Genomic DNA, 72089 nt, shown 5'->3' with positions numbered 1-72089 from the left:
AAGTTCGGCTCATGCTAAACCTGCTAAAGTTGTTAGATCACCTGCCTCATAAAAGCAGAAAAATTCTATGCGGTGATTTTAACATTAATTATGCTGCTGCTAGTGCTACCCAAGTGTCCCTGGCAAACATATTTGAATCGTATGGTCTCTCAATGCACGTTAATTCTCCTACAAGGATTACAAAAACTACATCTACCATAATCGATTATATTGTCTCAGATTTCTCACCCCTTGATGTCAGCTCTACAGTTATTAATGCGGGACTATCTAATCATGAAGTAGTGTATACGAAGTTTAACATCTTCAGCAAACCCTCCTCAAAAACCCGACCTTTAGGTAGGATTTTTTCCTACCAGAATTTTCGTAAATTCCAAAATTTATGCCTAACTTCTGAGTGGCAATTTCCTTCTATAGACGTGGACTATAATTTCAGTGTTTTTCTAGATAAGCTTCTCCACATCTTCAATAAGGCATTTCTTTTAATTCCTATTAAGCCAAAACATCGGAAACCTTGGGTTACGAAAGGTATTCGCATATCAGCTAAGAATATGCGTTCACTACTATACATCAAGAAATTTACTACCAATGTTGCTGTCACTGAATATATCATGAAGTACAGGACAACATATCTAAAACTTATTAGGTCAGCTAAAAAAGCCTATTATCAAAATCGTCTGGGAAACTCTAAAAGTGTTGCAAAAGAAACTTGGTCTCTAATAAACGATCTTCGAAATAAAACTCACACAGCTCAATCATTTTCCCTTCCAAATCCTGAAAGTCTAAACGACTACTTCGTTAATGTGAGTAAAAATATAACATCAACAATTTTGCCGCAACAAGATCCCATTTCCTATCTTCCTAATTCAAGACAGGTCTCGAATTCATTCTTTTTACGACCAGTAGATAACTCTGAACTGATCCAAACAATCAATAGTATCAAAAGCAAATCATCCTGTAGTACTGATGGACTATCTATAAAAATTTTCTCTAATCTCACAGAAAATGTGTTGGAAATCCTCCTCTCACTAATTAATGATTCCTTCGAAAAAGGTAAATTTCCAGAGTGCCTAAAGACAGCTCTTATAATTCCTCTTCATAAGGGTGGCGAAAAATCTGATGCCTGCAACTATAGACCTATTGCCTTACTACCGGTACTCTCCAAAATTATTGAGAGACTCATTAAAACTCGACTTACGTCCTTTATCGTTGATAACAACATTTTATCACAAAATCAGTTCGGCTTTTTAACAAATAAATGTACCACTGATGCCATGTTTTCTGTACTACACGAGGTTTACCAAGCACTAAATAATAATCTTTATACTGCCACTGTTTTCTGCGACTATGCCAAAGCGTTTGATTGTGTAAATCACGACATCTTGATTACAAAACTAAATTTCTATGGAATTCGAGGTATTTCTTTGAATTGGTTCCAATCCTACTTGAATAATCGGAAACAACTAGTTAGAGCAAATGATAGTGACTCTAGTCTCAAAAACATCGTATGTGGAGTACCACAAGGTTCAGTATTGGGTCCTATACTGTTCCTTATCTTTATAAATGACATCACTAATTTAAAAATCAATGGGAAATTTTTTCTTTTTGCTGATGATACCAGTATCACTTGGAGCAACTCAACTATTGCATCTCTTCATGAAACTATAACTTCGGATCTACTGACGATAAAGACCTGGTCTGACTCTAATTTACTCTATTTTAACGTAAATAAAACAGTAGCATTATCCTATAAAGGAGCTCTTCAACCGTTGCCTCTTAATAACAGCCAGATCAGTACCGTTGATTCTGTAAAATTTCTTGGTATTTTTTTAGACAGCAACCTCAAATGGTCCCTTCATATTGATTCGTTAAGTAAGAAACTCGCCTCAGCTTGCTATGCAATACGATCTGTCTCAAGGGAACTCAATTTAGCATCATCTAAAATAACATATTTTTCGTTGTTCGAGTCTCATCTTCGATATGGTCTTCCTTTTTTGGGTTCTAGTACAGCTGCTCAATTTGATGTCATTTTTAGATTGCAAAAAAGAGCAATAAGATATTTGTTTGGCCTCAGAAGATCTACACATTGCAGAAGTTACTTCAGAGATCACGAAATTTTAACACTTCCATCTATATATATTCTAGAAACGGCTTGTTTAATTCGTAAACACCTTCATGTCTTTCCATCAAGGCCCAATCATCTTTATTCCACCAGAAATTCAATCTTTGATATTTATTTACCGATTCCATCCACTGAGTTAGTAAAGAAATCTATATTATATTCCGCAAATAAACTGTACAATCATCTTCCGTTACAACTTAAATCTGCAACATCTTTCCCTAAGTTCCGTAAAATGACAAAAGCCTATCTATCCAAAAGACCATATTATTCAATAGAAGAATTTCTTAATGAATAACTAAGAAAATTGGGTTCTATACGCAGTAGCATAAACTTGTCAGTTCCTTATGTTGTACCTATTTTATTTTATTTGTTGGATGTTCAATTTGCAATTTATGTATATTTTGCAATAAATTGTTTTTGTCTTGGCTTTTATATCTTATACTTTACATTATTGACGATTTATCTAATTTTAGTAAATTGTAGTTGTTATTTGTTATTTATATTATGTTTTTCTTATGACTGTATGTAAACTTTGTCCATAAAATTGTAAAAATTTTCAGTGACAATAAAGCATATTTCTATTCTATTCTAACAATATCAGATATGCCGATGATACTATACTAATAGCAGAGAATATACAAGACCTACATCCACTTTTAGATAATGTAGTAAATGCTAGTGAGGAAAGCGGACTAACGCTTAACGCTAATAAAACAAAATTTATGACAATTTCCAAAACACAACAACAAGACATTTTAAACATAAGAGGGGTACCAATAGAAAAAGTTAAAAAATACAGATATCTTAGTACTATTATTATTGAGAATTACGAGTATACAGAAGAAATAAAAATTAGAATTGGACAAGCTAGAGCAACATTTAACAAGATGAGAAGAGTACTATGCAGTAGCGACCTTAGTTTGCAACTCAAAATGCGAATACTACATTCATATGTGTTTTCGGTACTGCTGTGTGGGGTGGAGGCCTGGACCTTAAAGAAATAAATAAGCGATCAACTTGAAGCACTCGAGATGTGGACGTACCGAAGAATATTAAAAATAAGTTGGATAGATAGAATAACAAATGTTGAGATCCTTAGAAAGATGAAAAATGAAAAGGAAATCATGAATACGATTAAGATAAGAAAGTTACAATATCTCGGCCACGTTATGGGAGCGGATAAATATGTGTTGCTACAAACCATAATGCAGGGAAAATACAGGGAAAACGAAGTATTGGAAGAAGACGCATCTCCTGGCTCAACAATCTGAGAAAGTGGTATAATTGCAGTTCCGTCGACTTGTTCAGAGCTGCAATCTCAAAAGTGAAAATAGCTGTGATGATTACCAACCTCCTTAGAGGACACGGTACCTAAAGAAGAAGAAGAAGTTACGTCATCCATCTGACAAATAATTATTTATTTAAATGAGAGTAGGGGTCGTGTGATAGCTCATTAGAAAGGTTATTTAACTATCTCTTCAGTAATATAAACGTTAACATAATTATTGATACAGTGTCCAAAAAAATTTTTTAAATTAAATTAATTGAGATAAAAAGAAGAATAATTTATGTAATTCATTTAATTGAAAATACATTTTAGTGACGTCAGAAACAGAAAGAAATGTTTATTTGACAAATAAATATTGCTTTTACCTTAAATTCAAAGTTATAGCTGATGCCCACCTGTCTAAGCAGTTTGAAAATTGAATTTACATAGGCGAAATGTTTATTTGTATAATAAACCTTTTTACCTGTTTTCTGACAGCACTATAATGTATTTTGAATTAAACAAATTGCTAACATTCTTCTTTTTGTGTCAATTAATTTAATAAAAAAATTTTTAACACCCTATATAAATAATTATGTTAAACTCTGTACTAGTGAATAGATAATTGAATGTCCTTTCAAATGAGCTAGCACACGACTCCTATTCTCATTTAAAAAAATATCGATGATGTCATCACGTCCAAATTGATGACGTCACTAATAGTATGATATTATACATGCCAAAAAATCATAATTTAAAAATTAAAATCGATTTGGTTCGTGATTTACCTCCAAAATCACCCATTCTCGATAAAATGAATTTATTTCAACATAAACGTCCTCCCTTTATAAATGTATAATATACAGATTGCGTTTTATACATGGGACGCCTCAATTATCCGGGAAACGGCTTGCACAATTTTTATAGCTTTTAGTAAATACGGGTCTTGTGATGCGATATTATGATACATTTATTAGATCTTCCGTTTTTCTGGAAATCTAATAAACTTTATTATTTCAAACACCGTGTTTTTTCGTTTTGAAGTCCTTAAGAAATTCCGATTATTTTTCATGGAATATCTATAATATACAGTGTGGAAGGCACTTATGGAATAAAACTATTTCTGTCCTTGTTTTAAAAATTATAAAAAATACTGAGACCCGTCGATTTTTATCTATAAATGTACGCTTTTTAAACACAAATTTTATTAAAGTAAGTTATCAATCAAAGTAGCCCATACCACCAGATTGACAACAGGTGGAATACTTTCTTTGGTTACACCTCCTGAGATTTTTAAACTTTATAAATCATACAGGATGCCGAGGAAATTAAGATGGGAGAATTTTAAATAATTCAAAACTCATCTGCTCAGTGTGGTAAAAGCTCCAACAAGAAAGATTCCTTAATACTCAAACAAAAGAGTAAATGAATCAAAATGTATAAACATTCTCAATTTCTTTGCAACACGAAAATGCAGCAGCTGCATAATACTATGGTGAAATCTGAGAATGCAGGAAAAGTCCATACCGGTTTCGGGGGTTGTTTCCCCCTCATCAGTAGTCCCATATCCTCCTCTCTCAGATTCTTCCACGTACCACACTTTGGGCCTTTCCGAATTGCAAAAAAGAAATGTCACGGATGAACTAGGGCCATCTACCGAAAAACAAAGTAAGTTATCAATCGAAGTAGCATAGAAAACGATAATAAATGTCGTCTCCATACCACCAGATTGACAACAGGTGGAATACTTTCTTTGGTTACACCTCCTGAGATTTTCAAAATTTATAAATCATACAGGATGCCGAGGAAATTAAGATGAGAGAATTTTAAATAATTCACAACTCAAAGAAAGTATTCCACCTGTTGTCAATCTGGTGGTATGGAGACGATATTTATTGTCGTTTTCTGTGCTACTTCGATTGATGTTATATTACTTTGTTTTTCGGTAGATGGCCCTAGTTCATCCGTGACATTTCTTTCTTTGCAATTCGGAAAGGCTCAAAGTGTGGTACGTGGAAGAATCTGAGAGAGGAGGATATGGGACCACTGATGAGGGGGAAACAACCCCCGAAACCGGTAAAGACTCTTCCTGCACTCTCAGATTTGACCATAGTATTATGCAGCTGCTGCATTTTCGTGTTGCAAAGAAATTGAGAATGTTTATACATTTTGATTCATTTACTCTTTTGTTTGATTATTAAGGAATCTTTCTTGTTGGAGCTTTTACCACGCTGAGCAGATGAGTTGTGAATTATTTAAAATTCTCTCATCTTAATTTCCTCGGCATCCTGTATGATTTATAAATTTTGAAAATCTCAGGAGGTGTAACCAAAGAAAGTATTCCACCTGTTGTCAATCTGGTGGTAGGGAGACGATATTTATTGTCGTTTTCTGTGCTACTTCGATTGATAACTTACTTTGTTTTCGGTAGATCGCCCTAGTTCATCTATGACATTTCTTTCTTTGCAATTCGGAAAGGCCCAAAGTGTGGTACGTGGAAGAATCTGAGAGAGAAGGATATGGGACTACGGATGAGGGGGAAACAACCCCCGAAACCGGTATAGACTCTTCCTGAGGTTACACCTCCTGAGATTTTCAAAATTTATTAATCATACAGGATGCCGAGGAAATTAAGATGAGAGAATTTTAAATAATTCACAACTCAAAGAAAGTATTCCACCTGTTGTCAATCTGGTGGTATGGAGACGGTATTTTTTGTCGTTTTCTGTGCTACTGCGATTGATAACTTACTTTGTTTTTCGGTAGATGGCCCTAGTTGATCCGTGACATTTCTTTCTTTCTTCTTCTTCATGTGCCGTGCTCGATTATCGAACGTTGGCTATCAAATTGGCTATAGCAACTTTGTTAACGGCAGCTCGGAAAAGGGATGCAGAGGATCTGTTATACCATTCTCTCAGGTTTTTAAGCCATGACGTTCTTCTTCGACCTGGCCCTCTTTTTCCGTCTACCTTGCCTTGTATTATTAAATGGAGTATATTATATCTCTCTGGGTGTCGCATAACATGGCCAAAATATTCAAGTTTTCGATTTTTAACTGTTCTGACGACTTCTGTGACTTTTCCCATCCGGTGCAAAACAACTTCGTTACGAACTCTATCCACCCAACTTATTCGTAGGATTCTTCGGTATACCCAAATTTCAAAGGCTTCCAATTTCTTGAGAAGAGTATCTGTTAAAGTCCAACCTTCGACACCGTACAAAAGAGTAGAGAACACATAACATCTCACTAATCTAATTTTAAGATTCAAAGTAATGTTGTTTCCACATAAAAGTTTCTTTATCTTAAAGAATGCAGCTCTGGCCTTCTCTATACGTATTCTAATTTCTTTGCTCATGTCCCAGTTCTCATTTAGATTACAACCAAGGTAGGTGATACTGTTAGTTCTCTCTAATTGTTCACCATAAGCTGTTACTACTTCCGGTTGTATTGGCGTCTTACTGACAACCATCACCTTGGTCTTTGCGGTGTTTAGCTTGAGTCCATATTCATCACACGTTGTGGTAATCCTATTAATCAGATGTTGAAGTTCTTCATAATTGCTCGCAATTAACACCGTGTCATCCGCATATCTCAAATTATTAATATTGACGCCATTCATTTTGATACCACATTGAGCATTATCCACTGATTTATTGAAAACAAACTCAGAATAGATGTTAAATATTAGTGGGGACAAAATGCAGCCCTGCCTTACTCCTCTTCGTATCTGAAGTTCTTCAGACGTGTCCCAGCCAATCCTGATGTTTGCACGTTAATGCCAGTAAAGATTTTTGATAATGCGTAGGTCTTTATCATCAATACCCACTTTCTGAAGAATAGCAATCATTTCCGTATGTTTTACCCGATCAAAGGCCTTCTCAAAGTCAATGAAACACATATAAACCGGATGTCCGACATCTCTGCATCTCTGTACCATAACCTGAATACTAAACAGTGCTTCTCTGGTCCCAAGGTTATTGCGGAATCCAAACTGTGTATCACCAAGCTGTTCTTCTATTTTTTGGTACATCCTAGAGTGCAAAATTCGTAGAAATATCTTTAAAACATGACTCATCAAGCTAATGGTTCGGTAGTCACTACATCTTTTCGCGTTTGCTTTTTTAGGTATCGTCACAAAAGTCGACAGCAGCCAATCCGTTGGTATATAGCCAGTTTGATAAACTTTATTAAAAAGATGAAGGAGAGATCTTTTACCTGAATTTTCGAAGAGCTTTATTATTTCATTCGGTATTTCGTCTGGTCCCGTCGCTTTTCTGGTCTTTGCTAATCTTATTGCTTGTTCAATTTCGTCCATAGTTATGTCAGGTCCTGTAACTACTTGGTTAATTTCAAGCTCGGGCCTTTCATCATTAAACAGTTCCTCAATGTATTCTTTCCATCTGTCTATTTTATCCAAATCAGTGATAATCAGTTTTCCGTCTCTATCAACGATGTTATTTGCATGTTTTTTGTTCTGACCGGTGAGTTCTTTTATTTTTTTATACATATTAAATGAATCATGTTTTCTCTGCAACTCTTCAATTTCTAAACATTTTTTTTCAAAGTATGTTTCTTTTGCCGCTCGTATTTTATTCCTTATCTCTTTATTAATGCGTTTATACATTTTGATGTTTTGATTGTTAAATTTGCGTCTCTTTTCCATCAAATTCAAAATCTCATCGTTCATCCACTGTTGCTTCTTTTGATTTTTCTCTTTGAAGTTTGGAGTTGAGTTGCTTATAATCGTTTTGATTTGGTTCCAATGATCCTCGATGGATTCTTGTTGTTCGCTATTCTCAAAATTTCTCTCTAATTTGTTTGAAATCCCCTGACTGTTGTTTCTAATAAAATCGGTATCCAGTTTGTTAGAGGATCGTTGTTGTTTTATCCGTTTAAGTTTTAATTTTATTTCGGCTAACAATAGATTGTGATCAGATGGCACATCGGCGCCAGGATAGGTTTTTACAGACTTTACTGCATTTCTGTAACGCTCACTGATGGTTATGTAGTCAATTTGGTTTCTTACGATATTATTGGGGGTATCTGCTGGAGATTTCCACGTATATAATCTCTTTTAGGTAATTTGAAAAAGGTATTCATTATACATAGATTATGTTCTTTGCAAAAATCTGCGAAATAGTCTCCCCTTTCATTTCTATCGCCCAGTCCATAACAGCCAATAATATTACTTTGTCTGCCTTTTCCTATCTTAGCATTAAGGTCACCCATCAGAATGGTGAGATCTCTAGTCTTGAGTTGGTCGGTAACAGTTTTTACATCGGCGTAGAACTTGTCAAGTTCTTCCAGTTCACTTTCCGCTGTCGGTGCATACACTTGTATTAAATTTATGTTTCTGGGTTTCGCGTTCAACTGAATCATTATGACTCGTTCAGATACCTGGCATACCGCCCTAACACATTTGCTAACTTCGTTTGAGACTATGAATCCTACACCATGACGATGGTAATTACTCTCTTCTCCTGCATAATATACTTCATGATCATCCACATGGCATTGGCCAGATCCAGGCCATCGCATTTCACTGATACCCAGAATTGATATTTGCAGCCTTTTCATCTCATTTATGGCATTGTGTGTGTTTTTCCTGGTTCATATAAACTCCGCACATTCCATGTGCCTATTCTACAACTTCTCTGTATATCAAATTTGGCCAAGCGGGAGATTCTTCGCACCCCTGCCCAATTTAAGAAGCGCCCGTACTCGGGGCCATCGTTTATTTCCTCAGCCATATTGATTAACTTGGGAGAAATAGTGTAGTAGTCATTCCCTTGGCTTTCTACACCGCTGTCTACACGCTGTTTAAGTGGTTGCCACCGCACCGAGTACTATTCTGTATTGACCGTTCTGGCCTAAATGACTTCCGCTCAATACAGATACTGAAAAACCAGCTGCCGATTTCCAGGTTCGATTTTATACAAGCCCTAAAACCAGGGGGCTGCCACCTCCGTCCTCCAGACCCTTGTGAAGACCTTCTTCTCCGCCCTGGATGCCGTTGTGGGCTTCATCCGTGACCCTGGACAGGGGACCCTTAGCAGGTACTAGTTTCCCGGGTCAGGAAACACCTGGAATCTGCAGAAGGCAGGGATTGATTCAATTTCCCTGATAGGACTATTCAAAAGGAGTTCCTACCTGCTACCTGTGAAATTCGGAAAAGCCCAAAGTGTGGTACGTGGAAGAATCTGAGAGAGGAGGATATGGGACCACTGATAAGGGGGAAACAACCCCCGAAACCGGTAAAGACTCTTCCTGCACTTTCAGATTTGACCATAGTATTATGCAGCTGCTGCATTTTCGTGTTGCAAAGAAATTGAGAATGTTTATACACTTTTTACAAATTTTATTGTAAAGAGTGATTCACGCAAGCCTAGCATAGTCAATACCCTTTATTTTAATGGAACACCTTGTATATTGTTATAATATTTTTAAAAGCTCCTTAATGACCTCAACGAACTATATCATGTGAGATCCATTATGAATATTACAGGGCGAAATATTGAAATTACACGCTTTTAAAAACCAACCACTTTTGGAATAAAATTGTTTTTGTCCTTATTTTATAAAGTAATAAAACACGCTGGTATATGTCAACTTTTAAATTTAATAAGTATGTGTGCTTTTTAAACATAAATTTAAATATACAGGTTGATTCAGGCAAGCCTCGCATAGTATATCATCTTTATTCTTAATGAAACACCCTGTATATTATTATGTTTTAAAAAAACACTACGTTTTCTATTTTTGTAATTGGTTTTTTGTTTTGCTTTACATACATAATATTAAAATCAATAACACGTAAAAGCTATCTCTCTCTCTCTCTTGTCGTTTCCCCATTACTGAGGATCGTGATTTCTTCCAATATTCCTAACAATGTTTCTCCATTGGTCTCTATCTTCAGCTGCTCTAAGAGCTTCGCAGAATGAGTTTCCAGCTGAATTCTTTATTTGGTCGGACCATCTAGTTGGTGATCGTCCTCTTGATCTTCTCCCCGGAACGTTGCCAGAAACGATTAATCTCTCCAAACTGTTGTCACCTCTGCGAACCACGTGACCAAAGAATTGCACTTAAAAGCTATGGATGACCTGTAAATACTGCAGTAAAAACAACAACATGTCACAGTATCCCCGATTTTCATTTATATTATTTAACAGAGATATATAATAGATATGCAAATGAAGCTTCTCTAGCGTTCTTGACGGCAACACACTGAACTAACGGGCAACTTCTTAATGTCGTTTGTTTATACATACTTTGCCAAGTAAGGTACGTCTCTTTGATACATTCACTTTACCATTGCTACGCTACTGGTAGCAAAATAATGTCTACTTTCATAAAACCTACCGAGTAAATTATCCTATCAAGTATACAGGAAATCCCGGGTAGCAAATATTCAAAAGTTTTTTTTACATATTCGTATAAATTTCGAAGTTGACATCTGCCAACCCCTTGGAAATGTCTATAGTGTAGGAAACAGAGGTTGAACCTCGCAAAATGGACACAAGTCCGATTTTTTTAAGAAATTTTTTAAGAAAAAGTAAGTCTTAGATAAGCACCCCTTGATATACCAGAAAAAAAATAAAACCTGACCTGTGTCTATTTTGCCAGGTTCAACCTCTGTTTCCTACCCTAAGGCATTGCAATTATAATTTTAAGTAGTCACTATCAAATTAAAAGCCAGCGTATTAGGCACCGCCTTGGTTGGTTTAGAGTTTTGAGTGCAAAGCTCTCGCGTATTTGTAGTAAAAAAGTACTTTGTTAGTAATCGACCAGTCTTATCGACGCATTTATTGTTTACCTAACTCTCTAACTCTCGCGTATGTTATATAGTTACTGATTCAACTTTAGCTTATAGTTTAAAAGCAACGCGTTTCGCAAAACCTTATTATTAATTAAGTTTATTAATACTTTAAAAACATTAATGTTCAAATTAGTGACACTTAAACTGAAACAGTGCTCTCGTGTGGTGTCTCGCTGACTAGTGTAAATTGGACATTAAATCGGCGGCTTAATTACAATGCCTTTACGCTAAAACTTTGACCCGATCTTAATTTTAGTAACAAAGTTACTAATTAAATTATATATTAAAAAAACAAAAAATTACAAGATCCTTTGTAAAAGGTATATTTAAAAGACCCCACTAAGGGTTACATCACAAAACAAAACGTTTTCGAATTAATACGTAATCCATCATCAGTGTTAAGCCAATAGCATGCATGCGTGAGCCACCAAAAAGTTATGGGTGAAAATCCTTTAGGGACCGTTCAAGTATTACGTAACGCAGGTTGGGGGGTGGGGAGGTAAAAATATTCAAAAATTGCATTACGCATTAGTTAAACTCCCATAAGAGTGCGTTACGTAGAAGGGGGGTTAAAAATCTTCAAAAATCGCGTTACGTAATACTTGAAAGCTCCGTTAAAAGTTTCAAGATCTTAAATGATACTACATATTATTATTATTACAGATGGATGTTGCAAATATTCCTGGATATTGCAAATATTCCTGGATATAACCCAAGGCAACACAGGACTCTAACCCACGTGGATATGATATGCCATGCATATCACATCCACGTGGGAACCCTTTAAAAGTTTCAAGATCTTATATGATACTGCATATTATTATTATTACAGATGGATGTTGCAAATATTCCTGGATATAACCCAGGGCAACACAGGACTCTAACCCACGTGGATGTGATATGCATGGCTGGATCACATGCATGCTGCATGGCATATCACATCCACGTGGGTTAGAGTCCTGTGTTGCCCTGGGTTATATCCAGGAATATTTGCAACATCCATCTGTAATAATAATAATAATATGAAGTATAATTTAAGATGTTGAAACTTTTAAAGGGTTTTCACCCATAACTTTTTGGTGGCTTACGCATGCATGCTATTGGCTTAACACTGATGATGGATTACCTATTAATCCGAAAACGTTTTTTTTGTGATTTAACCCTTATTGGGGTCTTTTAAAAATACCGTTTACAAAGGATCTTGTATTTTTTGTGATTTATGGTATACAGCCAGCTACAGGAAGTTTATTTTTCTCTTGGATTTCTATATACTTTTTGTTAAGGCTTGTATTCTTTATTTCTCACCTTAGGAGGTGGTCCTTCGAAGTGTAAACATTGCTTAAGGGGAGTGTATGGTTTGAAACCAACAAATCAAGCACACTTTTGTGATTTTTTTAAAACTATGATACACTTATTATTTTATTTTTTAATTAAATAGGCACATTAAGTACAATTCACAGAATATTAAAATAAAATTGAAGGAAAAATGTTGAAAATCTGAAAAAAATGCATTTTGCGGTGGGCATCAGAACCCGTCACTGGATTATGTGAAACAAAAAATTCAAAAAGATTTTATTAGATGATGAGTTTTTTGAGATAACCCTGTCGAGTTTTTTTATTTTTAACGAGTTTTGAGTTCTTGGTATCACTCGGAAATAAAAAAAAACGAAATTCTTTTTAAAAAAGGGTGAAAATCAACATATTTATAATTTCTGACCAAAAACTAAGCATAAAAACAAATACATCTCGACAGTGTTACCTTACGAAATGTCTGAAGAAAATCTGTGCAAACAGGTGGATCAGTTGAGTAGTTTCTGAGTTGCAATGTCGACCGCATTTGAAAAAGCAGTTTTGAGAAAAACGAGTTAAAAGTTTTGACAACTCCATCTTTATTTTCCTATTTGTCTCTCAAATTGTAAAGTGATGCACATCGTAATATGTTTTCTGAATCGCGGAGTAATCTGCAAAAGAGAAGGTGAACAGTTCTTGAACGTTTCTCGCTACGCTCAAGCGTGCTAGCGCGAAATCGCCGCAATGAGAGTCGAAGGTAGGGATATTCAACATGCTGTATCTTTGGTAATTTTATACCGATCAACCTGAAATTTTCAGGGAGCAATCTTGAAGTTATGCACTTTTATTTAAAGTAATATAAAAATTAAATATTTTAAACCAATCCCCGTCCCCCGTTAGTAAGATCGCTACCCTAATTTATTGTTCATCTTCCTATGTTTTTGTTAAAAAATCTTCCATTTATCTTTACCATTTTTGTTGGTCATTACTGTCATTAGAGTCAATGATGAATCAATATTTTGTCATTTTGGATTTTATACAGGAGCGGCCCCACAACATGGAGTAGAAATAGAAAATAGAAAAATAATTACCACCACACTTGCTATTTTTGTAATTTCTTAGTTTGTTTCGCTTTGCATGCATATTAAAGACAATAACAGGTAAAAGCTATGGGCGACCTATACTGCAGTAAAACACTAACTAATGTACGTCGTCACCGTACCCCGCAATTCATTTATATTATATAACAGAGCGATATTAGATATGCAAATGAAGCTTCCCTAGCGTTCCTGGCGGCAACACACCCAACTAATTGGCAACTTCTTAATGTCGTTTATACTTACTTTGCCAAGTGAGGCACGCCTCCGGAAAAAAATCATTTTGCGGTGGACATCAGAACTCGTCATTGGATTATGTGAAATAAAAATTTCAAAAAGATTTTATTAGATGATGAGTTTGTCTAGATAACGCTGTGAAGTTTTTTTACTTTTAACGATTTTTGAGTTCTTGGTATTACTCGGAAATAAAAGGAAAACAAAATTCTCTGTAAAAAAGGGCGAAAATCAACATATTTATAATTTCTAACCAAAAACTACGCGTAAAAGCACATACATATCGACAGCGTTACCTCACGAAATATCTGAAGAAAATCTGTGCAAAATTTCAGGTGGATCGGTTGAGTAGTTTTTGAGTTGCAATGTCCACCGCATTTGAAAAAGCAGTTTTGAGAAAAACGAATTAAAAGTTTTGACAACTGTATCTTTATTTTCGTATTTGTCTCGCAAATCGTAAAGTGATGCACATCGGAATAAGTTTTTTGAATCGCGGAAAGTAATCTACAAAAGCGAAGGTGAACAAATCTTGAACGTTTCTCACTACGCTCAAGCGTGCTAACGCGAAACCGCCGCAAAGCGAGTCGATGGTAGGAATATTCAACATGCTGTATTTTTGGTAATTTTACTCCGATCAACCTGAAATTTTCAAAGAGCAATCTTGAAATTCTGCAATTTTATTTAAAGTAATAAAAAAATTAAATATTTTAAACCAAACCCCCCCCCCCGTCCTTAATACGCTCTAATTAAATGTTAGTAAGATCGCCATCCTGATTTATTGTTCATCTTCCTATATTTTTGTTTGTTAAAAAATCTTCCGTTTATCTTTGCCATTTTTGTGGGTCATTACTGTTATTAGAGTGAACGATGAATCAATATTGTATCATTTAAGATTTTATACGGGAGCGATCCCACAACATAGATTAGAAATAGGAGTTAGAAAAATAATTACCACCACACTTGCAATTTTTGTAATTGCTTAGTTTGTTTCGCTTTGCGTAGTAAAGGCAATAACAGGTAAAAGCTATGGGTGACCTATACTGCAGTAAAAACACTAACTAATGTACGTCGTCACCGTACCCCGCAATTCATTTATATTATATAACAGAGCGATATTAGATATGCAAATGAAGCTTCCCTAGCGTTCCTGGCGGCAACACACTCAACTAATTGGCAACTTCTTAATGTCGTTTATACTTACTTTGCCAAGCGAGGCACGTCTCTTTGATAAATTTACTTCACTATATTCTAATACAATTCTCTGAAGACATTGTTCGTCTTGTGTGTCGTGAGAGAGGCCTATGTTCCTATGTTGATGACGAGACTTGAAGATACAAACGCAAAGAACGACTCCCGAATTTATTTGCAAACAGAAATTTGCGCTGACAAACATATGGAATATATTATTGGTCTAGAAAGTCAAAATTTACCAGATTCGGAGATAAACTAATTATTCCTGTGGGATGTTCCTTTGTATTTTAGCCAACTGTATATTTTGAAATTAACTAGTGTTGTCGTGTTTAGACATAGAACGGCCATTCAAGCTCGTTTCCCATAATTATTTGGGTAGGTACCTTTAAGAAAAAAATTAAATACACACTTACTTAAGTTAGATGAATTTTGATAATGAGACTAGATTTAAATACTCATTATGTTTATATGGAATTTATTCACAACAGAAAACTTGCACATTTTTGTTTTATTACAAAATAATGTTCAGTTTAGTTTAAAACTAAGATTTACAAAATTTCACGCCTCCAAATATCATAATATATAACTTAAAAGTACAAATTTAAAATCTTCGCGCGGCGCGGGCGGCGTTTAAATTGCATACTGAAAGGACATTTTCAGTTCATTCTCAAAAATCTCCAAATACGTGAGATCATTTTTTTAATGTAAGTACGAGTATTTAGTATCTGTTGTCTGCAATAGTTTTTTAATAAATCAAGTTTATTCTGGAAAAAAAATATTGTTATATTTTGGTAGGTGTGACTTGCAGATTGACTGATATTTACTTATACAGTATTTTTCTGGAACTGTTGTTACTATACTATTAAAATAAAATAATCACAATATGTAGTAAAAATTTATACTCATAGCTGGTAAGTCTTCATACTGCGCTCATGAAAAACCCTCATCAGTCATGATAAACAAATTGTCTTAACAAAAACCCGCAAATAAATATTATAGGCCTGGACCCCGCTTACCAAAAAAAAGTTGATTAATAGCAAGCTGAGAATAATGGAAAATTTTTAATAGCTTAACGTTGTCTAGTCAGACAAACTTTGTTGGGTGGGAACACTGGAACAGAGGAAGTTTTAATTGTGGAACAGGTTAAAAATTTGGAACGTCAGACTACGAAAAGACGAGAACGTCCCATGTATTTTGTCGGACAAAACTTCCAATTATTGCTTTGTTACCCCTTCATTAAACTCTCATGTAAAAATCAGACTGGTATTTATCACGAACTGGGCATTTTAATAAGTTCGACAGGTAGAACATGTCAAATGACAGGAATTATGTTGGTGATAAATAGCAGTCTGATTTTTGCATGAGAATTTAAGAGTAAACAGTAGCGATCAACAGGAAGCAACAAAATATAACTTCGGGAGGTATTATGTATCATAAACTTTGGCAACAGTGGTAATCTTTGACATTATCTAAGATTAATATTTTGACAATATCATAGTCGCGTAGACAATATCAATTATTATTAATAAATAGATATTTATAAAAATAAACCAAAATGGGTGAACATTTTATGTTAAGATAGCTATTTAGAAAGGTATTTGCATGAAATATCTAATAATAAAACAATCATAAATAATCATTTTTTGTTGTGAAGCGAAACAAATTTCGATTTTCGCATAATTTTGGCACGGTTTTTAATGGACATTTTCTTGGAAGGTTTCACTTTATTTTTCGTTTGATTTACTTTTTCCATTTTCTTAAACTATTGATAATATTTTTAGAATAAAAAATCCTCCTAAAACTTTATATACTCGCATTAGAATTCGAAATATTTTTACGTAAAATATACTTACCTATCTACATATAACTAAAACTCACAATTAACAAAAATCTCTTCTTTCAAAGAGGCCAACAATTTTACAACAACAACAAATATATAATAAATTAACTATCAATAAACACTACTTTCCTATGAAACAGCAAAAACGAATTCTTAAATTAACACACTACTGCACTGAACAGATATCGATAAAGATGACAGAACATATTAGAGAAAATCTGACGCAGGTTTGTCAAAATGACAGTGATAATTTCTCCATTTTGCCTAATTAGTTATTTAGTTATAATATGTTTGATTTCTTGTTAGAAATAAAGTAGTTCCAAAATTACATAAAATATAGGCATGGGATAAAAAAGTTTATTTGAAAAAAGTTTATTTTTTTTTCTTCTTAATGGCGGTACAAGCTCCTTTTTTCAATAGTTTATTTAGTTACAGAGTAATTTCCACGTACTAACACATTTCTGCAATTGGGCCGCCATTCTTTATTATATTACGAATATGTGTGCCAAATATCTCGACAAAATATTCAAAATTAGAGCCACAATCTTGGAACGCGTTTGTTGCTACCTGTTGATCGCTGCTGTAGCCTCTTAATGAAAGGGTAAGAAATCAATTGGAAGTTCTGTCCGAAAAAATACATGGGACCATTTCGTAGTCTGACGTTCCAAATTTTTAACCTGTTCCAGAATTAAAACTTCCCCTGTTACAGTGTTCCCGTACATCAAAGTTTGTCCGACTAGACGCCGTTAAGCTATTAACAAATTTTCAGCTTGCTATTAGTCAACTTTTTTGGTAATACTCCAGGTCTATTTTATATAGTTCACAGCAACTATCTAAAGATTTATAAAACGGAGGTACACCGTAAAATAATTACAACAATTAAACGAATATCAAACATAATGAATTAATGCGCAAACCTCAAATATGAGACCAATGAGAGCGCGTTTTGGACTGGCTGCGATAATTTGAATTTTCTCTCGATTTAATCGTCTTTTGTGGCCAAACCAAAGACAAAAACAATTTTCCTTTGACATATATTCTAAATTATGTTATGGTGTGATTTATAACATTTTTTTCGAATTTAAAATTGTATGCAAGTTATCTATTATTAGTAAACTGAAAATTACATTTTAGCGGGTTTTTTCCTCCTCGAATTGATTTTCATTTATATTATTACATATTATTACTCGTTGTCATTTATAAACAAGGAATTCCAAAAGATTAAAGAAAAGAAACATCAAATCACCACAAACATTCCAGAGACACTCACAAGAAGGGACTCAAAGATGACAAATATACTATATTTGTAAAAGCCTTATCAGCAAAATTAAAAAAGAGAGAGAGAGAGAAAGAGAGAGAGAGAGAGAGAGAGAGAGAAAGAGAAAGAGAGAGAGAGAGAGAAAGAGAAAGAGAGAGCGAGAGAGCGAGAGAGCGAGAGAGCGAGAGAGCGAGAGAGCGAGAGAGAGATAGAGAATTTTTGGAGCTACAGAGCCTTATCAGCAAAATTAAAAAAGAGAGAGAGAGAGAAAGAGAGAGAGAGAGAGAGAGAGAGAGAGAGAGAGAGAGAGAGAGAGAGAGAGAGAGAGAGAGAGAGAGAGAGAGAGAGAGAGAGAGAAAGAGAGAGAGAGAGAAAGAGAGAGAGAGAGCGAGAGAGCGAGAGAGCGAGAGAGCGAGAGAGTGAGAGAGCGAGAGAGAGATAGAGAATTTTTGGAGCTACAGAAAATATAGATGCAAATATAAACACCTCGGAATAATGAAGAATTATATACAAAACCAGAACATCAGTATTGGTGAGCAAGGAATAGAACTCTAATGCCCGGTTGCACCAACGGATCTTAAGCTTAAGTCGAGAATATCATAAGAATTAATATAATATAATTATAAGATATTACAATAGGAATACCATAATATAATAATAGATATAATTGATAATAAGGTAAGAATCTAAAATTATGGTGCAATGTAAGTGATACTCAAGGAGGCCCTATCTATAAGTAGAGCTTAGCTAAGGTGGAGCTTAAGATCTGTTGGTGCAATCAGGCATTAAATAAATATAAATATCTATGACGTGAAATTATGATTGGCAAGGATATTCAAACTCATGAACTGAAGAAAACAATTGGTCTTGGGAAGGCACCATGTGGAAAACTAAAAAAAACTTTTAAAAGTGAGCTGTCCACATGCCCGAAGGAAAAAATATTTGATTGGTGAATCCTCCCGGTGTTGATGTACGGAGCAGAAACACTTACCTTGACAAAAGTGTCGGCTACCAAACTGAGAAGAAGACTTAGCACAGAGAAGAATAGAGCTATCCATTTAGGAATAACACTGCGAGACAAAATAAAGAACGAAGAGACTTAAACGGAGATAGACAATACACATAGCTAGAATGACAGATGGGTGGTGGATAAAGAGGTTACTGAAATGAAGATTAAGGGAAGACAAGAGAAACGTTGGTCGATCACCTACACGATGGACTGCCGGCTAAATAAGAACTGGATGAGACCGGCTAAATAAAAACTGGATGAGAGCGGCGCAAGATAGATAGGTTTGAAAACAGGAGGAATAAGCATATGTTCAGCAGTGGACTTTTGAGGCTGAATAATGGCGAATTATAGTAGATCTGCAGATAGCAAATATTTAAAAAAAAATGGGGAATCCGACCGAACCTGACAAAAACAGAAGTAACCACTTACCATCTAAATAACAGAGAAGGTAACCAAAAAATACTAGAGAAGCTACAAAAAATATGAAGGAGTTATGCTCAACTTTAATCCAACACTAAAATACATTCATCCTTGATCGAAGTGCGACTTTTAAACCACACATGCAGACATTAACATCCAAAGTCAGAACACGAAACAATAATATACAAAAACTTTCAAATATAAAATGAGGAAATTCAACACGAGTTCTAAGAACCAGCGCCATCATTGGTTTGTTCAACCACAAAATACTCAAACATACCAGTGTGTCTGTATAGCCCTCATACATCAATATTAGACTCGCAGTTGAACCTAACTATGCAGCAAATATCTGGTGCTACTAGACCGATACCAACTGCTTGACTTTAAGTCTTCTTAACGTGCCCTATCAAGTCCCCTTGACGTTGGCTATTAACATGGCGAAACTGTCTCTGTCTCGAGCTATTCTAAATAGGTGTTCTGCTTTCTTTATTCCTGTCCACTCTCGGATATTCTTCAACCAAGCCTCTACCAATGCTTTCTACCAATTCCTCTGCGTCCTTCGATTTTACCCATCATAATAAGTTGAAGAATATTATACCGGTCTTCCCTTACTACGTGTCTAAAATAGGCCACGTAGCCATCTTTCTATATTTGATGTTATCAAGCAGCTCGCGGGCAGCATTTGCTCTATTAAGGACTGCCACATTTGTCAGCATAGCCGTCCATGTTATTTTCAGTATACGTCTGTGCAGCCACATTTCAAAGGCCTCCAAACGATTAATAGTGGATATTTTGAATGTCCATGCTTCGACGTCATACAACAGGACTGACCAAATGTAACATTTAATCATGCGCTTTCGAAGTTAAAGTTGCAAGTTATCATTACAGAAGAATGACCTTATTTTTAAAAATGCCGTGCAGGCTATCTCGGTTCTACATTTGATCTCTTAATCTGGATCTAGTTGTTCAGTACTATGGCAACCAAGATATTTAAAACTGGGTACTCTTTGAATTATATGATCATCAACATATGACCATGAATCTTGATGGGCCAAACGGCTAAATACCATGTATTTTGTTTTTGAACAGTTTATGTTTAGGCCTGATAATACATTGGAGACCATGGAACCACAAACGAAAAAGGGGAAGGCCACAGATGCGATGGTCAGATGACCTGAAGAAACACACTGGGTCAAAATGGATGCAAATTGCCCAAGATAGAGAGGCATGGAAGAAGGAAGAGGAGGCCTATATCCAAGGATGGATGTTTAGGGCTGATTAGATAGATAGATAGATGTTTAGGCCAAACTCCCTTCCCACTGCGTCAATGGCATTTAAAAGGTGTTGTAATCCATTCATATCATCACTTAAAATAACTGCATTGTCTGCATTGTCTGCATATCTAATTGTATTTATCAGAATTCCATTAGCTTCCACACCCCATTCCAAATTATGCAGCGCTTCCTTAAATATTCTATCTGAATATAAATTGAATAACAGTGGGGACAGTATACAACCCTGTCTGACACCTCTTTGTATTTTGCATATTTCTGTTGATTTTCCATTTATGCAAGCTGTCGCTGTTTGACGCCAGTATAATTTTTCTATGATTCGTACATCTTGACTATCAACCCTTTTATCCTGTAATATTTTAATTAATTTGTGATGTTGTACTCGATCAAAGGCCTTCTCATAGTCAATAAATACAGCAAATACGTCTTCCTTTGATCTCGGCATTTCTGCAATAATACATTTAGTGCTGACTCCAACTATAACTGACGGAAAAATACGACTCCAACTACACAATACTGAAGAAATTAAATAAAGATATCCATCGGTCGATCCGAAAAGACATAAGAGAAAACAATACAAGAGAAATAACTCAAATAATTCAAGAAAACAAAAGTTTAAAAGTTTTGCGGCGAAATACGAATAACATTGGCAACAAAAATATGGACAGAATAAGAAATAAAGACAATAGCATTGCTACGGATAGAGCCGAAATCCTTAAGGTTGTCGAATCGTTTTATCGCGAAATGTATGAGAGCACCAACGCAGGGCAAGATCAGCTCCTGTCCAAAATCACAAACCAGGGATCAGAATTAATGCCAGAAGTAACACCATACGAAGTTAAAAAGACACTTTCAGAAATGAAAAATAATAAATCCCCTGGCGATGACGGAGTAGTGATCGAGGCAATCAAACAAGGTGGAAATAAAATTATCCAGGTTTTGGCCAAACTTTTCACCGAATGCATTTACCAAGGAAAAACGCCTTCTCAATGGAACAATGCAGTCATTGTTTTATTGCACAAGAAAGGTGACATAACAGATCTAAAAAACTACCGTCCTATCAGTCTGCTATCACACATATATAAACTTTTCACAAAAATTATCAAAAAGAGACTGGAGGCTAAGTTAGACTTCTATCAGCCTAGAGAACAAGCTGGCTTCAGATCCGGATACAGCACTAACGACCACTTACTGGTAATAAAAAACTTGATCGAGAAGTCTGCGGAATACAACAAACCATTGGCACTGATATTCGTGGACTACGAGAAAGCGTTCGATACGATAAACCAGCAGAAAATGTTAAAAGCATTGACAGAATGCCGAATAGATTATCGCTATACTAACATGATAAAATATATCTACCACAACGCAACGGCTAGCGTAAGACTATCTGATCAACAAACAAATAAATTCTGTATACAGCGAGGAGTACGGCAAGGAGACACCATCTCACCAAAGCTGTTCACAACCCTTTTGGAACACAGTTTTAAGAAGGCAGATCTGAACGAATATGGTATCAACATAAATGGAGAGAAGCTCAGTCATTTGAGATTCGCAGATGACATCGTCCTTATAGCCGATCGTATGGATGATGCAATAATAATGTTGAACAAGTTATATCACGCTTCCTTAGAGGTCGGACTAAAGATTAACATCAACAAGACGCAAATAATGACTAATCTGGTGCTAAATCGTAATATTGTTCTTGATGGAATGAATATTGAGCAGACTGCATCTTATAAGTACTTGGGACATGAAATTCGATTGGGAAGAGATAACCAGACGTGCGAGCTCCCACGTCGCATAGGATTAGCCTGGGCAGCGTTTGGTAAACTGAGCTATGCATTTAAATCGGACTTACCCATATGCCTGAAAAGGAAAATCTTTGACCAGTGTGTATTGCCTGTACTCACTTATGGAGCGGAAACATTAACACTCACAAAAAAGGTAGTGAACAAGATTCGCATAACTCAAAGGGCTATGGAGCGCCAGATGTTGGGCGTCTCCCTGAGGGACCGAATCCCAAACGAAGAAATACGTCGTAGAACAAAAACAGCGGACGCCGTCGAAAGAATCGCGTCGCTTAAGTGGAATTGGGCAGGACACGTCGCCAGATTGTCAGACAACCGATGGACAAAACGTATTGTCGAGTGGAGGCCACGAGAAGAAGCACTACGGAGCAGAGGACGACCACCAACCAGATGGGCTGACGATCTGAAACGTATTGTCGGCAACTGGATGCAAGCCGCACAAAACAGAGAAAGATGGAAAGAGCTGAGGGAGACCTATGTCCAGCAGTGGACGCGTACGGGTTGATGATGATGATGATGATGACATTTAGTGCAAACAGTGAGTCCCGGGTTCCCAGTTCATTTCTGAAGCCAAATTGTGTTTCATCCTGGTCTTCTTCACATTTATCTCTGATTCTACTGTGGATGATACGTAGAAAGATTTTCAAAGATCACTGATATACATAGTATTCCTGAATACATAGTATTCCAATGTTTTCCTCATTTATGAGCTTTAGCATTTCTGTAGGTATGTTGTCAGGACCAACGGCTTTCTTGTTTTTTGCCAATTTTATAGCATGTAGTATTTCTGATTTTAGTATTTCTGGTCCTTCACCTTCATCTAAGGTCTCCAGTTCTTCAGGCCTATCATCATTATACAATTCATTTACATAATTATACCAAGGAGTTCGAATTTCGTGTTCGCATATTATCCTTTTTCCCGACGAATCGGTTAGAGTATGTGGAGTTTTCTTATGATAAAGACCAGCTACTTTTCTAACTTTTTTAAACATATTAAACGTATTATGTTTTTCGTTCAACTTCTCTAATTCCTTGCATTTATCCTCCATCCCTTTTTCTTTAGCCACCTTTATTTTTTGTTTAATTATTTTCTGCTTTTCTTTGTATTCTGTCTTGTTATCTTTCAGTTTTCTTCTCTGCTCCATCAATTCCAGGATTTCATCAGTCATCCATTGTTGTTTTTTGTGCCTCTGCATCGTTGTTGTATATTTTTCCATTACTTTCCAGGTAAGATTTTTAAACGTGTTCCATATTTCTGTATTGTTTTCATTTGTTGAATTCTTTAGCTGATTATTCAGGTCATTTTCTATTAGCGTTTTGTTGGATGCTGAGATATGTAATTTTGGTGTTTTGGGTCTTTCTTCGACTTTTTTGAGCTTCACTTGAATGTCAGCTATTAGAGGTGATGACTTTAAGTAAGTACTATAGAAAATTGCCCCTCCAGACGCCTCTCAGCGCAGGAAGCTACCAATAAAAGTCGCGGCATATTATCATGCACGAATCGTTTCCAGCACGTAGCGTAGTCTCCGAAAAACCTGATTTTACAAAGAGGTGTCTGATACGATACGTTCCAGACAGTGTGAATTGTTCACATTTAAAACCATTAAAATCAAGATTTTTCGCAAACAAGCAAGCAATAGTGATTTAATCCAGCCCGAGAGACTTGCTCATCCCTAGAGAATGACATTCGGGTGATACAATTCATTGGGGCAAGGAGGATTAACTCATGTAATCAGGAACCACTCCACCCCGCTCCAATGGTCCAGACCATCCACTCCCCCCCCCCCCCCCGATAGCACTCTGATGCGCTATAGGGGCTCTTAATCAGCAAAATGCTTATCATATGGGAGTCCTGGAGACAGGGACTCCCACATGAAATCCTACCCCGATCAATGCAGGTCAGCGTGAGGCGCTCTATTCCCGCTATCTCTAATGACTTATCTTCGATCTGTATCGCTTGCTCGGGCGCCGAGTCTGGGCAATATTTTTCGGAACCTAAACGCTACTTGCTGGAAACGATTAGTGCATGATGATCTGCCGCGACCTTAAATGCCAACATTAAAGACCTATCACATGAACCACAACTAAGATCCAGAAGACCACCGATAAGACTGGTAAGTCCAATGACGAATTTTACAGTTGAGTAGGATTGGTAATGCTTAAGCAGACTAACGCTTAACGCTAGGTAATAAAACAAAATTTATGACAATTTAACAAGATGATAAAAGTATTATGCAGTAAAGACATTAGTTTGCAGGCTCAAAATAAGATTATTACGTTAAGTTAGGTAAGAATATTATGTGCATATGTGTTTTCGGTGCTGCTGTATGGGGTGGAGGGAGACCTGGACCTAAGAGAAAGGAATCAGCGATCGAGTTAAATCATTCGAGATGTGAACCTACCAAAGAATATTAAAAAAAAATGAAGGCACTCGTGGGAGTGCCGACAGAAGTGAATACTTCTTATAGGATATAAATTACGAGCTCAATGGTTTTTCCCCATCCAAAAAGAAGTGCTATACATATATCATATACGCGATGCGTTTGCCCTATGCTATTTATTTATAAATACACATACTTTATATACTTACAAAATTTATTTCAGCGAAGTGATGACGGTCGCAAATTCAATAATTGTTCCCCATCCAAGAAGTGCACAACGTCAATAAAAAAAAATTTAATTTAAAAATTTATTTCGTCGAAGCGATGAAGGTCGCTAATTTAATACTTTTTCCCCATCCAAAAAGTGCACAACGTTCCTCAAGAAGTTCCCCCATCCAAAAAGTGCACAACGTCCCTAAAGAAGTTTTCACTTCAAAAATTTATTTCGTCGTAGCGATGACGGTCGCGATGACGGTCCCTAATTCAATATTTTCCCCCATCCAAAAAGTGCAAAACGTCCCTAAAGAAATATTCACTTCAAAAATTTATTTCGTTGAAGCGATGACGGTCGCTAATTTAATACTTTTTTCCATAGAAAAAGTGCACAAAGGCACTAAAGAAGTTTCACTTCAAATATTTATATCGTCGAAGTGATGACGGTCGGTAATTTATTACTTTTTCCCAGCCAAAAAGTGCACAACATCCCTAAAGAAGTTTTAACTGCAAAAATGTATTTCGTTGAAGCGATGACGGTCGTTAATTTAATATTTTTTTCCCATCCAAAAAGTGCACAACGTCCCTCAAGAAGTTTTCACTTCAAAAATTTATTTCATCGAAGCGATAACGGTCGCTAATTTAATACTTTTTTCCATCCAAAAAGAGCACAACGTCCCTAAAGAAGTTTTTACTTGAAATGTTTATTTCGTCGTAGCGATGACGGTCGCTAATTTATTACTTTTTTCATCCAAAAAGTGCAGAACGTCCATAAACAAGTTTTCACTTCAAAAATTTATTTCGCCGAAGCGATAACGGTCGCTAATTCAATACTTTTTCCCCATATAAAAAGTTCACAACGTCCCCAAAAAAAGTTTTCACTTTAAAAATTTATTTCGCCGAAGCGATGACGGTCGCTAATTCAATACTTTTTCCCCATCTAAAAAGAGCACAATGTCCCTAAAGAAATTTTCACTTCAAAAATTTATTTCGTCGAAGCGATGACAGTCGCTAATTTAATATTTTTTCCCCATCCAAAAAGTGCACAACGACCCTCGAGAAGATTTCACTTCAAAAATTTAATTCTTCGAAGCGATGACGGTCGCGATGACGGTTGCCCATTTAAAACTTTTTCCCATCCAAAAAGTGCACAACTTCTCTAAAGAAGTTTTCACTTCAATACATATACGTACAAAATTTATTTCGCCGAAGAGATGACGGTCGCGAAATAAATCCTTTTCCCCATCCAAAAATAGGTTTTACATTTATTTTAAATTTAAATACTTCTATACAATTTATGTATAGATACACATAATATAGATACGTAAAAAATTTGTTTCGCCGAAGAGATGACGGTCGCGATGACGGTCGCGAAATAAATCATTTTTCGCCATTCTAAAATAGGTTTTACATTCATTTTAAATTTAAATACTTCTATACAATTTATATATACATACAAATAATATATAGCATAAGTGATGACGGTCGCGATGACGGTAGCGAATTCAATGCTTTTTCCCCTATCCAAAAATCGCACAACGTCCCTAAAGAAGTTTTCACTTCAATAAGCTGGGTAGACCAAAACAAACGTTTAGGTCATCAGAAAGATGAAAAAGGAAATCATGAATACGATTAAGATAAGAAAGTTCCAATATCTCGGTCACGTTATGAGAGGGGATAAATACGTGTTGCTACAAACGATAATGCAGGGAAAAATACAGGGAAAACGAAGTATAGGAAGAAGACCCATCTCCTGGCTCAACAATCTGAGAAAGTGGTATAATTGCAGTTCCGTCGACTTGTTTAGAGCTGCAGTCTCAGAAGTGAAAATAGCTGTGATGATTATCAACCTCCTTAGAGGAGACGGTTCCTAAAGAAGAAGCGTATGTACCCCAAGGAGAGCTATCAAGAAGTGAGAAATTCCAACCTAGTTCAAAAATCCTAATATGTACAAAATTCTTCTTGTAGTGCATGCGTATCCGTTTCTGATTTTGGCGACCAGCATGGCAATCTACACTCTTCACACTTCTGCTCCGAAAAGATTTGTGGTTTTCGTGTTGAACCACGTAAGTGGATTTTTTAGTCAGGAACTCTTTCGCCTTCCTGGTCCTTGTTTTCCATCTACTTTTAGCTGTAAAATAAGTTGCAGCAATCGACATCTTTCGCTGTTCCTCTTAATGTGACAGATATAATTCGCTATTGGCTGTTTTAATTGTGGTTAACAGCTCTTTTTCTTTTTTCATCTTTAATAAGACGTCCTGATTAATAACGTTGTCGGTAAAGGATATCTTTAGGATTCGATGATGAAGCCGAATTTCGAAAGCCTCTATTTTCTTGCATGTAGCGTCTGTGAGGTTCCGCGACTCATCTTCGTACAACAGTATAGGGAAGATTAATAACGTAGTTACCTGACTTTTATGGGTATTGACAAAGCATGACATTTCAATAGCTTAGCTATATTCAATAGCTTCCTATCTTATATTTGATCCGATATTTGATTTCTATGGAATGGTCACAATTTTCATTGACGTTAGTACCAAGATAGATGTATTCTTCGTGTATGTAGTCAACATCACAGCTACGAATACAAGTTCAAAATCAGTTAAGAACAGTCAAGAAGCCTAACATAATAATAAGAAGAAGATATTAATTTCTGTATCCTACATTTGATTTCTAGTGAATGGTCACAATTATTGTCATTTACGTTAGAACTAAGATGGATGTATGTTTTAACTTTTTCTATTTTTTTTACCCTTCACACTGATTCGTCCAAAACGCCGTTGACTCTTAGAGGTCATCATAAATTTTCTTTGCTTAATATTTAGTAAAAGTCCATATCTCTGACTTACTCCTGTGATCATACGCATTAACTCCTGTAGGGCTTCAGAATTGTCAGCGAATAGCACCGTATAGTCTGCGTATCTTATGTTATTGTTACATTCTCTGTTGATTCGAATTCCAGCATCAATTTCATCAGGGCCGCGCCAAGCCTTTCAAGCGCCTTGGGGCAAGTAATTTTAGTCGCCACTTTCCTCCTTCCTTTGTAAGTAGTTTTTTGTAGCTTAGTAAATCGTTATACGGTATACCTACAAACTATTTTTTATGTGTTAGGAAAGTATCATCATCATCATAATCTAACCGTTATCGTCCGCTGCTGAACATAGGCCTCCTCTAAGTTTCTCCACGTCTCCCAACCTTGAGCTACCAGCTATCCAGTTCCCGGCAATTCTCTTTACATCGTCACTCCAGCGCGTTGGTGGTCGATCTCTGCTTCATTTATCCGATTGTCCGCCGGCGCGCGGCGGTCGCTATTCCAATAATCTTCTAGTCTAGTGCTGTTGTTCGGTGTTCTTGTCACATGACCTGCACATCTCCATTTCTTCTTTGCTACATGTTCTACTATGTCTTTGTTTTTTGTCCTTTGCCTGATATTATTAAGTATTCTGTCTCCTTGTAATTCTTAGCATGGCCCTCTGTTTAACCCTTATTTTCTGCTCTTAGATTTTTAGCAGCAGTAAAGTAAAATACTGATAAGTTATAATAAATACTATAAATATTTACAAAAAACAACGATTACATTATCAGAGAAGAAATACATATACAGTGAGCACGTAAAGGTTGGAATAAATTCGTTTTCTCGAGAGTGGACGATTTGGGAAAAAAATCCCGAAACAGGTCAATTTTTATTTTTAAATTACGACTTTTTGGCATATATGTCATACTAGTGACGTCACCCATCTGGGCGTGATGACGTCATCGATGATTTTTTTAAATAGGAATAGGGGTCGTGTGATAGTTCATTTGAAAGGTAATTTAATTCTCTATTCAGTAATATAAACATTTACATAACTATTTACACAGGGTGTCTAAAAAAATTTTTTTAAATTAATTTTATTGACATAAAAAGAAGAATGCATGTAATTTTTATTTAGTCCAAAATACATTTTAAAGTTCTTAGAACACAGACAAAAAATGTTTATTTGAAAAATAATCATTGCTTTTCTCTTAAATCAAATGTTCAAATGTAAAAAAATTAAATGTTCAAAAAGAGGAAGGCGAGTGGGCGGCTAAAATGCTAAAACGATATTTATTTGTTAAATAAACTTTATTTCCTGTTTTCTGATAGCAGTAAAATGTATTTTGAGTTAAATAAATTACACACATTCTTCTTCTTATGTCAATAAATTTAATTTAAATAATTTTTTTTGGACACGCTGTATAAATAATTATATTAATGTTTATATTACTGAATATAGAATTAAATTACCTTTCAAATAAGCTATCACACGACCCCTATTCTCATTTAAAAAAATTATAGATGACGTCATCACGCCCAGATGGGTGACGTCACTAGTATGACACATATGTCAAAAAGTCGCAATTTAAAAATAAAAATTGACCTGTTTCGGGATTTTTTTCCAAAATCGTCCATTCTCGAGAAAATGAATTTATTCCAACCTTTACGTGCTCACTGTATAATTATTATTACTATAGTTCATTTGCTCATGGTTTTTGCTCTGTATATTAAAGAACCGCTTGGATTGATATGAAATTTGGCATACACATAGCTAATTTATAACAAAGAAAACAATTGATATTGCGTCGTCGGGGATGAAAAAATATACGTTAAAATTAATTTCGGAGTAAAAAATCAATATTTTTCGAGTTATTTGCGAGTGAATATGTTCATTTTTCAACATAAAGACCACGGTTTTAGAGGGTTTTTCGCAAATAACACAAAATGTGTATATTTTATTGAAAAAATGTTCTTAGCAAAATATAGGTTATAAAAAAATTAAAAAAACTTATGCACGCATGAACTCGGTAGATCTTTCTGAACTTAATTTTTGTTTTTTAAAAAAGTTTCTAGCAGCAGAAGTAAGCCAGTAACGCTGAACATAAAGTTAGTCCTTTTTTTGGTCAAAAACACCGTAAAAATCTCCGCTTAATTAGCATCCCCAATGAAATTAATCGTTACAGCTTTAAAACTTACTTCATTTATGTATATTTATATGATCTGGAAGTTTCACCATTTCAAAGTGCTTATTTTTGAAAAAAATTGGTATTAAATTAAAAAAAAATAACTTGAAAAAAAAATTTTGAAGGAAATGCCTCTTTTCAAAATGTTTCCCAAGAATATATTTTCGATAAAATATTTACTTTTTGAATTATTTGCGAAAAACCGTCTAAAAACCTGTTTTTTTTTGTTGAAAAATAAATATTATTCACTCGCAAATAACTCGAAAAGTAGATATTGACTTGGGTACGTGGTACTCCCTATGCCCTAGGGCAAAAGCACACGTCGACACAATAATCATTTTCTTCTTTGACATGTTGGCTATGTGTATGCCCAATTTCATGTTAATCCAAGCTGTTCTTTAAAATTCAGAAGTTTTGTAATATTTTACCGTGAGTGAATGAAGTAATAGTTCAGTTTAATGAGAGAAATAACGGTTTGTACATTTAGGGGATCAAAGTAATAATAACTGCTATGTTTATATCTACATACGATTGGTAAATTTTCAATTTTACAAGATAATAAAATATTATTAATATTTCTGGTAATGTCGGTATTGTCAAAGTTTCCGGCGCCGGAGGGCACCGCCTCTCTCCGCCCTTATGGTCCTGAATATCATCTACATCTACAGATTCATAAAAAATTTCTCAGAGAATATGTTGAACAGCAGTGGTGATAGGACAGATCTCTGTCGAATCCCACGTATTGGTTCTTTACTATCACTACTCTAAAGAAAGAAATAAAAGGGTAAAAGAATGGGCATAAAGAAATAAAGAAATTGATTTATTTTCTTTTGCTGTCTGTATTCTCTGCCTCAGTCTGGTTGGTTACTATTTCTTCTAGATTTTATTTGAATTTTTTCTTAATTTATTTGTATACATTTAATGTTTTTATAAGTATGATAATGAAGAGATGGAAGTTTTTTTAAGATGTTCTTTTCCTGTATAAAAATTCACAAGGAAAAAGTTTTCCTGTGGTTGGCTGTATACCATGTAATACAAAAAAACAGTAAAATCCTGTATAAAAGGTATATTTAAAATCCCTCAAAAGGGCCACATCAAAATCACATAACTAGTTTTCGGTTTACTAGTCATCAGATAGTAGCTGTAGCTAGTAGATAACTGGTTTACCAGTCATCATCAGTGCTTACGTGCAATGTACATGCTAACCACCAAGATATTATTTAACAAAAATATGTCGGTCAAAGCCCAGTAAAAGTAGTCCGTCAAGGAAACATTGGTTTAAAATGCTACATTAAGTGTAAATGTTTAAAATATTTAGCTAATCTGCCCCAGGTAACATCTGAGGTGTGGATTTGACTTGTTTACATGTTGACTTGCCGTCATACTTTCAACATGTAAACAAGTCAAATCCACAGCTCAGATGTTACCTGGGGCAGATTAGCTAAATACATATTTTAAACATCCACACTTAATGTAGCATTTTAAACCAATGTTTCCTTGACGGACTACTTTTACTGGGCTTTGACCCACATATGTTTTTTAAATAATATCTTGCTGGTTAGCATGTACATTGCACGTAAGCACTGATGCTGACTGGTAAACCAGTCGAAAACTAGTTATGTGATTTTGATGTGGCCCTTTTTAGGGATTTTAAATATACCTTTTATACAGGATTTTACTGATTTTTTTTTCTGTGTATCTTCTAGTTTTAATCTTTATGTTGGTTATTTGTTTGTGTACATATTCCTTTACTGTGCAATAATGCGTTAAAATCATTTATAGTTTTCATATCATACGATGGTAATTTATGATATAATTTTTCTCGTTTCTCTTATACTCATATTAGTTATCGCATCGCTAATATTTTCTTTCCTGTTTTTTTTTTGTGCATGACATGCGCATAAAAATGTAATTTTTGAGTATTTTCGGTATTTATTATCCTGAGTTGATATAATCTGATTTGATCTGTTATTTATTGAAAACGTATTACCAATTCTAAAAATAAATTTCAATATTCTTTAATATTCAACCAACATACATACGACGTCCGAACATAAAGATTTGACCCCTTGAAAGAATAGCCCAAGTGGTCAGTTCTATTACAAATAAAACAAGTTTTTATTGTAATACGCAGTATGAAAATAACAAGCTTTATTATGCTGCATTACTAAGGATTTCCTATTTGGGCGATTTATATTCAAATTTTTATATCCGGCAGGCATATGAATACAATGTCCACTTTTATAAAGATTCAACCAAGGTCCGATTTAAAATATTTTGAATATATTCAAAAGCGTGACAGCAAATCAATCAGTTTTAAAAAGTATTTACATATTATATATACAGGGGGTTTCATTAATAATTGGAAATATTTTAACTGTAGGATAATGGGCTCAAAATATTAAGATTTATCTAAAATTACCTAGCCGAAAATGCTTCCTAAGGGAGCTAGAGCGCTTTGAAAATAACGTTATGTATGTTAGTTTTTTAAATACCTCCAGAACGCTTCTACTTAGAAAATCGAAAACTGGTACGTCTGTTTATCTTCCAGAGATAAATCGATTCCATTTTGTAGAAAAATATATTTGAAAATTTTGCGTTTTTTATTTTAAAAAAATAAAAAAAATATGTAGGAGAACGAAAACTGGTAGGTTTATTTATTTTCCAGAGATGAATCCATTTCATCAATTAATTTTATTTAGCATTTTTGACATTAGAATATTAAATTATGAGGCATTGTGGTACTAAAAGTTACTCTTGCTTTATGTCGATAAAATACACCGTTTTTTTGAATGTTTTTCAAATTTTGTTCAAATTCAAAAAACGAAAAATTTTAAAGCAAAAGTACCTTTCAGTACTAGAAGATCTCACAACTTAATAATCCAGTGTCAAAAATGCTTAAAACTTAAATAAAAAGTTGCGATAAAATAACCGCTGCCCAACCCAAAAGGAACCCTTAATAGAAATTCGTAAATTATGGAATCGATTTATCTCTGGAAGATAAATAGACGTACCACTTTTCTTAATAGAAGAATTCTAGAGGTATTTAAAATAAAACTAATTAAAAGAAGCCATCTTCAAAGAGCTCTAACTCTCTTAGGGAGCTTTTTCGAACTAGGTGATTTGGATGAAACCTTAATATTTTGAGCCCAGCAAAACAGCCTGTATACAAAATTAATGGATAAACAGCTGACTAACGGATACAAGAGTATCTTTTTTCAATTATCAGATTTATTTCGGTGTTATTTTTACACTACCACCATTGATAGAAAATTGAGAGTGAGGCTCTATGGTTAAAATAATATGTAAAAAATCCTCCAGTGAGAAAACATTTCACCATGTTGGAATTGTTAAAAAAAAATTTATTAACATACAAAAAAACATTATGGTAGGGGAGCCTAAGCGGGGATTTTTTGCAGTTACTCGAGAGCGTCAGATTATCATATGGGGAGAAACCTGGTACCCTGCAGATGTACCTCTACAATATATTAGCTCTTAACACAGGGGAGTTCGTTAAGGGGGGCCCGAAAAACAAACCTATCCTTAAAAATACTCGAAATTGTCAGATTACGATAAGGTAAGTCAAGGACATGCAAAACAGTGTATATTTTAAAAATCTGACGATTTGAGCGGGGCGTAAGAAAATGGGTGAGTTAAAAAGTTTCACAAAAAAGGGAATAATTCGCGAAATGAACGTTAGATCGAAAAAACTAAAATATACTTGTTCAAAATTTTTCAAAAATCTATCGAATGATACCAAACATGGCCCTCCACGGAGAAGGGTGGGGGGTAAATTTAAAATTTTAAATACCAATCCCGCGATATTTCGCAAAATAAACATTAGGTCGAAAAACTGCAAAATATACTTAATCAATATTTTTGAAAAATCTATCGAATGATACCAAACACGACCTCCCACGGAGGTGGGGTGGGGGGTTACTTTAAAATCTTAAATAGAAGCCCCAAATTTTTATTCAAGATTTGGATTATTTACGTAAAAATAAGCAACTTTTATTCGAAACATTTTTTCAAATTATGTATATATGGCGCTATAGTCTAAAAAAACGATTGTTGGAAATAAAAAATTAAATTAAAAATGCAAAGTCCCTACTAAAATGGAAAACTTTACTTAATTTTTTTGGGTTTAGGACCTACTCTTCACAACCCAATAGGTCCTCAAAGCGCTCGAGTGACTGCCCATTTAGCATACTTCGCTCCCCTACTATTATTTAAATAAACAACAACTGCAACAATACACATTTAAAAATCAAGCAATAAATAACATTTTTAATATTAAGAAACTGAAACATTGAATGATTTATTTATTGAGTTATTTATTGTGGCAACAGTTCTATGCCACAAACGGGGACAACGGATGTCTTTTTTGCCTTTAGGAGGATGACAGAAAACTAAACAGCGATAAAAACTGAGAATTGATCTTAAGAAGGCCTATGACATAGATCCTAAATAAGTGGTATGGAGTTAGCCAGAAATGAGAGAATTAGGAACGAAAGTAATGCTTAGAATTTCCAATGAGATCTGGAATACCGGAAAGAGGCCAAATGACTGGGGTAAACTCACATTTATTCCCATATACAGTATGGTGCAAATAAAAGGAATAAATTCGATATTTCGTAAACCGACGACTTTACGGAAAAATCCCGAAACAGGTCGATTTTTATTTTCAAACTATGTTATTTTAGCACATATTTCACACAAGTGACGTCATCCGTCTGGACGTGATGTCGTAAACGATGATTTTTTTAAATGAGAACAGGGTTATGTGCTAGCTCATTTGAAAGGTTATTCAATTATCTATTCAGTAATATAAACATTAACATCGTTATTTTCACAGGGTGTCCAAAAACAATTTTTTTATATTAAATTAATTGACAAAAAAAAAGAAGAATGTATGTAATTTATTTAATTCAAAATACATTTACTACTGTCAGAAAACAGGAAAAAAATGTTTATTCGAAAAATTAACATTGCTTTTCGCTTAAATTAATTGTTTAAACTTCCAAAAAGCAGGTGCCTAGTAGGAGCTGGCTTGAACATTGAATTTAAGCGAAAATCAATGTTTATTTTTCAAATCAACATTTTTTTTTTCTATTTTGTGATAACAGTAAAAAGTATTTTGTATTAAATAAATTACATACATTCTTCTTTTTTTGTCAATTAATTTAATTTAAAAAAATGTTTTGGACACCTTGTATAAATAATTATGTTAATGTTTACATTACTGAATACAGAATTGAATACCCTTTCAAATGAGTTAGCACACGACCTCTATTCTCATTTAAAAAAAATTATTGATTACGTCATCACGCCCAGATAGATGACGTCACGCGTGTGATATATATGCTAAAATATCATAATCTAATAATAAAAATCGACCTGTTTCGGATTTACCGGTCCGGTAAGTGTCGCCGGTTTACGAAATAACGAATTTATTCCTTTCGTTTGCACTATACTGTATAAAAAAAGGTTCACCGACAGACTGCAGTAAGTACCGTACAGTAGCATTGATATCTCACGCGAGCAAAGTAGGTACTTTTAACCATCATCAATGAAAAACTAAAATCAATTCTCTTACCACAAATTCCCCAAGAACAAAAGACAACATTCTTAATATTCGTCAAATTATCGAAAAATCTCGAGAGTTTAACATATTTGAGGAGGTTTCAATCAATACCGAATAAATCCAATTTTTACGAAAATTTCGTTAGTGGCCAATATCGGTTCATTTTGTTAAATTACACCATACAGGGTGGTGAATCGTCAAACGGGCCATAGAAAATCAATGGGAAATGCTAAATTGTTGAATTCCTGCTTCACTAATTATTTTACATGAAAAGTCATAAGAAACTATTTGTAGATAATTAAAATATCTATTAAAAATTTATGTTATATTTGTTCTACGAATTAATCACATTCCAAAATTTTGCAAAATATATATAATAATGCATTTGCCAGAGTATTATTAGTCAAATCGTGAGTGATTTGACCTCTAAAAATCATACGAACAAGCTGAATTTTACTGAAAACATCAATTTTGGGACCCCAAAAAGATGCAAAAAAAGTTTGCCATTCCTACTCTAGGGCTTACCCCTAAAACCTCTCATAAAAATCGTAAAAATGGCAAAAATCACGCAATTTTTATTTATTTGACAGCTGTATAGAAACTGATTTGATTTGCGACAAAATGCAAAAATTGGATATGAAAGCTGCCCTTTTCTCCTTTAAAACCCATTTTGTTGTTTGTAGATCGGACACTCCAATAAAGAGATATTGAATTTTTACCGTCGAGATAATACACATTAACGCACTCGAAATCAATTTTTTAAATAAAATGTGTATCAACTCGACGGTAAAAATTCGTTATCTTTTTATGAGAGTGTCTTACAAACAAAAATCAAAAGGTGAAAAGAGCAGCTTTCGTATCCATTTTTTATATTTTGTCGCGAATGAAGTCATTCGTTACAGCTGTTAAATAAATAAAAATTACTCGATTTTTGCCATTTTTTACGATCTATATGGCGGTTTTAGGGAGAAGCCCGATTTTTAGAGGTCAAATTGCTCACGATTGGACTAATAGGTAATATTCTGGCAAATGTATTATATTTTTGTGTAAAATTTTGGAATGTATTTTTTTTTTTTGGCTTAGACTTACCGTCATACTGCCAGACACATAAGGAATACAAGTTATCAAGTTATACAAAACAGATTTAAAACAAAGGTAACAACTAAAAGGTATTAAGTAACACTAAGCTTAACAGCTAAAACAACTAACTACCAAAGGTATTAATTAAAAATGTTTAAGGGAATTATAATGATAATTTGCTGTCTTTTAAAAAGTTAATTAAAGAGTTGTATACATCTACGGAACCAAGTGATAATAAATATAGTATATTCCAATGAGTTGCTACTTTACATTTTAATAAATCATTTATTAATTTAGATGAGTAAATTGTATTTTTAGAACAACCAAAAAATATATGACCTAAATCACTTTCCTCTTCACAATGCTCACATTTATCATTATCCAAAACCTGTATTTTAAATAAATGCTTTGGATAACATGCGTGCCCGAATCGTACTCTAATAATAGAAGTTATGTACTTTCTAGAAGCTCTACAAGACTTGTACCAAGGAAATTTGGGAATATCGGGCTGCATTAACGAGTATCTATTATTTTGATTCACAAAAGAGTATTCCTTCCACTGGTAGCTCCACTTCCGATGCAGTGTTGACTTGAAAGAGATTATAATATCAGTCAGTGTTATTTTATGTAGAATACTGGTATCGGATGAAACGCTTTCTTTGGCTAATAAGTTGACATACTCATTATGTTCAAATCCTGCGTGTGCTTTAATCCAGATAAAATGTACATTGATTCCTTTGGTTAAAAGATTTTGTTTAATATGTTTAATTTTATAAATGTATGGGCAGTCTTGGATGTTTGGGGGTCCATATTTACCAAGAGATTTGAATACTGCTAAGGAGTCAGACAAAATTATAATATCGGCGAAATCAAATTCAGCTACATATAGTAAAGCTTCATATATTGCAATAGCCTCTGCTGTATAAATTGAAGTCTCCGGTTTCAGTTTGAATTTCTTTTCTATATGTCCCGATGGTATAAAAAAGGCGCATCCAGTTCCATCTGCAGATTTAGACGCATCTGTATATAGAGCTATTGACTCATTGTAATTGTTCGTTATGGATAAAAGAATAATTTTATTTAAATATATGTTTTCACTATAATTTGGTACAATAATATCTGTAGGAGAAAAGAAAGAAGAGTACGCGTAGTTTTTGAATAAGTCGTTCGTTTTATCTATATTTTTTAAGAGTACTATATTTTGATTATAAGCTTCACACAGTAAGGGAGATTTCTTTTTATGCCAATATTTATTGGTTAGATCATGGCAACTCAAAGTCACTATTTTTTGGTATAGAATTGGGTTAAGTAAGTATACTTTCATTAAATATTTTTTAGACAAAAAACTTCGTCTTAGATTTAAAGGAGGTTCCAAGGCTTCCAAATATAAAGCTTGTACTGGAGTGGATCTCATAGCTCCTAGACATACTCGTAAGGCTGAATTCTGTAAAACGTTGATTTTGTTTAGTAGTGCATGACTTGCTTATCCATACAAAACACTGCCGTAATCGAAAATTGATCGTATGTAAGCTTTATAAAATAATAAACTTACTTCAACATATGATCACTACCAAGTTCTATTAATTGATTTAAGAAAGTTTATTCCTTTATTACACCTGTTTAACATGTCGTCAATATGTAACTTCCAGGTCAATTTTTGGTCGAGTATCATTCCAAGATATTTAATTTTATTTTTAAAAGAAAATTTATGCCCACCTAAGGTGATTGTGCTAATATTAGGAAAGTTATGTCTGGTAAACAAACAAACTTGTGATTTACTGCATGATAATTCAAAGCCATTTTCAATAAACCATTTTTTATGGAGACCATAGACACTATTCAAGTTTTCAATGGATTGCTGATATTTCTTGTGTTCTGTGTACAAACAGAAATCGTCAGCATATTGTACAATATTAAATGCAATATTGTTAATAGTGATGTTGTGTAGATCTGCTGTGTAAATGTTAAATAAAATAGGGCTCAAAACGGAGCCGTGAGGTAATCCTTTATTATTAAGTCTAGGGCCTATAAGAGTATGATTATTTTTTAAATAAATTATTCTATTTTTATACAGGTTTACAATGTTAGAAGCAAACTGTGTTGGAATATTAAAAAATGTAATCATTTTTTCTTGGAGAATTGAAAGAGAGACAGAGTCATAAGCACCTTAGATGTCTAAAAATAAAGTGGGCACATAACTGTTCCTGGAAAAACTGTTCTGAATGTCTACAACAAGAGTTGTTAAGGAATCTAAAGTTCCATAACCTTTTTTAAAACCATGTTGGTTAGCGAGTAAAGGATTTTGATCCCTTAGCCACCAATCCAACCTAATCTTAACCATCCGTTCGAGAGTCTTCAATATACATGATAATAATGATATCGGTCGGTAAGCTTCAGCTAATTTAGGGTCTTTCCCCGGTTTGGGAATAGGAACGACTATAATACGCTTAAAATCTATTATGCTGTTGCCTTCAATAATTATCTGGTCAAATATATTTAAAAGTAATTGTTTTGCGTTATCTGGTAAATGTTGTATCATAGGATATTTTATTACATCGTATAGTGTAGGAAACAGAGGTTGAACCTTGCAAAATGGACACAAGTCCGGTTTAATTTTTTTTCTGGTGTATTAAGGGGTGCTTATTATAGGACTAACTTTTTCTGAAAAAATTTCGCCCCGGAATCCCCCTTTTCACCCCTTTAAAGGGGGTAATTTGTGGTTTTTGCGGAGCGTAGCCCTTCCTGTACCTTTTACAAAAAATTTCTTTTATAGAAATATAAAAAGGACTATATTTTCTACGATTTGTTTTCAACAGCATATGTCTATCATCCACCGTTTAGCGGGGGTAGCGCCCCAAATTTGACAAGTTTTTAAAAAAGATGTTTTAAAAAAAAATATATTTTTCCCTAACTGTAACGGAAATTAAGAAGAAATCTAACCGCAATTATTCGCAAATAATTGATTGATTTTTTGGTATAGGTTTCACTTAAGGGCAATTGCACTTTTTTTAATTACAGGGTGTTATATTTTAAAAAACCCCTTTTTATACCATCTGAACCGTTTATGCTAGAGTTTAAAGACTTTCAAGGATTACCCATGTACTGGTGCTATTTACAAATTTGTATAATGCACCCCCATTTTTTCCCCGGAACCACCCCAAAAAAAAAGAAGAATTAATAAATAAAGTGATTTTCTTGGAATCCTTCGCACACAATGCCCTTTATTAATATGCTTCATATATCATTTTGTGCACGTTATTATTACCCATGCATGGACACCAAAAGTGATTTCCTACTGCAACCCCTGCAGCCAAAAAAAAAATAAATAAAATGGGGGGTTGAAATTTTTTTTGTTTTTTGCTTTTTGATCCATATGGGCATATGCTTCATCAATAGTGCTTTTCAAAAATATATATGGTTATTGCAACATCCCTGCGGAAACCACCCCTATCCTTGAAAATATACTGCAAAAACTACCCCTATCCCTTGGCCAGGATGTTTTTACGATTTTCTCATTACCTATGCATTCCTTTTAAACAAAAGTTTTACAAGAATAAAGACCACTATTTACTCTAAAAATTAGGTCCTATTAATTTTTTTCGTATAAGCAACCGTTACGGCACAGTGGCGCCGTAAACCTCATATACGCTTTGGCAGGCTCCAGTTTTTGTTTTCTTTTTCGTCATCTGTTTGTTTTATTGATAAAGTACTTATGTAAAATAAAACAACACAGTGTAACCTACAAATTATGACCTATGCACATTTTACGGTCTTTGCGCCCCAAAGCCACAGTGGTGGCCCAAAATCAATTTTTGCATATTTTCGCCACCTACTCGTATTTTATTGCATTAATGCTACCTTAATAGCACAATATTCACCCTTAAGTGGTCGCTAAGTAATGGAGTATCCAGGAAGGGGTGATGGGGGTGATCACCCCCCCCCTCAAACCAAGTGATATTATATTTAAAGATTATAAAAATATTCATTTATTTTTATAGAAATACTTATATTATATTATTATTTTTATAAAAATGGCGTACTTTTTATTCTTTAGCGACGGTGGCGGATCCAGCATCGTTAAGAGGGGGGTGCCAATTGGTTAAATTTCTATAAAAATAAATGAATATTTTTATAATCTTTAAATATAATATGTCTTGGTTTGAGGGTGGGGGGTTATCACCCCCATCTTCCCTCCCTGGATCCGCCACTGCTTAGCGACCACTTAGGGGTGAATATTGTGCTATTAAGGTAGCATTAATGCAATAAAATGCGTGTAGGTTGCGAAAATATGCAAAAATTGATTTTGGGCCACCACTGTGGCTTTGGGGCGCAAAGATTGTAAAATGTGGATAAGTCATAATTTGTAGGTTACACTGTGTTGTTTTATTTTACATAAGTACTTTATCAATAAAACGAACAGATGACGAAAAAAAAAACAAAAACTGGAGCCCGCCAAAGCATATATGAGGTTTACGGCGCCACTGTGCCGTAACGGTTGCTTATACGAAAAAAATGAATAGGACCTAATTTTTAGAGTAAGTAGTGGTCTTTAACATTGTATAAGTTTTGTTTAAAAATATTGCATAGGTAATGAGAAAATCGTAAAAACATGCTCGCCAAGGGATAGGGGTAGTTTCTGCAGTATATTTTCAAGGATAGGGGTGGTTTCCGCAGGGAGGTTGCAATAACCATATATATTTTTGAAAAGCACTATTGATGAAGCATATGCCCATATGGATCAAAAGGCAAAAAACAAAAAAAAAAATTTCAACCCCCCACTTTATTTATTTTTTTTTGGCTACAGGGGTTGCATTAGGAAATCGCTTTTGGTGTCCATGTATGGATAATAATAACGTGCACAAAATGATGTATGAAGTATATTAATAAAGGGCATTGTGTGTGAAGGATTCCAAGAAAATCACTTTATTTATTAATTTTTCTCCTTTTTGGGGTAGTTCCGGGGAAAAAATGGGGGTGCATTATACAAATTTGTAAATAGCACCAGTACATGGGTAATCGCTGAAAATCTTTTTACTCTAGCATAAACAGTTCAGATGGTATAAAGAGGGGTTTTTTAAAATGTAACACCCTGTAATTAAAAAATCAGCAATTACCCTTAAGTGAAACCTATACCAAAAAATCAATCAATTATTTGTGAATAATTGCGGTAGGATTTCTTCTTAATTTCCGTTACAGTTAGGGAAAAATATATATTTTTTTAAAACATCTTTTTTTAAAACTTGTCAACTTTGGGGCGCCACCCTTGCTAAACGGTGGATGATAGACATATGCTGTTGGAAATAAATCGTAGAAAATATAGTCTTCTTCATATTTCTATAAAAGAAATTTTTTGTAAAAGGTACAGGAAGGGCTACGTTCCGCAAAAACCACAAACTATCCCCTTTAAAGGGGTGAAAAGGGGGGTTCCGGGGCGAAATTTTTTCAGAAAAAGTTAGTCTTATAATAAGCACCCCTTGATATACCAGAAAAAAAATAAAACCGGACTTGTGTCCATTTTGCAAGGTTCAACCTTTGTTTCCTACACTAGTATCCTGGTGAGGTACTAACGCGATTATAATAATAATAAATAAATAATGTTTATTCAGAGAAAAGATACAATACATACAATGGTAATACATTAAAATCATTATAATTCCCTATAAATAAACACAAAAATACCACTTGAGGCAGAATGCTTGTGCAGTGGTCAATTTGGTTCATTATGTAACAAAAATATCCTGAGTAGGTACACACTATCTTTTCACAGGCAATACAATAATATAATATCTATTACTTAATAATAAGAGAACAAAGAAAAAGCAAAGAGCATTACATTGTTTTTTGAATACTTAAATAATTAAAGAAAATAATTATATTTCAAAATCTGGAAAAAATTTAAAAATACAGCATCCCTACGATGTATTTATCAAAAAATAACAGCAACAAATGAGAAAAAAAAACACAATTAAGTACAACAACTATGAGTCCAATATTCAAACACTTGTTTTATTTTCTAACTTCAATTAATTCATGTATTACTGAAAGAGGCGTATCTATAATATATTTCTTTAATTTATTTTTAAATTGTTTTATGTTCTTGACATTCTGAACATTTATGGGTAAAACGTTAAAGGACCTAGGTCCTAGGTAAGTGAAACAACGCTGTCCAATTGTTTTTTCACTTTTAGGGGGTATCGCTTTATTCCTGTTTCTGGTGGAGTATTCATGCAAGGGAAACTGTAGTGTTTGTTTATTTTTATATTGATATACAGTAACCGCTTTAAAATAAAGCTGCCTAATATCAAAAATATTAGTTTCCTTGTATAATAATGCAGTGGAGTAAAGCTTGGGCTTGCGATAAATTGATTTTAAAATTTTTCTTTGGACGACATTTAGTTGTTCCAAATGATTGCCATACGCCCCGCCCCACCCAAGAATCCCATAGCATAATCTAGATTCTACTAAGGCAAAGTACATAGTTTTTAAAAGGCGCTGTTCTAAAATATTGCTTAAGTATTTAAATTTATAGAGTAAACTTCGAAGGTTTTTAGTCACATTCGCAATATGTAGGTTCCATTTTAAATGACTATCAATTGTAATTCCCAAATACTTTACAGAATGAGCAGACAGAATATGTTGATCCTTATATCCTTCATTGGATATTATTAGTGTTTCGTAGTTAGGCAGACTTGTTTTGTAAGATCCAAAAGGCAAAAAGAAAGTTTTTGTGAAGTTAACAGTTAGTTGTTTGTGTGCAAACCAATCAAAACAATTTTTTAAATCTTCTTCAGCCAATAATTTTAGATTCTCCCAATTATCTGCAGTATACAGTACAGCTGTGTCATCTGCATAACTAATAATTTTACCTTTTAATTTCATTGACAATAAATTATTAACATAAATTATAAACAACAATGGACCAAGAATCGTTCCTTGCGGAACACCGTACTTCACCACATTTCTCTCACTCATACTTTCATTTATTTTTACCCTTTGTACCCTATTATCTAGATAACTTTCAAAAAATCTTAATACGTTGCCTCTGAAACCTACATCAGCCAAAGTTTCCAAGAGTTGCTTATGGCTTACTGTGTCGAAAGCTTTAGCCAAGTCTAAAAATACACATAATGTGGGCTTACCTCTATCAACTAAATCATAAATGCAACCCATTAGTGAAGCAATTGCATCATCTGTACCTCTGCCTTCAACAAAGCCAAATTGATTATTAGATATGATTTTATGTAGGTCTAAAAATTTTAGCATCCGAGTTTTAATCGCTTTTTCCATAATTTTTGCAAGGCTTGAGATTAGTGAAATTGGGCGGTAATTTTGGCTTAAATCCTTATTTCCTGATTTATATACAGGTTTGATAATTGCGTCTTTAAATTCTGTTGGACATTTTCCATTTTCTATAATTTTATTTAATAAATATGTTAAAGGGGATACAATTTCTCCTGAAACTTCTTTTAATATTTCTGCCTTTAATAAATCAGGTCCGGGAGCTTTATTCAACTTAAGGGATTGAATAATCGCTATAACTTCACTTTCAGCTATTGGATCAAAAAAAGCACTTTGAGCGACTGAGATTCTATTCGGACTATTGGATGGCGGTTTTTTTATATTGTTAGCCAGTTTTTCACCAATAGCTGAAAAATAATTATTGAAGGTATTAGCGATATCCAAATCAGAGTTCATAATCCGGTCACCCTCTACTAACTGTTTAACGCCTACAGAATTTACTTCAGTTTGGGTCAGTTCACGAATAACCTTCCACGTATTTCTACTATCGGGTTTGTTAGTAATTACGTTTTTGAAATATTCTGCCTTAGTATTTTTTATTAAATTTGTCAAAAAATTTTTGTAATTTTTGTATTCTTGTTTAAGAATTTCATTATGTGGATTTTGGATCATTTTTTTATATAATTTATTTTTTGTGTCTATTGATTTTATTATGCCAGACGTTATCCATTTTTTCCGTTTAACTTCGTTCCGTTTTATTTTTTTTTCATAAGTAGATTCTTTTATTTTCTTTTGAAGAGTTGTTACAATTTTAGTTGCAATATCTTGTACGTCACGTAAAAGGAAAATTTCGCTCCAATCATACTTTCTTAGTATTTCTCTTAATGTGTTATAATTAATGTAACTATTTTTAAATTTATTAATATTTTTTTTACAAATAATGTTCATGTTAATGTTTAGTTCTCCTATTGTACAGAAGTGATCGGTAGTTAAAGATGTAATAATGAAAGGAGAGCAAATATCTTCAATAGACTCTTTAGTGGATTTAACAAACATATGATCTATACAGCTACCTCCCGATTTATTTGGTCTCGTTGTTTTGTTTATTAATGAATGAAAATTATATTCGGACAGTAAATTTAAATAAGTATTAGCGATTTCATCGTCTGCAAGTATGTCAATATTAATATCGCCAACAATAATGTTATATGTGATTGGTTCTGCTTTTATTATATTTAAATAACTTTCTAAGGCTACAATAAACGCACTTTCTGAGGTTGCAGGCGAACGGTATATTGCTGTAATAAGTATCATTATGTTATTGAGTTTAATTTTTAATTTTAAGAATTTAAAAATGTTAACCTCTACTATTTCCACCTCGTAGTCAAGGTTATTTTTTATGAATATTATCACACCGTCATTTTGATTGAAATTACCCTCGTTATAATGGATATTATATCCATCCAATTTAAAAATATCTATACATGCCACTTGTCTGGTCTTAGTTAATACAAAACAATCAATATCATTTTCTATTTGTTGTGTGTAAATATTAAACTCATCAAAATTTTTAATAATGGACCTAATATTTTGGTGCAAAATACGAAAAGAGTAGTTCTTATTGGAACACAAATTATATTCGTTTATGGAGTCAACTACTTTTGTATCAATAGGAGTGTAATTAATGTATTCCAGAAACGAATTCATGTTACAATAATTAATATAGCGTACCAGTATTAATGATTATTAAATTAAAAATATTCTAGAAAACAAAAAAAGATGAAAAAAAAACTATAAGTACAATATACAGTAAAAAAAAGTTAATTTTTTGAAGATGCTGCTCTAGTGGGGTAACGATTTGTTTTTCTGGTTTCATCCAATAATGTGTCGGTTACTTCAGCAGTCTTGTTAGTAGTAGTAATAGACAGTTTTTCCAGTGTTAAAGATTGACCATCAACTATAAGCCTATTTCCTCTCAACTTCACCGTTTTACCTGACGACCTGAGTTCAGATTGGTATTTTAATAATTCCTTTCTTACTGCTTGTTGAGATGGGGATAGATCTTCGGCGATGAACACCGTTGTACCTTTTAGAAGCTTGCACTTTTTTAGAACACTAATTTTTGCTGAATATGTTGCGAATTCTACCAGTACTGATTTATTTGTTGGATTTTTACCAAATACATTGAAACCACTGATATCTGAATTTACTAAACTTATATCCAGTCTCTGATTCAACTCTTGGATGATATCCTCAAGAAGTGTTGACTTTTGTACATTTAAGCCGAAAATAACAATATTATTTTTTCTTAGTTTATTTTCAATTCGTTCAATTTGATTTTTTAGTTCTACATTTTCAGTTTCCAGTCTTTTAACTCTAATAGTTTGTTTTTCTTTCTCAACTTTCAGTTCATCAATGTCTTTTTTTAAGAAGGCTACTTCCTCCTTAAGACTAGATATGAAATATTCAGATAATCTCTTGTTCTCTTCCTTAATAAACTCTTTTAATTTCGTAAATTCACGATCTTGACTATCAGGCATATTTTTATTGTATTTTATTAATTTTACGTGTATGGAACGCTTTATACTATACTTAATTTTTGTCAATAACGCACAAAAAACCAGAGCGATATCTTTTTAAAATTTATGGTTTTAGGTTAGTTTTGTCTTGTTTATTTGTATGCAATTACTTTCTACGTCTTTAAAACAGAAAACTTAGTAATCCCAGGTGATGAATGGTAAATACATTGATAGTTGTGAAACTCACCTCCCAATTTGTTTCACTATTTCTTGCATAAAAGTGGTTTTAAAGAAGGAACACTTTATAATGACTTTTACTTAATCGAACCACACACACCATTATCAAGGGCAAATTCTAATTCAGCTCTCGAAAAAGGTGTAAGGAGAAAATGATTCTGATCAGATGGAAGCGTTTTAGAATTAATAACATCTAACTGGTTATTTACGTAAGGTGGAGCTATTTTATCGAAAAAATCGTTTACCCATGAGTTACTTAGAGGTAATGAAAAATTAACTTTTTTCCTATTCATTTTTCTTGCTTGATTCCAAATAAGACTAGATGGAGTTTGTTTATTTAATTTTGAACACCATTCAACCCAACTTTGTTTGGCCTTTAATTTCAGGAATTTTTTGACACGAGCATTTACTTCTTTGCATTTACAAAAATTTTCAGGAGAAGAATTGTTTTTATTGTTTATTAATGCCTTCTTTCTTTCTGCAACGGATTGATCACATTCCGAATCCCACCACGGAGGGGGAGTCCGTTTGCATTTAAATGGTTTATATTCAGAAATATATTGTTTAGAAGCTTCATTAATACAGTCAATAAGGAAATTATATTTTTCTTGGGTATTTAAGGATGTGTGAGGTTTTTCGTTTAATAAGGTATCAACAAGCTGAGAGTATAATGACCAATTTGCTTTTTTAATGTTCCACTTACTACTGGGATAATTGGTATTAGCATTAGTTCCCAAGACATCGATCACAACCTTTATAACGAAATGATTTGATCCCAAGGTATCAAGATCTACAGACCACGAAGTTTTATCAAAAAGGGATGGTGAGCAAAACGTGACATCAATCATGGAATCTAAGTTTCCTGGACTCGTTTGGCAAGTTGGTTGTCCATTATTCATTACTACATAATCTAAATTCTGAATTGTCTCCACAATTTGATGGCCTATATTATCATTTTTATATGAGCCCCACAGAGAATTATGTGCATTCATATCTCCTCCAATGATACAAGGGTGTTTTAGTTGAGAAAATAACTTATCCCAATCTTCGGTTTTGGTTTTAGTTTTTGGGCACCTATATACAGAGAGTAAACTTAAATAACTTTGTTTATAGTTGATTTTAATACCACAAGCAAGCAAGTCTTGAATATAATTTTTTTTAATTGTTATGCGCTCAAAAGGCATACCAGTTTTAATTAAAATAGCAACTCCAGAATAGCCGTCATCACGATCTTCGCGTATCACATTATAACCTCTATAAATATATACAACATCCCGTTTAAACCAAGTTTCACTTATTAAAGCTATGTCAATATCTTCGGTTATTAAAAAGGTTAATAAGGCTGTTTTTGTTAGCAACAGCTGATCGAGCATTCAATTGTATTATTTTGAGTTTAGATTTGTTTGTCATTAGATGAGTTATTTTTTAAAATATTATCTAGAACATTATTAATACCTTTGGCTAACAAATTCATGTCAAGTGATTTTGCCTCTTCTAAACAATTAATATTTTAAATAAAACTTGAGAAAAGAAGTACTAAGGAATCTACTAACTTATTTTTATCATTGTCTGTATTAGAAAAACTTTCCTTGTTTAAGGGAGGTAAAGGTTGAGACGGTCCAAATCTGAAAGGGATGAGATATGGTATAGGATCTTCGGAAGTTGGAGATGATACTTTTCTTTTTTTATTTGCACTATACTCAGTGCTTGATGTACTACAGCTTGGTTGGCTAAAATTTTTGGGTTTCTGTAGATGAGGCCTCAATGGCTTGAAATAATGAGATGTACTAACTTCAGAGGAGTTAGTTAATTTTGGAAATTCTTTGTCTGAATTTGACAATATTTCAAATCTGTTATTAGAAATAAGACCAGAAAATGATGAGTCGCTCAAATTTTTTGCCTCCAAATATGAGATTTTATGTTCAATCATGATATTTTTTATTTTTTTATGTTCGAAAAAAGGACAGCTTTTAGAGATCGATATATGCTTATCAGTTTTACAGTGTATGCAATACTTTTTTGTTTCATCACATGTATGTATGTCATTTTTAATTTGTCCACATTGTACACAGTATTCCTGTGTACCTTTACACTGTCTAGAAATATGTCCATATTTGAGGCATTTATAACATTGCGTCACTTTATCCAACAATTTTTCCACTTGGAAAAATACATAATTTATCACAACATAGTTTGGCAAACAATTGCCTTCAAAAGTAATTATAACATTACGTCTAGGGACGTATTCTGTATTTCCATCCTTTTCTACTTTCCTGTGTATTCTTTTAATATCAATAATTGGTGAACTAGAGCTCATATATTTTTTCAAATAGTCAATATTATATTTGGTATCAACATCGCGTATCAGTCCTTTGATTTCCAAGAGGTGATTTGGAATGTACGCTTTTAAATTATCGTCCTTTAAGTGACTATTATTGCCTAAATTATTTGCATCCAAAATAGATTTGAGGATTACTTTAACACGGTTTCTTCCTATACTTTTAATTTGCTTAATATTATTAATCTTTAATTTTTGATGTAAGATATCTGCAACAACCATAGGATGCAAACGGGAAATATTCTGATCATTGGTCTTCTCAACATAAACACAACAATTTTGAAAGTCGTAACTATTACAATTAATATTAAAAAGTTTTACCTCCCTTGTAGCAGAAGAATTTGTGGTTATACTTCCTGTATCCATGTCTTGATTACTAACACTAATAACTTCAGCAGTATTTAGTTCGCACACTGGCGTCTTTTTTATATTCTCCCCCATCTGGGGAGAATATTTTCACTTTTGTATCACTATTCTACAATATGTAAATGTTTTTACCCACGATGAAATTTAAATGTTTTAATTGTCACAAAAACTGCGAGCTGAATGTCAATATTTAGGTACGTTTAACCGTGGCCAAATTTTAAACTGTTCACACAAAAGTTAAACACAGTGAAAATAAGCCTAGGCTGTTCAACCCATAGGACTGAGACTTCTTATCAGTGATAATTAAAACCACTATAAAATTAATTTAAGTTAAACTACTAAAAAATTTATTTTTTCTTGACCTATTTTAGATGCAACCGTATTTGACGTTTATTAATGTCAAACTGTTGGAATGCATTTAATTTGTAGAACAAATCTAACATTCGTTTTTACTAAAGATTTAAATTCTCTACAAATAGTTTCTTATGACTTTTGATGTAAAAGAATTAGAGAAGCAGGAATTCAATGATTAAAATTTCCCATTGAGTTTCCTATGGCCGACGATTCACCACCCGGTATATAAAAATATATACGTGCGAAAACGAATAAATCTTACTGAATTTTAATGGCGATATTAATGTTTTCATGTAATGTCGAATAAATTCACTTTTTGTTCAAAACCAAATAAATCCAAAAATAAGCATTTCCTACTTTATCTTCTTATGCAAATGTTTTATTAAGAAAGAATCCAACTATTATATCTAGAGAAGAATATATTGGTCATTATGCACAAATCGGAAGTGCAAAAGTCTTAGGACAAGGCTGGAAAATTTTTGATATCAAGGAATTACAGAATTACCTTAACAATATTGTTTTAATATCAGACTTATAAAGAATCTGTTTGGAAAAGATAGATTAAAAAAGAAACTTAAATTTTAATTTCATGCTGTCAGCATTATCGATTTGAAGCCCAATCCGAACTTATGCGCGTAATTTACAAAAAGGGAAAGTCTTTAAAAACTTTTTTGCTATCCGAATTCAACCTGCGAAGTGCCATTTCACCAAAGAAGATAAAAAGTGTTCAACAACTTATGGAAAAACAATTTGGAAAGAAGTGGAAAAGTGACAAAATTTTTTGGGGTACACGAATCTTTTATGTGAAAATAATCAAGTTGAACATACTGAGGAAGTACCTCAGGAAGACGAAGAGCTAAGATATGAGTGCGATTGTCTAGAAGAAGAGTTTGCACTTCATATTTAAATGCACTATTGGACGTGCTCTTAGTCTACTAAATGCCAAATGCTTCTGATTGTTGTATTAGTAATAAAAATAATACTTTTGTTAACTCTTGCTAATAAAGTTGTGAGCAAAATGAAATAATTCCAGTTATTTCAGGTGAAACCAAATAAATCCACTTTTGTTTAAATTTTTTTTGCATCAAATAATATCATTTTTTAAATTTATATTATAGGAAAAGTTTTATTATGACTCCTCTGATAGTATTTGAGAACAAGATAAACAAAAATATAATTACTTTTTACGTCCCAGAAAAATCCGATTTTTCCAAAAATCATTTTTAGTGGATTTATTCGGTTTTGTTTTACTTACTTACTTACTTAGTCCTAAACCTTTCTACCTTTAGGTGTAAGGCTGGTGGAGTTGAGTTTGGCATTGTAGTCTCCATGTTTTCCGATCTTGCGTTAGGTTTCTTGCACTTTCCAATATCAATCCCTTCTTCTCGACTTCTTCCTTATTTCATCTACCCACATAACTCTTGGTCTTCCTCTTTTGTTTTTCCCCTGCACTCTCGTTTCGAACACTCGTTTTGTTAGCCTCTCGTTCGACATTCTACACACGTGCCCGACCCATCTAAGTTGTCCCTCCACTATTTTTTCATTGATTGTATCTAGTTTTAGGTTTTGTCTAATTGTTTTGTTTAGTATTTTGTCTGTCCTATTTCTGTTTGCTATTTTCCTCAGGAACCTCATTTCCATAGCATTGGCTCTGGATTTCTGTCTCCCCGTCAATGTCCATGTCTCGCTGCTATACATGATTGTTGGTCTAACTACTGATTTAACGACTGTCGTTTTTACTTTTTTCGGTATCTCTTTTTTCCCCAAAAATGTTGTTTTCATAGCGTTAAATAAGCTTCCTGTTTGTCCCATTCTCTCCTTTATTTCCATGTCTTGTTTACCATTTGATTCGATTATTACTCCTAGGTATTTAAAATATTCTACTTACTCTAGTTGTTTCCCGTCTAATTCTATTGCGTGTGTCTTCCTCGTATTTGAAATTATCATTGTTTTTGTTTTCTCTGTATTAATTTTCATATTTATGTTTGATAGTTCGTCTTCTAGGATTTCAAGAATGTTCTGTAAGTCTTCTCTGTTTTCTGCTATCAATACCATGTCGTCTGCAAATAGTAGCTCCGATAGTTGAGTCCGTTTCATTTGCCAGTATCCTAATGTTAGTTTTCTCATTTTTCTCTTGGCTTTCTATATCGCTTCATCCAGTACCACTGAGAATAGCAGTGGACTCAGCACGCATCCCTGTTTGACGCATTGACTTGTAGTAAATTCTCTGGATTCCTCGTTATTGGTTCTTACTGTATTTGTATTATTTTTGTACATATCCTTTATTACTTCTATTATGTGTCTGTCGACTCCCCTTTTTTAGTGTCTTCCATACGTCCTTTCTTCGGATTCTGTCATACGGCTTTTCCAGGTCAATGAAGCACATATGTATCTCTCTATTCTTCTTGAGTACCTTCTCACTTACTTGTCTTAATGTGAATATTGGGTCATGCGTGCTTCTGTCCTTCCTGAATCCACACTGTGTGTCTTCCATAGTTGTTTCTATTTGGGTTTTTATTCTGGTCTCCATTATTCTTGCGAATTCCTTCCCAGGGATACTTGATATGGTGATACCTCGGTAATGATTACAGTTTCTCTTGTCTCCCTTTTTGTGTATTGGTAATATAGTGTCTTTCTTCCAGTCCTTTTGTAATTCTGCTCTATTTATGACATCACTCATTAGTTCTTTCATGCTATCCATTCCCTCTGCCCCCATGAATTTTATCATTTCCGGGGTGATATGATCCTTGCCTGGTGCTTTGCCCAATTTTACTCTTGCTATTGCTTTCTCTAATTCCTCTCTTGTTATGGATTCCACTTGTTGTTCTTCATTCCTTTCTTGTAGTTATCTCCCCTATGTTATCCGTGTCTGCATGAGTTAGCTCTTTGAAATGTTCTCTCCATCTTTCCATTATTTGTTTATCTTCTGTTAGTACGTTTCCATATTTGTCTTTTATATTGGCATCGTGTGCTCTTTCTTTTGTCTGAGTTGTTTTAATGCGCCGTAGAAGAGTTTTTGGTTTTTCCTATAATTTTTTGTCATTTTTTGTCCAAATCTCTCCCATGACCTTTCCTTTTCTGCTTTCACTGCTATTTTGACATCTTTCCTTTATTATTTATATGCCTCGTAATCTTCTGGGTGTTTTGTGCTTAGGTATCTCTTCCATTTGTCTTTTTTGTTTTTTATTTTCTCTCGTATTTCTTCCGTCCACCATTCCGTTCTCCTCATGTTGTATTTGCTATTTTTGCTTTCCCGCAAGTTTCCTCAGCTGCTTTGATTATGCTGGTTTTTAGATATTCCCATTTTTCCTCTATATTTGTTTTTTTTTGCCCTACCTTTCAGAGTATCATCTCACTTTTCTTGGAATTTCTTCTTATATCTTTCCTCTTTTAATTTCTAACTTTTTATTTTTTCGTTTACTACCTTTCTTCCCTTCTCTTCTTTTTCCTCTGTTGTTCTCATTCTCATTATTACTAGATGGTGGTCACTGCCTATCTCTGAGCCTCTTTTCACTTTCGTATCCTGTACTTGTTTCCATTGGTTGCTGCTTACCAAAAAGTAATCTATGATTGATTTTTCGTTTCTGCTGTCTTGTACTCTCGTGTATTTGTGTACTTCTTTATGTTTAAATTTTGTACTTGCTATGACTAGTTTGTTCTCCATACATATTTCTATTATTCTTTCACCATTTCTGTTTAGTATTTTTCTTCTCCTTCTTTTCCCCATGCACTCCTCTATCCCGCTGTTGTTGTTTTCGACTCTACCGTTTAGATCTCCCATTACAATTATGTTTTCTTCCCCATTATCAATTTGCATTTGGAGCTCCTCGAAAAATTGATCTTTCTCTTCTTTTCTTGCATCTTCATTTACTCCGTAGGCTATTATTATTGTCCATATTTCTTCGTCCATCAGTTTCATTTTCACCGATAATATTCTCTGGTTAACATATGTTTCTTCTATAACGTGTTGTAGTCTATTCGGTGCAATTATTATCCCGAATCCTTCTTTTGTCCTCTCTTTTGTATCCGCTCCTACCCAGAGTAACCAATATCCTTTGTGTATTTTCTTAAGACCTTTTCCTTTCATCTTCGTTTCCGTTATTCCTAGTATTTCTATTTTTTGTTTTATCATTTCTTCTACCAGTTCTTCCTCTTTTCCATTGCTGCTTCTCACATTCCATGTTCCCATTTTTATCTCTCCTTTTTTCTGCAATCTAGCTTTCCCCTTCTTCTTATTTTCATCCTTGTTTACCTGTGCATCATCTTTTTCCCTATCGCTTTCCCATTCATTGCCTTGGTCGTCATTGTTGTGGTTCTGGTCTCATTATTTTCCATTACTTTTTTGAAGTCCTTTCCCCGATATTTCTGTGAATTTTTATAATTTTTTCTCAGTATTATGGTCCCATTTCCAGTCCTTCCCATTAATCTTCAGTTTCATATATCCTATCTTTGTAGTATTACCTTTGTCTTTTTCTTCTTTTGCCATTTTCCTAATGTTTGCTTGTATTTCCTTTTCCTTTCTTGTTAAATCTGATTCTATATACACCTTTTGTCCCTGTAAATTCTTCAGTTTTCCTTTGTTTCTTAGCACACTTAGCTTATCCGTTAGGTTTTCCATTTCTGCTACAAAGATTTGGTCTCCGATCTTCACCGCTCCTCTCAGTTTGACCTGTAATTTGAGATTTCTTCCTATAAAGTGTTGTACTGACTCCTTTACTGGCTTTCCGTCGTTAGGATCCAGTGTTAGGGCCTTTAATACTATATTATTTCTCCGTCTATCTTTTTCCAATTGTTCTATTTTTTGTTTGCCATTTTTAAACCTTCTTCCAATTTTTTGTTTTTTACTTTTAGCTCCCTAATATATTCCATCGTTTCCTTTTGGTCTTTCCGTATGGTTCTTATTTCTGCCATCATTTCATCATTTTTCCACGTAACTTCCCGGATTATTTTTATCATCTCTTCATTTGTGTCGTTGCTTTTATTCGGTGTTCGTCATAAGGGATGTAATACCTATAATATCCCCCACTGTATTCATTAATTATAGTGAATACGATATGCGTCAAGTTGTTGAGGAATGGCAAGGTGAACAACTATAGGAGGAAGAAAAATCTAAAACCTAGGTTATGCTGATGACACTGTTATAATGGCGTCTTCAGCAGAAGAACTGGAAGAAATTATGAATAGACTAGGTATGTTGAGTACGGAATATGGTTTGAAAATATATATACTTCTTCTTCTTCTTCTTCTTCTTCTTCTTCTTCTTCTTCTTCTTCTTCTTCTTTTTCTTCTTCTTCTTCTTCTTCTTCTTCTTCTTCTTTTTCTTCTTCTTCTTCTTCTTCTTCTTAAGTGCCCTCTCCTCAAGGTCGGATGTTTCTGAGCCACGATAGTCTTTTCCTTCATAGGATAGCCTCTAATTTATTTACTGTTGATGTTTTAAGGGTCCACGTCTTAACTGCATAGAGAAGGGTCGAACGTAGTCGAATTTCGAGTTTTATTCGGGAATCACAAAGCAGTTTTTAATTTTTTCGAAATATTTTCTGGCTTGTTCTATTCTCGATCTTATTTCAGAAGTCAAGTATGGAATACCATGGCGGAGTTCTTAATACCAAAGAAACTCATTCGGATGACCAAAGTCTGTATGTAGGGTGGAATATCTAAAGTACGTGTAAATAATAAACTTGTCTGGCAGCTTTGAAATCAACAGTGGACTCAAACAGGGTGATTCGTTATCTCCAATACTTTTTAACGTTGTAATAGAGAAAGCCATGAGGTCGGCCGAAATAAAAACAGAACTGCTATCGGTTCAAAGTTCCAAGTTATTACTAATGACTTATTACTAACATATACAAATGACATTGATCTCGCTGGAGACGGATTTCGTTGGATCCTATCCATAAAAGACATTTTCAACAAGGTGGAAGGAGCAACAACTGAAGTAGAGCTGAATATTAATGAAATAAAAACGAAATATACGTAAGAAAATAGCCGTCACAAATACATAATATTAAGTTTCTAAGGTTTATCTTGTGTACTTGTTATCCACGCTAAGATTTAAGGAGGCAAATTAGATGGACAATTTCAGTAGCAAAAGATTCAATGGCTCACTAAAATTTGGAGAAGCTATGTAATCAGTGTAGGGACTAAAATAAGACTGGTCAAATGCCCAGTCTTTCTATATGCATCGAGATCGGAATGTTAGATCTTTAAGAAAACAGACAAAATGAGCGTAGGTGTGATCATGATGTTCTGCTGGGGACGCATGCTAAAAATTCCTTGGACAGCCTACAGGATAGCTAAACGTTAAGAAAAGGTTAAGAACACATATAACAAAGCAAATAATAGCCGCCTACCATGGATACGTCTATCAAAAAAATGAACTACAGAGGCTCATAATAGAGGAAGGCGTCAAAAACAAAGATAAATGGATGGAGCCAGATTCAGATCCCTACCAGATACACTGACCACATCGCATTATCCAATTGGTGTTCCAATATCAGAACGTAAAAAGCTGAAGGAAGGTCGAGAAAAATGGAGGCACAGCGTCAAATCCAACATGATACTTGCATCAGGTTAGGGAATAAAAAGAATATAAACTCCCAGACATGTCTCAGAGCTTCTTAAAACAATTTCTATTGTTCGTATAAAAGAAAAGTCGCGGTGCTGAATATTTCTCCTCCCCCCCCCCCAATTCGTATACAGTATCCTCGTAGTTCAAACTAGTCTGCCGTTATCTCCTGTTCGAAATAAATCGTGTTGCATGAGCATTTTGCTAACAGACATGTTATAGCGTAGTGACGTAAGTGAAAAATTTTTCTAACGGGCGTTTTCTTAGGTAATTATTTAAAAAATGTAAAGTATGAGTTAATCCATATGAGAAAGAACACATCGATTGAGAAGTTTGTATGATTCCATTTCAGGACAGTACCACAGTATAAAGAGGGACAGTACTGTGACAGTACTTTAGACTACCTAGGTAGAAATTCAGGTAATCATCTGAGGTTTGCGGATGATGCATAAATCGCAAATAACTTACAGGATATAGTTTCTCTGATATATTCGCTTAAAACTCTGTCTGATAGAGCAGTATTAAAAATAAACTTTAAGAAAACAAAACTCACGAGAAATCTCATAATGAGTTCAAATATAACTATTGACAATATTACCATACAACAAACAGACACTTACATACTTACAAATATCTGGGACGCGAGATCAAAATAAGCAGAGACAATCAAATACATTAAATACACAGGCGAATAGGCCGTACATAGGCAGCATTTGGCAAACTAAGCCATATTTTAAAAAGTTCTTATTCCCATGTGTCTCAAGCGAAAGGTTTATAATCAATGTGTTTTGCCTGTACAAACTTATGGAGCAGAGACTTTAACACTGACGCAAACATCCGCAAATAAACTCAGACTTACACAACGTGTCATGGACCGTGCACTGCTGAACGTGAGTCTTTGAAACCACACAACAAATCAACAAATCAGGCAAAGATCAGGAGTTCAAGACGTCATCGAAAAAGCTACGACGCTTAAGTAGAACTAGGCAGGATACTTAGCTAGAACACAAGATGGACGGTGGACACGACGAATCATGGAATGAAGGCCCAGAAACTATAAAAGAAGACGAGGACGACCACCGACTAGATGGACCAACGACATAAAAAGAGTAGCGGGAAACTGGCTACAAGCGGCCCAGTGTAGAAAACACTGGAAGGAACTGAGGGAAGCCAATGTCCAGCAGTGAGGTAACAATTGGCTGTAGATCCAGAGTGGGCGTAAGTAAAACTTTCAGAATCCTTCGAAATAAGCAGCGGCCTGAAACAAGGAGGTGCGCTGTCACCTCTCCTTTTAATGTAATCCTTGAGAAAGTAGCAAGAACAGAATGCACGAGGAAAATAAACTTCCTGTAGCTGGCTGTATACCATAAATCACAACAATATTAGATTTGTCGTAAAAGGTATATTTTAAAATACCGTAAATAAGGGCCACATTAAAGGTGAGGTTTAATTCTCCATAAAAATTCCAACCATGTGGGAAGAGTCCTGTGTTGCCCTGGGTAATATTCAGGCATATCTGCAACATCCTTAAACTATTATATTAACATGTAAAACAACCTAATTGTTCAAATTTAAAGGGTTTTTACCCAAAACATTTTGGTGGCTCAGGCATGCTATTTTTTGGCTTTTAGAAACAATGATGATGAATTTCTTAATCCGAAAACGTTTTGATTTAACGTGACCCTTATTTAGGATAATTTAAAATATACCTTTTACAACAAATCTAGTATTTTTAGTAAGAATAGCACAAATTAAAACAGAATTACTGATAGTAAATGGACCAAAATTACTATGTACTAAAATACGCGGATGACTTTGACATTGTGGGAAACACGGTCACCAAGGAGACTGTCAATTAATTGGAGGTAGAGGCACAGAAAACTGGTTTAAGGGTAAATGAAGAGAAAACCACATACATGTGCATCAACAGACAAACGGAACAAGATAGAATAGGGCAAAAGGTTACGATAGACCCATATAACTTTCTAAGAGTGGAGAGCTTTAATTATCTCGGAGCAACAATCACTGCAGATAACGATATCACGGAAGAGATTAAAGGGAGAACTCAGTCAGAACGATTAACTCTAAGAGCCTAATACGAGCATCAAAGATCAGAATATATAAAACAGTGATTAGACCGCTGCTCATGTATGGATGAGAGACGTGGACTCTAAGACTTAAATGTCTTGAGAGAAAAATCATCAGATTAATATTTGGACCTTATCACGACTATCATAGCAACCAATACCGAATAAGAACAAATTCTGAGGTCAAGCAGATGTATAGGGCGAGCGACGTAGTCTAAGACTGTATCAAAGAAACATGAAACGTAAATCACGTTTCATGGAAATAAAACACTGCTAAATAAATAAACGTCCGGCCATTTATGAAACTCTCCGAAAATAAAAATGTTTTATGAGCATAAATCACACTCGTTTCATTGGTAGGCGGACTTCAAGATTTGTTTAGAAGTGTTTTATTTTCATGAAACGTGTTTTACGTTTCATGTTTCATGTTTTACGTTTCATGTTTCGTTGGTGTGCGGCTTGCCTAAGATGTCTAAAAATCTTGAAAGATGTCGTAAAGTCTAAATTAAATCTCAACGTCTAAGATGGGCTGGCCATGTCCATAGACTCTTTAATAACCGCCTTGCCAAGTTGTCTTAGGCCTTGTCCATATGTGGGAGGTTTGCCAACGTCGACTGAGCGGTTTACCTGTTTTATTTGATCTCACCCTAATGCCGCCTCACCCTAATACCAAGTAAAACAGGGGGAAAACAGATAAACCGCGACGTCGACGTTGGCAAACCGCCTGCATATAAACAAGATTAAGGCGGTTGGCAAATCGCCTGCATTAAGATTTTAAAGTAACCCCCGACCCCACCTCCCTGGGGGTCGTGTTTGGTGCCATTCGATATATTTTTAAAAAATATTGAATAAGTGTATTTTTTAGTTTTTCGATCTGATGTTCATTTCGCGAAATATCGTGGGATTCATGTTTAAAATTTTAAATTTACCTCCCACCTCTCTTCGTGGGAAGTAGTGTTAGGTATAATTCGATAGATTTTTGAAAAATATTGAGCACGAAATATTCGCTTTTTTCTTGTGAAACTTTGGAACTCGCCCATTTTCTTACGCCCAAATCCGCTCAAATCGTTAGATTTTTTAAATATACACTGTTTTGCATGTACTTAACTTACCTTATCTTAATCTGACGATTTCGAGTTTTTCTAAGGATATATTTTTTTTCGCCCCCCCCCTAACGCACTCCCCTGCATTAAAATATCCAATATATGGTAGAGGTACATTTTCAGGTACAAGGTTTCTCCCCATGTAATAATCTGACGCGCTCGAGTAACTGCAAAAATCCCCACTTGGGCTCCACTACCATCACATTATTTCTTTGTTTTAATTATATTTTTTGCATTTATAACATTAGTACTGTACGTTAGCATTGTGGTCTAATTGTATAATATCTAGGAATGTATGCTTAATATTTCGTTTAGTTTAGAAACATGCATACAGTGGAACCTCGATAAGTCGGCCCCCGATAACCCGGACCGAGTTTCATTAAACAAACATTTTAACAATAATAATGTATGTAATATAATATTTGAGAGATAATGGGTATTTGTGTAATTTGAACTATACGATAGTAAAAATGACTCATGGCACAGGGTGGCAGAGCGACGGTCATTGTCTCGGATTATCGGAAACAACAGGCACCTGTTATTCCTTTATTTATTTCAAACTGTCTTAGCATTGTTTAAAAAAGACTAAAAGACTATTTAAAAAATTCTTTTTTAAACAATGGTTTTAGTCTTCACTGTTCTTAAATAACATAACATCGTTCCGATTGTGACCGTATTGTGTGTATAATAAATTTACAATCAAGATGCAGTAGAAATAAACAAACCAAGACACGTTAAATGCTACTAGAAGCACTCCCGGTTTAAAATGCAGAAACTTCAGAAATCATGATTAGGGATTTACAATGTATAATATACATTGTAAACTATAATTCGGGAGTGCTCCTAGTAGCATTTAACGTGTTTTGGTTTATTTATTTCTACTGCATCTTGATTGTAAATTTAGTATAGTATAGTCGAATTTCAGTTATAACGGAGTTTATCTGTAAGTATACCGTATTTTATTAATTTTTACCATATTCTCCGGCTAACCTGGATTTTGATAACCCGGATCGGCCGTGGTCCCGATTAATCCGAGTTATCGAGGTTCCACTGCATGTATATCACACGCATAAATAAATTATTATAAAAATACAAATACATAAAGCGTTTTAAAAAATCTTTATTTCAATTTTTTATAAAAGTTTATAGCATTAAAACTAAGCGAGTTACGCTCAAATAAAGTTGGCCCCCTTTTTTTGGTAAAAAAGGACATCGGGAAAATCTCCCCAGTTTAGCATCCCCAATGCAATTAATCGTTACCGCTTTACAAACAATTTACTTTACTTATGTATTTTTTATACGATCTGTAAATTTTAGTGGTTTAAAGTGCTTATTTTTGAGTTACAGTTTAAAAGGCTTGAACGAGAGTAACGAGACACTAATCACGAGTGTATGCAAACTTTGAAGAGCCATTTAACCAATTTTTGTCTCACAGAAAAACAAAATGAAACTGTCATATTTATAAAAGCAAAACCTACATTTTGTTTACTCTTTACGATTTTTCCTACCACTGACATTTTTTAAGTTATTTTGAAAAAAGAACACTTTTCCAAAAATTTAGGGAAAAAATTTTTACTATGAAACCAAATTTCTTCAAAAATAAGCACTTCGAACCGGTGAAACTTACATATTGTATAAACAGAACACAAACAAATAAAGTCGAAGGTAAAGCGGTAACGATTAATTTTATTTAGGGTACCAAATAGGGGGAGATTTTCATGATTTTTTTAACCAAAAGAAAGGGCCAACTTTATTTTGAGCGTAAGTCGTTCAGTTTTGTTGCTAGAAACTTTTATAAAAATAAAAATAAAGCTTTAAACACTTTAAAATTGAAAAGATAATACCGTTGGCAGAAGGAACAAAAAACTAGAAAAAAGTTTGTAAATTTGGCAATAACGCAAAACTTGAAATAACTAAAACTGTTTGTTTGCGTCAGAATATTAAAAGGGACAATAGAATTTCTCAGTAGCTGTCGACAGTTCAACAACAAAATTTTACTCACGTTCGAAAATAAGAAGAAACCCACGACTACTATATCTAAAACTACATAAACTACAACGCAAAACAACAGCGGAGAAATTAGTGTGGAAAACTAACATCCTGAAGTTAGTTGATATAATAAAAATGAACAGGTCCCAGTTTGTTACAGAGATATAATTGCATGAAGATACACTCCTGAATTTGCACATTTATAGAAATAAACTGAGGTGTCTGTGTTACAATTCAAATTACGAAGTTTCCAGAGAATGAATCAAACTTTGCACGACTATATTTTACACCAACTTTCGTCATTAGGAACATACAATTAGCATTACAAGATAGGGAAAGAGACAATCTATACACATAAAAGAAATATTTCGAAACAATAAAAGATTTCAATAAAAATACAATGCATAAAATATAAAAAAAAAACAATAAAAATTTAAATACCAACAATGAAATTAAAAAAAAAACAAGAGAATAATTAAATAATTCTCTTTTTTTTTCAAGTGAAAGTTTATATCTGTTTTGTCAAATATCTTTCTTGTAATAAATCACAGATTATATTTATAATAAATTGTATTTTTTGAAAATGTATAAACATAGTCAATTTCTTTGCAATCCGAAAATGGAGCAGCATTATACTCTAGTTAAATCGGAGAGTGCACGAGTGCAGGAAGAGTCTATACCGGTTTCGGGGATTTTCTCCCTTATGAGTGGTCACGTATCCTCTTCTCTCCAATTTAACCAGGTACTTCGCTTTGGGCCCTTACGGATTGCAAAGAAAGAAATGCCTTGGATATCGTAGAGACATCTACCAAGAAACAGAATAAGTTCTCAATCAAGTAGTACAGAAAACGACAATAAATATCGTTCTCACACCACTAGATTGACAACAGGTGGAACTTCTCTGGTTACTACCCCCGTGATTTTCAAAAATTATAAATCATACGGTTGCCGAGACGAAATTAAGATGACGTAATTTTAAATAATTCACGTCCCATCTGTTCAGCGTGGTAAAATTTTTTGTGGTAGATTTTTTAACTAGAGTATAATGCTACTGCATTTTCGGACTGCAAAGAAATTGAAAATGTTTAACATTTTTAATTCAGTTACTCTTTTGTGGAGTACTTAGGAAGCTTTCTCGTTCGAACTTTTACCACGCTGAGCAGATGGGACGTGAATTATTTAAAATCGCCTCATCTTAATTTCGTCTCGGCACCCGTATGATTTATAATTTTTTTAAATCAAGGGGGTAATAACCAGAGAAGTTCCACCTGTTGTCAATCTAGTGGTGTGAGAACGATATTTATTGTAGAGCTTCACGATACTCGATAAAAATATCGATATTGTAGGATTGATATCGTATCGAAAACCAATACGATACCGATTCAATACATACCTTAGCAATATTAATGTCGACACGATACTCAATATCTGAAATCAATACAATACTCTTGTATTGTGGATACCCTTGCCTCGATATTATTGAAAATATCGATATCGAGAAAAAAATACGATTCTGCAACCCAAGCATCAGATTTTATAATATTTTGGACTTAAGTGTCTGAAATTGAAACTCTTGAGAGTGAGTAAATGGACTGTTATGATTACACTGTTTATATAATATGACATTCGTGGCAATAATGAAAGTGAGTGATGAGTGATGATGACGCAAAAATATTTTTCAACAAATACTGAATTTCGATTTATTCCGAATCTCATGGGATTTTGCTATCTTTTCAAAAGTAGTTTTTACAATACAGAATTAGTAAGTATTACTTCGTTAATCTAAGGTATTAGTCGACTTTCACAGAAGCATTTAGCCATATCCAATTTTTATAAGAATCTATTAATTAGGTAGGTATATGAAATATTCGTAATATTTTTAGAATAATGTCTATAATGTAAGATTAAAATAATTCGAAAATTGCACAACAAAATTAGAAATTCCGAACAAATGACAAATAAATTGATGAACTGTTGCAGCATTTTTGGTATCAAATATAAAAAACCGATTTCTGACTGTAAGACTAGATGGAACGGCACATATGAAATTTTAGCTGTAGCTATACATTTGAAAGGTGCTTTGAATATGCTGTGCGAAAAAAACAAAAATTTATAAACAACAATGAATGGAAAATTGTTGAGAAAATTATTAACTATCTGAGTAATTTTAAAATAGTTACCGAAAGAATTAGTGGAGAAAATTACGTTACACTTCCAGATCCGGTGATAACGTTTAATTGTTTACTCGACTACATTGAAAAACAGTCTTTTGAACTTGATTGTAAAGACAATCGAAATGATGAGGATGAAAAATTAATCAAGGCATTTCAAACTGGAAGAGACAAGTTGATTAAGCACTATGTGAAATGCAATTTAATATATTGCGTCTCGTTGGTGCTTGATCCACGAATAAAAGCTGACGGATTAGACCTGACTCAATGGGGAAAGGAAATGAAAGAGAACGCACTAAAAAAAATTGAATAGTTTGTATAAAACTTATTATCAAAAATTTGGCTATCAAAATGGCGATGGAGAGCCTGCTTAGAAGAGACGTAAAAATGATGATGAACCCAATTTAACCAATAAGTCAACCAATTTCAATATTTTATTTTTAAAAACACCGAATAATATCGATGTTTTTGAAAAAGAAATCGAAATTATCTGCAATCTCCAAGGCCTGGACCAGACACAGCTATTTTAGTATGGTGGAAATCATACAGCAATGTTTCCCCATTTTATCTCGTTTGGTCAGGGATATTTTGTGTGTACAAGCGACCTCTGTACCAGTCGAGCGGCTTTTCTTTGAAGCAGCACTAGTACTTACAAATAAAAGATGCCATTTCAAGGATAAAAGCATCAAAGAACTGATCTGTATAAACAGATGGATAAAAAGTTCTTTAAAGGGTAGTATTTGTGAGGTTGCAATGAAATTTTCTTGTATATTTTAAGAGCTTTGTTTAATAAAGATAGTGATATAGTTGATAGTTGTATAAAGAATAGTTTTTTTTATTAATTTAATGTCCTTTTAATTACCTATGTCAAGGATTATTATATTTAATAATTCTTTTTATGTCGATATTTTATCGAGTATTGTATCGATATCGTATCGAAATCAATATCAATACGATATTTTTATAAGAAAGTATTGTCGATATCGATACTCGATACGATACTCCATTGGCATAACCAATACAATACTCAATACTTAAAAAGTATCGATATTGTATCGTATCGTGAAGCTCTAATTTATTGTCGTTTTCCGTACTACTTGATTGAAAACTTTTTTGTACTTTTTGATATTTCGATGTCTAAATCACTTATAAAATTAAAAACAATTGCTGTCATTGCTGTTCAATCCAGTTGATTTTCTTCAACAAATATGTTCTTCTTCTTCTTGAACTGCCTATCATTTTCGGATGTTGACGCCCATCATGGCAACCTGTAATTTGTGGTTGTTGTGTTGAACCACGTACGTAAATTTTTCAGCAAGTAAACCCTTCGCCTTCCTGGTCCGCATTTTTCTTCTTCTTTTACCTATAAAATTAGTTGCAGCAATCCACATCTTTCGCCGTTTCTCATGATATAATATGTATGAACGAAGTATTCGATTTTAGCTGTTTTTATTGCAGTTACCAGCTCCTTTTCTTTATGTAATCTTAATATAACGTCCTTATTAGTAACCTTGATAAAGTCACATTTGGAAAGGCTCAATTTTCTTGCAGGTGGCGTCTGTGAGAATCCACGACCTAACTTCGTACAATACTACAAGAAAGATATAAACATCGTAGTAACCTGATTTTTATGGTTATTGACAAATCATGACATTTGAATAGCTTATCAATTTTTTGAAAGGCAAGTCTTAATTTTTCTATCCTACATTGGGTAATGCAGATGGTAAGGTAGGCGCATGTTTTTATCCTTTCTATTTATTGATCGTTCACACTGATTCGTCCAATGTTATTCCTTGTGAGAGATCATCATGCACTTTGTTTTCTTAATATTCAGGGAAAGTCCATATCTCTGACTAACTTCTGTGATACTTTTCATTAATTCCTGGAGGGTTTCATAACTGTGTCAGCGAATGCCACGTATACGTTGAACAACAGTTAGTATACACATACACCTCTGTAGGACCCTGCCTCTGTACGGATAAACGATGTTTAATTCCAGTAAAATTTATAAATTATTTATTAAATAAAAATTAATAAATTTCCTAATAATTTTTAGATTACAGGGATTTGTTCTAATATTTGTTAATATCCCCTTCACTTCGTCTGCACTGCATTACGAAAACCAAGCTGTGTACGGCTGATTTTTTCTTCGCACAGTCTATGTATCTTTTGATGTATGATTTTTAGAAATACCTAGAACATGGCTCATTAAGCTGATGGTTTGGAAATATGTTACTCGTATAAAAATTTTTTCTCCTGTTCTGTTATAAAGCAGCGATGAGTACATGTCGTTATGGAAGCCTTTATAATTTTATACTTTTTCTTAAAAATGGTCTTGATATGAAAAAATCGAAGATTCTTAAATTCAAGCAAAACACCTATCTCATGATGATGTGCCTGCCATGCATGGTATACTCCCTATTTAAAATTAAAGGTTTGTAGTAATGGCAGGGAGGGGGTTGACAAAAAACAAACATTTATATTGTTTAAAGATGTCCCATTTGGAATAAAAATCGACATATTTTAGCATTTTCACAAAATTCAATCAATATTGCCAAAATTAATATTAGGAATCTACCCAACAATATGTAAATAGACATGTTATAATGACCACAAACTCATTAATTCACTTGGTTATAATCAAATAATACATTATTGATAACTACATAATATGTTGCTAATATTCAATAAAATATAATGATTTCAAGATACGTCTTAACGTAATTTTAAGGTAGACCTAACACTTTCTGCATGAATGGAAGAGAGTGGAAGAACTAATGATCAAAGAGAGAGTTATGACATGAGGAAAGATACCTGAGTCAATATATTGGTCGTATAAACATATTTTTCTACAACCCTGTTAATGCAATGCAATTAACTGCAGTGCAATTTTTAGCACTCCATAGGAGCGTTAAAAATGCTACTTTAAAATACTAGTGCTTTAAAAATTTTAAGGCACTGCAGTTAAAAGTGAATTGTCAAATTGTGAAACGTCAAAATATTTATATTTCATTTATTAACATTATTATTAATAGTACAACTTGCGCAATTTGAAAAAGGTGGTTTAAAAGGTTTTTAAGAATTTAATTTAAACTGTATTATTGTATTTTTAACACGTTTGTAGAAAAAAAAAAACTATTAAAATTTGTTAGAATACACAACAATAAAAGTAAGATGTTATTCTATAGTTGTTATGATTTACGTATTGACAGTATAGGCAGTTTTGATGTAATGTCAAGAAAAATATAAAAATGGAATGTCAGTCAAGTTCAAGTAAAAGTTTTTGTAGTTGTCCTGTAATTGAGAATGAATAAATTATAATTGTTGATATATACGCTGTGAGCTCGTAGGTAGAGGGGATATTTAAAATTTCGCGAGCGCCAGTAGTGAAAAATCAGTGAACGTTCGGTGGAAATTTAACATAAATGTCAAAGTGATTAATTTAAAACATTGAAATTAAAAACATTAATAGGAAAAAATATTAGTTGGTCAAAAATGTGGTGAATATTTTCACCTTAAATATACTTTCGTTTTAAATCCTGAATTTAAGTTTTCTTAATATATCGTAATATGTAATTATAAATTATTCTAAGCGCCATCTACACGATAATTGTGAAAGTATCCGAAGTAAGAAATTAATATTTCATTAATAGAACGTTTAAGTGATTAGCAAAATCTTAAAAAAATCGATTACAATTTAATTACTTCTTTGCGTTGTAAATATTAAGTGATAACAATTAAATAATAAATTTAAAAATTACCGGCGAAAGTTGCATTAGTAATCCGCTAGTAGCAACATCAGCGAAGCTCAGAGCGTATAAGACGTTTGTAGAAAAAGTATTGTATGATATACGTGTTAAAAAGTACATTTTTAAGGCACTCATGTGAATTGCAGAATTCGCTTCGCTCATTCTGCAAACTTTCACATGCATGCCTTAAAATTGTACTTTTAACACTTATATCATAATAGTTATTTATGATATAAGTGTTAAAAGTACACGTTTAAGGCACGCATGTGAAAGTTTGCAGATTGAGCGAAAGCGAGTTGTGCAATTCACATGAGTGCCTTAAAAATGTACTTTTTAACACGCATATCATACAATATTCTTTCTACAAACGTAACTACAGGACAATATCTACAAAAACTTTTACTTGAACTTGACTGACATTCCAATTTTATATTTTTTTGACATTACATCAAAATTGCGTATACGGTCAATACGAACTGCAGTGCCTTAAAATTTTTAAAGCACTAGTGTTTTAAAGTAACATTTTTGACGCTCGTATGGAGTGCTAAAAATTGCATTTTTAACACGGTTGTAGAAAAATAACTTTAACGGTGACAAACTGCACCAAATGGTTTTTGTTAATTTTTTTATTTACCTGAATTTATTGAAAATTGGAACGTCTATATGGCGAAAAATATATATTATATCTATTTTAAATACTTAAATCAAGTTTATTAAAGAACTTTCTGTAGAAACAAAGTCACGCTTCTATCAGTTTAATTGTTAAAGTTTTAGATCAGTTCTCTTCTGCGTCGAATAATAAGCCTCTTTTGTCAGTGTAACTTTGTTCTATCCTCCAAATAAGTTATGAATCGGAAAGACAAAGATGCACGAGCAAATTAAAATCCGAAACGTCTAATTACCGAGTTTCAAATTGACGCCATCTTGTACTTTTCTCTATTTCCACTGAGTTTTGGCACTTCGATATTATTCACAAGTCTTGAAACGCTACCGCTCGCCTCCAGCGACGAAAATACTGATTCACAATATGGAGCTCGGCATTAATTTTACATTTTCGGCTAAGTAATTAGAATTGATTCGAAAACTCGAGAGATATTTAAAAGCACCGATAGATTTATCAAATAGCTGGATTTAATCCAAATTTGTTCTAGTAGCAGACAATTTAAATAGATCATGATACTTTATTTATTACAAGATTCTTATGCACGCCGGATTCGGCAGTTTCTAAATTTCCTCGTTGCAAGTAAATATACCTACAAAAGGGCATGTAATGTGTTAAGTTGCTGGTTCAAGTGGAAATTCATAAAAAAATTTACTCAAAGTCTTGTTCGGTCACTGTTCACTGTTCTCTTGTTGATCAAATACATATGACGGTTTCACACACGGATTATCTGGTTCGTGTACGAGTTTTAATTGTTTATATCGAATTAGAATTGTATGCTAGTTGAGCAAAAAAAAAGGGTTTGTTTCAGCGATAATGGCAACCCAGAGAAAGGTTGGTTAATAGTAGGACCCAGAGAAAAGTCCAACAACTGACATAGATATGTCGACACGAAAGCTGAAGCACAAGAGAGCAATCTTTGCCCTTGGGCTGGTAGTGTCAGGGAAATTGTAGAAAGAGATTCTAGATTTAGATTAAACCCAGAGAGAAGAGTTCAAGCACATGCACTCGTAGGCGGGTAGTACTAAAAGAGTCTATACGCACTTATGTTGCCTTTGTGGATCAGCAGTGGAAGCGAATCGAATCGCGCGCTGCAATGTCTAAGCTGCCTGTAGTTAGGTAGGGGGTGGGGTAAAGTTAGTAGTAGGATATTGGTAAGGGTTGGATTAAGGAGTAGTTTAAACTTGAGAATGAAAATTATTGAATTATACAGCGAGAAAATATAAGCTTATTTTCTGCACCTTAAAAATTGAACAGCAAGGCAGTACTTCCTTCTCTGGTACGACACACTAACACCTCCATAAAATAAAACTATTTTATGGCATTGCTTCCTGCTCCTGTTTTTCAAAGTTTTCTATTTTTGGTGTTTTGTTTATTTAATTGATATTTAATAATAGTCCATTCTTTCACGGTTTTTGCTCTAAATTTTAAAGAACCGCTTGGATTGACATGATATTTGGCATACGTATAGCTTACATGTCAAAGAAAAAAAGTGATATTGTGCCGATGTGTGCTTTTGCCCTGGGGGTGACTTTCACCCCCTCTTGGGGGTAAAAAAATATATGTCCAAAATAAGTCCGAAAATGGGTAAACTGACTAATTTTAGAGACATTTTTTTACCAGAGGAGAGAAATATGAGCTGCTGAGAGTTATTATGCAAGGAAGGATCCAAGGAAAAAGAAGCATAGGAAGAAGACGCATCTCCTGGCTAAGGAACCTTAGAGAATGGTTTAACTGTAGTTCATTACAACTGTTCAGAGCAGCAGCCAACAAAGTGACCATAGCCATTATGATATCCAACCTCCGCTAGGAGATGGAACTTTAAGAAGAAGAAGACTAATTTTAAGTAACTTTTGTTCTATAGAGCTTTTTCGAAAAGTCAACACTTTTCGAGTTATTTGCGAGTGAATATGTTCATTTTTCAACAAAAAATCACATTTTTAGACGTTTTTTCGCAAATAACTCAAAAAGTAAGTATTTTGTGGAAAAAAACGTTCTTAGAAAAAATATAGCCTATAAAAAAGTAAAGCCTTTAGGTCTCTGGATCTCGTAGAACCAGAGTTATAGCCAATGAAAAATATATTCATATTCACCAAGTTTCAAATAGAATATCTCGACGTGAAATATCCAAAAAATTTAGCACTTTTTGGGAAAAACCCATTATAACTTTTTTAAATGTTTAAAAAAAGCTTTATTTCTGTTTTTACAAAAAGTTTCTAGTATTAAATTTAAGTAACTTACGCTCAAAATAGAGTTGATCCCTGTTGTTTTTGCAAAAAAAAAATCGGGAAGACCACCCCCTAATTAGCAACTTAAATGAAATTAATCGTTACCGCTCCACAAATTATTTTACTTATGTTATGTTTATATGATCTGTAAGTTTCATCGATTTAAAGTGCTTATTTTTGAAAAAATTTGGTTTCAAAGTAAAATTTTTAAAAATTTAAATTTTGAAAAATATGCTTTTTTCAAATTAACTTAAAAATTGTGAGAGATACCAAAAATCTCGAAAAACAAAAAAGTCAGATTTGCTTTTCTGAATATCATGTATTTTTTTGTTTTCCTGTTAGACAAAAATTGATTGAGATTTGGTGTTTCTAAATTGGCATACATTCGTGATCAGTGACTCGTTCAACCCCTTTTAACTACAGCCCTTTCAATAATAAGGACCTTCAACCGATGAAACTTACAGATCATATAAACAATATATCCACGAGTCAAGAAACTTGTGAAGTCGTAACGATTAAGTTCATTTAAGATACTAATTAGGGGGTGATTTTCTCGATTTTTTTTAACCAAAACCAAAAGGGACTAACTTTATTTTGAACGTAAGTTGTTTAATTTTGATGCTAGAATTTTTTTTATAAAACAAAAATGAAGCTTTTTTTAAACAATTTAAATAAGTTGTAATGAGTTTTCTCCGAAATGTGCTTCATTTTTGGTTAATTTCACGTTAGAATATTCCATTTGGAATTTGACGAATATGAACCTATTTTTCATTAGCTATAACTCTGCTTCTACTAGGTGTAGAGACGTGATATATACATACGGTGACCATATCTTTTTAAAGAAAAAAAAAAGTACAAAAAACAAAAATGTATTAAAAACGCAAAATGTATCTTGTTATTGGACAAATATAACTTTTTGGCATTAAAAATAAATAAACTATGTAGCTAAACATAAAAAATTATATCAATTAAACTAAACATAACACATTGCATTAACTTTTAAAAAGTTCCAAGCCTGTAATTAAGAGTTTTTAGATAACGGAACTGGAATAGCCTCATCTTCTTCCGGTTTTTTGCATTATTCATATTTTTCTGAACTTAAAATTAATTTAAGTAGGTCCGGCTTCGACTGAAGTAAATGAAACATTTCATACAAGTCTCACCAAAATTTGGGTACACCAGCATCGCTGCCTTGATATGGACATTTGTGACTTTTCCGACGTCCAATAATAATTATTTATTACAGAATATTTATTACAGAATATTTATTACAGAAAAAACGCTCGATAGCCGCACTAGTACCCGGAAGACAAAAAATAAATTCGCATAATATTTGTAAGTTTTTCAGTTTGAATTGATCTACACACTTAAAAACTTTAAGCCATCGATCCTGAGTATTTTTCTTCTTCTCTGTTCCACTCAGCAATTTTTTCACTTGTAGCCACGTCTTTCAAAATTCCCAGTTCGTCAAAGAGTTAATCTTCGTTTAACGTGGTTGCCTTGATATACAATTTAAAAGCTTCGAGAGAATAACAAACATCGTTCCATGTTATTTCACTTCTTATGGGAGCTCCACACTCTCGCCGAAGTCGATTGAGGT

This window comes from Diabrotica virgifera, chromosome 3, assembly GCF_917563875.1.
Source record: "Diabrotica virgifera virgifera chromosome 3, PGI_DIABVI_V3a".
NCBI classification, from domain to species: Eukaryota; Metazoa; Arthropoda; class Insecta; order Coleoptera; family Chrysomelidae; genus Diabrotica; species Diabrotica virgifera.
This window is presented reverse-complemented; position numbering follows the sequence as displayed.